The sequence below is a fragment of the Cygnus atratus genome, unplaced genomic scaffold, assembly GCF_013377495.2.
Source record: "Cygnus atratus isolate AKBS03 ecotype Queensland, Australia unplaced genomic scaffold, CAtr_DNAZoo_HiC_assembly HiC_scaffold_53, whole genome shotgun sequence".
Lineage (NCBI taxonomy): Eukaryota > Metazoa > Chordata > Aves > Anseriformes > Anatidae > Cygnus > Cygnus atratus.
Window position 1 is genome coordinate 53,077 of NW_026110139.1, and position 66,926 is coordinate 120,002.

At 68.9% G+C, this 66,926-nt stretch overlaps 1 protein-coding gene across 9 annotated transcripts; it reads left to right on the top strand.

Annotated features, from left to right (window-relative positions):
* The first annotated feature begins 1,757 nt into the window (after positions 1–1,757).
* On the top strand, positions 1,758–58,614 carry PLEC (plectin). 9 transcript variants are annotated; one of them, XM_050716933.1, is made up of 34 exons: positions 1,758–1,770; positions 3,562–3,757; positions 26,451–26,512; positions 27,936–28,025; positions 29,747–29,824; positions 29,949–30,041; positions 30,227–30,393; positions 32,105–32,220; positions 32,356–32,462; positions 32,538–32,657; positions 33,564–33,659; positions 33,957–34,084; positions 34,963–35,056; positions 35,157–35,621; positions 35,800–35,877; positions 36,106–36,267; positions 37,003–37,107; positions 37,240–37,335; positions 37,428–37,553; positions 37,963–38,115; positions 38,210–38,364; positions 38,452–38,578; positions 38,660–38,779; positions 42,221–42,284; positions 42,373–42,530; positions 42,754–42,932; positions 43,177–43,315; positions 43,393–43,749; positions 43,830–43,913; positions 44,071–44,175; positions 44,352–44,450; positions 49,769–56,729; positions 57,305–57,445; positions 57,808–58,614. In XM_050716933.1, exons 2-32 carry the CDS (start codon positions 3,598–3,600, stop codon positions 56,090–56,092), a joined length of 10,407 nt encoding a protein of 3,468 aa, XP_050572890.1. In that variant the 5' UTR covers positions 1,758–1,770; positions 3,562–3,597; the 3' UTR covers positions 56,093–56,729; positions 57,305–57,445; positions 57,808–58,614. The 9 variants fall into 9 exon arrangements, with proteins under 9 accessions (XP_050572890.1, XP_035426077.1, XP_035426071.1 ...); XM_035570184.2 differs by lacking the exons at positions 1,758–1,770; positions 3,562–3,757 and adding exons at positions 8,270–8,436; positions 45,892–49,272; XM_035570178.2 differs by lacking the exons at positions 1,758–1,770; positions 3,562–3,757 and adding exons at positions 14,487–14,988; positions 45,892–49,272.
* The last annotated feature ends 8,312 nt before the right edge of the window (positions 58,615–66,926 follow it).

The window sequence follows — 66,926 nt, forward strand, 5'->3', positions numbered from 1 at the left end:
TGCACACCTGGTGGGTGCATGCGTGTGTGTGTGTGTGTGTGTACGCCTGCATCTGTGTGTGCCTGCGTGCTGCATCCAGAGAGGCTCAGTGTGTGCGTTTATGCATGTGTGTGCAAGTGTGTGTACATGTGTGTATATGTCTGTGCACATGTGTTTGCAGACGTGTGCATGCATGTACGTGTCTGTGCACATACATGTACATGTGTTTTTGCATACATGTGTGCATGTGCATGAGTGTGCATGCATATGCGGGTGTGCATGTGTGGGTGTGCACGCGTGTACACAGTCACTGCATGCACGTGGGTGTGCCTGGTGCAGACGGATGTGCCGGCAGTGTCTGTGTGGACGCTCGCTGCCTGCGTGCTGTTGGTGCCCGCGGAGCTCGGGTGTGCTGCAGGCGCCTGGGCCCCGCGGCCCCGCTCTGCGTGCCTGCAGCGCCGCCCTCGCCCGACACCACCCCGGTCCCGGCGCGGTGCCAGCTCCGGGGCCTCGCCGGCTGCCAGCGCCTTGCCCCTGCCCGCTGCCTCCCGTGGCGGCGCCGAGCTCCATCCCGGCCGCGGGGCCACCGGCGGAGAGGAGGCAGCGGAGCAGAGGCCGGGCTCCTCTCCCTCTGCAGCACGCCGGGGCCTGTGCCGGGGCTCCTGGTGTTGCCCCTGTGCTGCCAGCCCGGCTCACGCAGTGCCAGGATGCGGCGGCACCGCCTGCCCGTGCTCCCACCGGCCCAGCCTCCTGCAAGGCCGCGCAGCCATGGCACCTCGCCGTGCTCTGCAGCCGTGGCTGGGCACGGAGCCCGGGGCTGCTGTGGGGACAGGGCCCACACCCCCACCGCTCTGCGCCACCACCGCCTGCGGTCACCCCAGCAGTGCCCCGGTGCCGCTGGGGCCTTCCTGCAGAGGCCGGGTGTGCCGGGGCGCTCAGCTCCGGTGTCACCGCAGCGTAAACAGGCCCGGAGCCAACAGAGGCTGCGCCAGGCAGGAGAGGAACTGGGTCATGTGAAGGCTGATGCCGCCCGCGCGGGGATGGTGGCACCGGTGGCACAGGTGGCGGGGCGCGCTGCTCGGCCCGGCCGCGGCGGCACCCGGTAACAGGGCGCGGGAGGCAGCGGGGCGCGGGACGGCGGGTGCAGGGCTGGTGCCCGGGGCTGCTGCGGGTGGTGCGGCCCCGGCCCTGCGGCTCCAGCTCTTGGGTACCCCGGTACCCGGTGTCTGTGTCCCCGGCACCCGGTGCCCCCATCCGCGGTGCCCGGTGCCCCCGTCCCCTGCCCCGCAGGTGCCCGGTGCCGCCGGTGCGGTGCCCCCGTCCCGGCCGTGCCGCAGCTCGGTGCGGGTCGGGGCCGCGGGCTGGGGCCGGGACGAGCCCCGGGAGCCCCCAAGGCCGCGCTGCGGGGCGGCACGGAAGGGGTTAAAGGGGACGGGGCCCTTCGGGGCGGGGGGTCGCGGTTAACCCCTGCCGTGCCGGGCGCGCCGCGGGCGGGGGTCGCGGTTACCCCTCACCCCGCCGCACCCCCGCGGTTCCCGCTCGCCGCCCGCTGTGCGCGGCCCCGCGGGTGCGGGTGCGGGTGCGGGTGCGAGATAGGGGCGGCCCCGCCCGCCCCCCCCCGGCCCCGCCCGCCGCCCGCCCCCGGAGCCGGGCCCCGCCGGAGCGCAGCGCAGCGTTGCCGGTGCCGGTGCCGGTGCCGGTGCCCGAGCCCCGCCGGGCCGCAGCCGCCGCCCCCCCCAGCCCCGAGATGCCCCCGCGGCGGGCGCGCACCGGGGGTCCCCGCGGCGCTCGGTGAGTGCGGCCGGGCCGGGCCCACGCGTGGCGGCCGCCGGCGGGGCTGGGAGCAGCGGGGCCACGGGCGCCCCTCACCGCGTGGGTCCCGCGTGGGTGCGGGCGGCCCCCGGCTTGGGGGGGCGGCGGGGCTGCGGGGGGACGGCGGGGTTGCTGCGGGGGGGCGGCGGGGGCTGCGGTAAAAATGGGGGGGCGGCGGGGGTGCAGCGAGCGCGGGGCTGCTGCAGGGGCCGGGCGTGGGGAAGGAGCCGCGGGGAGCGGGGGTGCGGGGCGGGGGGGCTGCTGCGGGGGGGGGTGCGGGCGGGGGAGGGGGCTGTGCCGCAGGGGCTGCGGGGGGCTGGGCTGCGGGAGGTGCACGGGGGTGCGGGGTGGGGTGCTGGGGGCTGGGCTGGGGATGGATGTGGGGCAGGGGCTGTGCTGCGGGGGTGTCCCGTGCTGCCCCCCCGTGCCGAGTCCCTGGCGGTACCGGGGGGGGGCTGCGGCCCCCGCGGGGCTGGGGGTGCGCTGCCGGGCGCAGGAGGGGCCGTGGGCTGTGGTGGAGGCGCAGGGGATGGAGGCTGTGAATCAGCCGTGACGGGGGTCCCGGGGGGGCCCTTCCTGCAGCGTGTGGGCAGCGGCTGGCGGGGGAGAGGCCCCCGAGGGCCCTGTTGCAGGGGGCAGGAGCAGTGGGTTCCCGTGGGGCCGGTGGCGGCGGCACTGCCGTGCTGTGCATGTGGCCCCTGCTCGGGCGCTGCGGGCACGGGTGTCCCTCCGGGTCTGGGAGCCGTGGGGCTGGGGCTGGGCTCTGCGCTCGCAGGGAGCAGCTTCGCCCGCAGCAGCCCCAAGGATTCCAAGGCCCGAGGATGCTCCCAGTGCCTGCTGTCAGCTGCTGTGCTCCGGATCCGGCCCCGAGCCGGCCCCAGCCGCTGGGAACGGTGCGGCAGCAGCGCGGCACTGCCTGGTGCGGCGGGGAGGGCAGGGGGTCCCCATCCCCACACGGCCGGGTGCAGAGGACGGTGCTGCCATCCCCGTGGTGCTGGTGGTGCCGGGCACCGTACGGGCAGCAGGGCCGCTCCTCCTGGCCTGCTGGTGCAGCCTGGCCCCGGCACGGGGCGATGCGGGCTCCGGTGGAAAAACATTGCCCGAGATCACGTAACCGGTGCTGGCTTCTCGCGGCGCTGCGTGAGGGGGTGGAACTGCAGAGGCGTCCTCGCTGCCGGCAGCCCTGACGTGCGGCCTCGCCTGGCAACCTGCGCCACGCTCCCCAGGTGCCACGAGGCTGCAGCGGGCCCCGGCTGCAGCTCCTGGTGGCCCCAGGTGCTCCCTGTGGTAGCCCCGGTGCAGCCTCCGCCCTGGTGGCATCCCCGGTCCCCTCCCATCCTTGGGGTCTTGGGGTGCATCATGCGTGGGGCTGCGTTTGCTGGGGTGAGGCTGCGGCCGCATCCTGCTCGTGCCTTTCACCAACAGCTCGGTGCTTCGCCCGCAGCGCTCCCTGTGCCCCCAGGTCCCCCATTCCCAGCCCCCTGCCCCATGTGGCAACCCCAGGGGGCTGGCTGCGGTTCCTGGTGGGGGAACCCGAAGCAGCTGCTCCCCGTGCCCCCACCTGGGGGCTGCTCCCTCCCGGCTGCGCCTCCCTCCCGTTTGGCACGGGGCCGGCTGTGGGTTTTGCGGGCGCTGCCGGTGGCAGGTGCGAGCCGGGGCGGTTGGGGCGTGCCCAGAAGCCGTGCCGAGGCCTCGGAGCTGGGAGCGGCGGTGCCAGGGGCCGGTGGTGCTTGGAGGTCCCCCTGCCCTGACCCCGTCCCTCTGCCGCAGGAGCTGAGGCCGGCGGGGTGCCGGCAGCCGGCGGAGATGGCGGAGGAGAGCTCGAGTGGCAGCAGCAGCTCCCCGAGCCCCGGGGACACCCTGCCCTGGAACCTGGCCAAGCACCAGCGCACCAAACGCACCAAGGCGACCGCGGGCAACGGGACGGTGCTGGACCCCGCCGAGCGGGCGGTGATCAGGATCGCAGGTAGGGCCGGTGGCACAGGCGGCACCGTCTCGGGGCAGTGCTTGTGGGGCTCCAGGGAGGGCTCGGCCCCATCGGGGACCCGGTGCTGTCATGGCGGGGTCCAGTCGTGCTGTCCGATGCATCCAGCCGCCCGCAGGGACCGCTGGCGATTGTGGCCGTGCCAGGCTGCGCCTTTGCACACGCGCGTGGTGGTTGTGCCCAGCACGGGGCAAGCCCCTGTGGTCGGTGCCAGGAGGCCTGGCTGTGCCGCAGCGTGCGGCGGTGCCACGGGGCGATGCCACGGGAGGTTCCGGCAGAGCCCCGAGGATGGTTAGGGGAGCGGGGCATCTCCCTTAGAGGGGAGGCTGAGGGAGCTGGGGCTCTGTAGGGTGGGGAAGAGGAGTCCGAGGGGTGACCCCATTAACGTTTGTAAATATGGAAAGGGCGAGTGTCAGGAGGACGGAACCAGGCTCTTCTCGGTGACACCCAATGACAGGACAAGGGGCAGTGGGTGCAAGCTGGAACACAGGAGGTGCAGCTTAAATATGAGATGAAACTTTCTTACGGTGAGGGTGACAGAACATGGAACAGGCTGCCCAGGGGGATTGTGGGGTCTGCTTCTCTTCGCCTGGACGCGATCCTGTGTGACCTGATCCAGGTGTTCCTGCTCCGGCAGGGGGATGGGACTGGCTGATCTTCCAGGGTCCCTTCCAGTCCCTGACGTTTGGTGATTCTCTGTGGCACCGCTGACACCGGCGGCACCGGGCCGAGGAGCAGGGGGGCGATGCCGTGGCTCAGAGCTGCGCCGTGCCGTACCGCAGGCACTGTGGCCCCTGCGCCCTGTCGGGGTGGCCGAGCTGTGCCACGTCCCCTGTGCCACGACAGCGTGTCGCGGTGGCTGTGCCATGCTGTTGCTGTGGCCATGCCATGTCACGGTGACCGTGCCGTGCCCCCTGTGCCATGTCACAGTGACCATGCTGTGCCCCCTGTGCCGTGCTGTTGTTGTGACCGTGCCGTGCCCCCTGTGCCGTGCTGTCACGGTGGCCGTGCCGTGCCCCATGTGCCACGTCACAGTGTCGCCGTGGCTGTGCCGTGCCCCCTGTGCCCTGCTGCTGTTGTGACCGTGCCGCGTGGCGGTGGTCGTGCCGTGCCCCCCGTGCTGTGTCAGTGAGCACACCGTGCCCCCCGTGCCGTGCTGTTGCTGTGGCCGTGCTGTGTCTCCTGTGCCGTGCTGTCACGGTGGTTGTGCCGTGTTGTGGTGGTTGTGCCGTGCCCCCTGTGCTGTGCCACGGTGACCATGCCATGCCCCCCATGCCGTGCTGTTGCGGTGGCCGTGCCATGCCCCCCGTGCTGTGTTGCAGAGGTCGTGCCGTGCCCCCCGTGCTGTGTCACAGTGACTGTGCTGTGCCCACCGTGCCGTGCTGTCACCGTGGCCATGCTGTGCCCCCTGTGCCATGTCAGTGTCGCCGTGGCTGCGCCGTGCCCCCTGTGCCGTGCTGTCACGGTGGCCATGCTGTGCCCTGTGTGCCATGTCACAGTGTCGCCGTGGCTGTGCCGTGCCCCCTGTGCCCTGCTGCTGCTGTGACCGTGCCGTGTGGCGGTGGTCGTGCCGTGCCCCCCGCGCACCGTGTCCGTGGTGTCCCCGTGCGGGGGCTGCTGTCGGGGCAGGACGTGGCTGCCGCTGCTCCGGGGCTGCGTGCGCTGGCCGGGAGCCCTCCGCCGCCCCGCTGCTGGGTGCCTGGGGACGGCGCTGGGGACACCCGGGCGGGGCACGCGTGGCCGGGGCCGGGCTGTCCCCGTCCCTTGGGGACACCGAGTCCCCTCTGGCGGCCGCGTCCCGGCCTCGCCGCGGGGCGCCCTCGGGGCGCCGTCCCCGAGCCCTGCAGTGTCCCCGGCCGCCGTCAGAGGGCCCCCGGGGCCGGGCCGCGGGGGGGGGGCCGGGGGGGAGCCCGGCACCGAGACCCCCGGCGGGGGGGCGCGGGCCGAGGCGGCGCCTGCGTGTCCCGGCCCCGCGGCTGCTGGGGACGCCCCGGGGAGAGCCTGGGGACCTCGCTCCGTGGTGCCCCCCCCGGGGGGGGGCCATCCCCGTGCCCTCGCTGCTGGCACCGCAGCTCCGTGCCCCCACGGCCGTGGCGAAGCGGGCCCCGTGCCCCCCCCTTTGTGCCGGGGGGGCTGCTCCTGGTGGGCGCCGTGTCCCTGCCGGGGGGCCCTGTCCCTGTGGCTGGGGGGGGCACACACACACCCGGGGGGGGTTCGTGCCCCCCCGCACCCCCCGCCGGGGGCCCCGCGCCCTGCCAGCTATGGGCCCGCATTGTTTCCGCCGCCCGTCCTCCTCCCCGATTTAGCAGCCGCCCCCCCGCTGCCCCCCCCCCGGCCTTGGCCCCACGGCCTCGGGGCTGAGCCCGGCACCGCCGCCGCGCTGGGGTCCCCGCTGCTGACGGGGTCCCGAGGGGGACAATCCTCCGGGGGGGGTCCCGGGGTCCTGGCCCCCCAGGTGACCCCATTTGGGGCTGCGGGGCTCTGCCGGGGGTCAGCGTTGGGGGTCTGAGGGTCCCGCTGGGGGGAGAGCAGAGGGGTCCGCAGAGCCGGACCCCAGGGGCTGGGTGCGGGGGGGCCGTGGGGTGCTGTGGGGTGCTGTGGGGTGCTGTGGGGTGCCGGGGACGCGGCGGCAGCGGTGGTGACGCTGTGGTGCTGAGTCACGGGGTGGGGCGGCGGCGGGGGGGCCGGGCTGGGCCATCCGGCACCGGGCGTGCATGGGGCTGGTGGGGGCCAGGGGGGGGCGTGGGCACGCGTGGGGCAGGCGTGCACGTGCAGCGCCCGGGGGAGGGCCATGTGCACACCATGAGAGAGCAGCGGTGCCCCCCCCAGCCCTGCTCCCCCCCCCCAGGGAGGCACCCCTACGTGCTCCGTGGGGCCCCTGTTAGTGCCCAGGGCCCCCCATCAGTGCCCAGTGCCCCCCCTTAGTTCCCATTGCCCCCCATCAGCCCCCCATCAGTGCCCAGTGCCCCCCATCAGCCCCCCCCCAGTGCCCAGCGTCCCCCATTAGTTCCCAGTGCTCCCCAGTGGTGTCCAGTGCCCCCCATCAGCCCCCCCAACCAGTGCCCAGTGCCCCCCACTGGTGCCCAGTTCCCCCCAGCAGCACCAAGCCCCCCCAGCTCTCAGTGCCCCCATTGTCCCCCATTGCTGCCCCCCCCCCCCCCCACTGTTCCTGGCCCTGTCCCCCCCCCCTTGGCCTCCTCTGCCTTTAGGGCCGGTGCCACTCGCGGGGGTGTCCCTGTGCCGGCCAGGGCCCGATCCTGCACCTGCTGGTGGTTCTGTGCTCCCCGCGGGTGTCTGGTGGTGCTGGGCACCCCTTGGGCCCCTGTCACCCCCCGGCACCGGCATCCCCAGCCCTGTCCTGCCCCTTGTCACCTGTCCCCATGTCCTGCCCCTTGTCACCTGTGTTCTGTGTCCCGTCCCTTGTCACCTACATCCCTGTCCCATCCCTTGTCACCTGTGACCCCTGTCTGGTGCTGTCCCTTGTCCCCTGTCCCCCATGTCCTGTCCCTTGTCCCCTGGCCCCCTGGCCCCATTCTGTCCCCATGTCCTGTCCCTTGTCACCTACACCCCCAGCCCCACACCATCCCTTGTCACCTGTGCCCACCCTGTCCCTTCCCACCCGTGTCCTCTGTCCCATCCTTTGTCACCTGCACCCCGGGTCCTGTGCATCCCCTGTCACCTCCGCCCCCAGCCCCATCCTGTCCCTTGTCACCCCCCAGCCCCATCCTGTCCCTCCTCACCGTGTCCCAGCCTTGGTCACCTGCACCCTGTCCTGTCCTTTGTCACCTGTGGCCCCGTCCCCTGCTGTCCTTTGTCACCTGCAGCCCCTGCCCCACACCATCCCCTGTCACCTGTGCTCTGTGTCCTGTCCCTTGTCCCCCCGTCCTGTCCCTTGTCACCTGTGTTGTTCCCCCAGCCCCATCCTGTCCCCAGGTCCTGTCCCTTGTCACCTGCACCCCAGCCCCACACCATCCCTTGTCCCTTGTCCCCCCGTCCTGTCCCTTGTCCCCCTGTCCCTCTTTTGTTCCCCGTCCTGTCCCTCATCCCCCGTCCTGTCCCTCCCTTGTTCCCCCATCCTATACCCCCATCCCGTCCCTCATCCCCCGGTCCTCTCCTGTGTCCCCCTATCCCTCCCGTGTCCCCCCGTCCCGTCCCTCTCACCTGTGCTGTCCCCTGTCCCCCCAGCCCCATCCTGTCCCCGTGTCCTGTCCCTTGTCACCCGCACCCCAGCCCCACACCATCCCTCGTCCCTTGCCCCCCCGTCCCGTCCCGTGTCCCCCCATCCCGTCCCTCTCACCTGCCCTGTCCCCTGTCCCCCGGCCCCACCCTGTCCCCGTCCCGTCCCCTATCACCCCCCCTCGCCCCCCCTCGCCCCCCGCCCCTCCCGCCCCCTGCCCCCGCCCCGCGCCCCGCCCCCCGCCGCCGCTCCGCCGCCCCCCGCCCCCCCGTGTCCGCTTCCCTTAAGGCCGGGCCGGGCCGGGCCGGGCCGCGCGGGGCTCCCGCGGCTCCCACGGCTCCCACGCGGCGCGGCCACGCGGCTGCGTCCCCCCCCGCCGCCCCCGGCCCGGCCATGGCCACGTACGAGCTGGGCAGCCTGCCCCCCAACCCCGAGGAGCAGGACTTCATCCAGGCCTACGAGGACGTGCGGGAGCGCTACAAAGGTAGCGCCGGGCCCCACGGGTGTTCCGCGTGGGGGGCCGGGGCGCGCCGAGCAGGGGCCGCCGTGGGGCTGAGCGCCGGGGCAGAGCTGCGGGAGGGGGAGGAGAGGGGAGGGGGGGCTGTGCCCCCGTGCGGAGCCCCCCTCGGTGGGCACGGTGCAGCGTCCCGCGGCCCCGTGGGAGGGGTGGGCACGCGTGGGGGGTGCGTGGGGCACGTGGGGGTGCGTGGGGGGTCCGTGTCGGCACCCCAGGGGCACCCAGACCCCCCTGCCCACCCTGGGTGTGGGGTGCATGGGGTCGTGGGGTGGTCGTGGGGTGGGGACGGGTGCGCAGGGTCCAGGGCGTGGGCTTGGGGCCGCCGCGGGCCCCCCGGGCCCCCCAGCGTGGTGGCGGTGCCGCGGCCGCCGGCTCGGAGCAGCCATGCCCTTACAAGGGGCGCGAGCGCGGCCGGCGCTGCCTGACCCCGGCACGTCACCGCGGCTGCGGGGGCCGGGGATCCCCGCGGGGGGCCGGGGGGGGCCACGCACGGCCGAGCCCCAGCTGCCCTGCCGCCCTCGCCGGGGCCTGTCCCCGTGCTGTCTGTCTGTCCCCGCACCCCAGGGGCTTTTTTCCCCTGTGCGTGCGGCACCACCGGGGTGGGATCCCGGCCAACATCCTGGCGGCCGCAGCGGGTGTCCTTTCGGGGGGGGCACGGAGGGGCCCCTGCCTGTGCGTGACTCTGTGTGCTTGGGGCCAGTGGCTCAGGGCCCGTCCCAGCCCCGGGGTCCCCCCGACACTGCACAGCTCGGGGACCCCGGGGTGCCCTGGGTCCCGCTGTCGGGGCCGGTGGGGGGGTCTGGGTGCTGACCCCTGCCCCGGCGCTGGGAGGGGTCACTTCCCCACAGCCAGCGGGGTCATTGCACGCGGTGCTGTCCCACAGCTGCTGGCAAAGCCGGGAAGCGTCAGCCGAGCCTCAGGGCTCTGCAAAAAGTGTTGACACCACGAGCGAGGAGCAGACGGCTTGGCCCGGAGCCTGCCGGCGCCGCCTGTACCTGCCAGCTCCGCCTGGGCTGGCGACACTGGCGCGCGCCGGCCCCGGGTCCCAGCCAGAGGCAGCGCCGGCTGCATCCCCCCGGGCACCGCAGCGAGTGACCGCAGGCACGGCCCCGCACCAGCCCCAGCCCCAGCCCAGCCCTGTGGCCGGGGAGCTCGGTGTCCCCGTGCTCGGCGTCTCTGCGTGGGCACTGCGGCCACCGGCGGGGGTCTGGGGGCAGCTCCCTGTGTCCTGCGCTCGTGGGGCCGCGTCTGGGCTCGTGCCCCCCCTGGCGAAGCGCAGCAAACGGGCGCAGGCGGCCGTGTAAGGATAAAAGCTGGAGCACGCCGGCAGCAGGACGGAGCTGCCGTTGGCCGGGCGCCGCGCTCGCTGCTGCGCAGGGGCGGCCGCGCTGCCTGGGGAGGCCTGGCCCCGGTGCCTGTGCCGCAGGGGGGGCGTGCAGCGCGTTCCTCCCGCCGCCGACACCCCACGTCCTGAGCCGTCCCCGTGCAGCACAAGCAGCCCCAGGGCAGCAGGGCTGGCACCGGCAGCCCCAGCCGTGGGTCGCAGGATGCCCGCGAGCGAGCCCTCAGGACGGGGCGGCGGCGGTGCCGCGGGCGTCGATGCCGTGGGTGCCGCATGGCGCCGTCCCTGCCCCGCAGACACGTGCCCGGGTGCCGGCGGCTGCTGGCTGCTGCCGTTATCGCTGCCCAGCTGGGAGCACCGGGGGGGGCACCGCGTGGGCACCCCATGGCCCCCGGGCACGGGCAGCACCGGCCGCAGAATGTTGGGGCTGGCGGCAGCTCCGTGGGGGCTGCGGCTCGGCTCTGCCCGTGGCAGGGGCTGCGTAGGTGTCCCCCTCCCCTTCTCCCCCCCACCCGTGCCGGTGGTCCTGGCAGCGGTGGGGGGGGGACTGCGGCCTCTGTGCTGCTGCCCAGGCCCGGTGCCGGGGGGTGGCCCCGCGGGGAGGGGGCTGTGCAGGGGGGGCTGCGCCGTGATGGGGGGGGGAGGGCGAGGCGTTACTGGGTCTGGGGGGGGGGGGGGGGCTGCGCTGGTGGGGGCTGCGCCGCAGTGTATGGGGATGGGGCGGCTGTGGCGCAGCAGGTGCGGATGGCGGCGCCGTGCCGAGCCGAGCCGAGCCGAGCCGAGCCGCCCGTGCCGGGGGCGGGGCTGCCGCAGGAGCTGCCGGTTCCCGGCGCACCGGACGGGGCGGACCGGCCCTGATTGGCTGCGGCCGCCCCATAACTGCGGGGGGGGGCGCGGGGCGCAGCGCCGGGCCGAGCCGAGCCGGGCCATGGACACGTCCCGCTCCATCCACCACGAGATCATCTCGCTCAAAGGTACCGGCCGGGGTCACCTTGCCGGGCGTGCGGGGGGCTCGGCACCCGCCCTGGATGCTCCGCAGTGGGGTTGGAGGCATGGAGGGGGCTCAAGCGCCGACCCTGGATGCTCTGCAGTGGGGCTGGGGTGTATGGGGAGCTTGTCGCACAGCGGGGCTGGGGGCAGGCAAAGTGCTCAGCGTCCACCCTGGGTGCTCCACAGTGGGGCTGGGGGCAATTGGGGCGCTGGGCACCCGATCTGAGTGCCCCTGCAGTAGGGCTGGGGGCATGCATGGAGCTCGGTACGCACTGTGGGTGCTCTGCAGTGGTGTGGGGGCACCTGCGGTGCTCAGCATCTGCCCTGGGTGCTCTGCAGTGGGGCTGGGGTGTAGGGGAACTGAGCACGCAGTGGGGCTGGTGGCATGCAGGGTGCTCAGCACCCACCCTGGATGCTCTGCAGTGGGGCAGGGGACGTGTGGGGTGCTGGCTGTGCGGTGGGGCAGGGGGATGCTGTGGGGTGCTGGGCACCTGCCCAATCTGTGCGGCTCTGCAGTCCCCAGCACTGCCACCGCCCTGTGGAGTGGGGGCCCTGTGGCCAGCCTGGGGCAGGGTTGTCCCCCGGGGGGGCACGGTCACTGTCACGGGACAGCCCCTGGCTCGCTGGGTGCCTGAGCCTGCAGGTGGGGGGCTTGGGGCCGCTGCTGCACCAGCGCTTGCTCAGCTGCACCGGCGCACTGCCTGCGGCACGGGAGAGGGGCTCGGGGAGGTGCTGGGGGTGCCGGGGCTGGGGGCAGGGGCGGGGGGGCTGTGCCGTGCTGTGCCGTGCCATGCCGCAGAGCCGGTGCGCTGGGGCGTGAGTAACGGGCCCCGCGGATGCTCGTCACGGGGCTGCTGCACCGCGTGCTTCTGTCCCCTCTAAGCCGCCGCAGTGGGCATGCGGCCACTGCACGGCCAATTACACTAACGAGCCGCGGCGCTGGGGCTGGGGCCGTGCTGGCTCGGACCCCGGCCAGGGTCAGGGAGCGGTTGGGCTCTGTTCCCCCCATCCCTTCCCCCCCTTGCAGCTCCCGGGCTGCCAGCGGGGAGATTTATGGTGAGAACGGGCATGGCCTGCAGGACCCCCACCGGCCCCGTCCTCATTAATCCCCCCGGGGCTCTCAGGCTGCTTGGCTCGGCCGCAGCGCCCTGCGAACAGCGGCGCCTTTGTTCCTGCCTCGGCACGGGAGCCCTGCGGCAACGCCAGCCCCCAGGGGCACCGGCACCGGGCCTGGGGCCAGGGGCTGCCGGCCGGGGCCCCCGCTGCCCACCCGCCTGCCCCACAGCGCGGTGGGGCTGCAGCCTGCCCGGACCCCCAGCCATGGGTTGGGGGGAGGCGGGGAGGGGTCCGGCACCGTGCCCGGTGTCCCCGGCGGGATGGAGCAGCCGGAGCTGGCTCCGCTGTCACAGCGCAGCGGGTCGCTGCGGCAGGCGCTGACTCGGCACTTCCCGGCATGCTGCAGTCACTGGGCAGGGGGCCGGGGGGGCTGGGGGGATGCTCCGGCCGAGGGCTGCGAGCACGTCCCCGAGCTGTCCCTGTGCCACCAACATGGGGACAGGGCACCCGGTGCTGCCTGGGGGGGCCGGTGCTGGTGGCTGCATGGGACAGGAGGCAGCTGCGTGGGGAGGCCGAGGGTGCTGCGCACGGGGAGGCTGCTGCTGGCGGCTGCAGCGAGGAGCACAGCACCCACATGCATTGACCCATCCTGTCCCCCCAGGTCCGTGCTGTGCCCGTGCCCCATCTTGTCCCCGCTGTGCCTGGCATGGGCAGGGCTGGGGGCACCCCGGGGTGGGAGCCAGCATGGGGGGGGGGTGTCCCCAGCTCCGTGCCCCCCCCCGTGGCGCCGCAGAGGGAGCAGCGCTGCGGGCGGCACGGGGATTTGCATGCAGGGGGCCGGCTGCCTGCCGCGGTGCCGCGTCCCTGCCTCTCCCTGCCCTGCCGGGGGAGCCTGGGGGCTGCCGGGTGGGGACCCTGCCCTGGGGTCTGGCGCAGCTGCGGAGGTGACGCGGTGCTGGCGGTGGCAGTGACGGCTGCTGTCGCCGTCCCTGCCCCGGGGGGGAAGCCGGGTGGAGCGGGGTGCGCGGTGCCACGGCTCTGGGCCCCGTCACTCCTGAGCCAGACGGAGGGGTCTGCGGTGGGGGCATGCGGCTAGGGGTGATCCACGTGGCTGCACATGAGGGGTGCGGGTCCTCCCCGAACGCCGCCCCTGGAGCTCCCGAGCCTGCCGGGGGTGCTGGTTGGTGCCCAAAGCTGCAGCGGGTGGGGCCAGGCCGTGCACCCCAGTCCCACTGCCCATGAGCGACGGGCTTCGGGAGCCCCTGCATTTGTGCCACGGCTGATTTGTGCCACGGCTGCTACGGCGTTTTGTGCCACGCTGCCCATGCCCAGGGCTGCAGTCACCTCCTTGCTCGCTGCTGCACAGAGCCAAGCACAGCAGGGTGCAGACCCCTGGACCCCTACCCCTGCCCATCCCCGCTCCCCACCACTGCTGGGCCCCATCGCTGCTCTGCTCCCCAGGGCACAGCTCACAGGACCTGGGGCACCAGGCTCGGTGCTGCTTCTCCCGATGGTGCCATACCCAGCACCGCAGTGTCCCCAAGGCCCCTGGCCGTGTGCCGCCACCAGGGGTTCCTCGTTCCTCTGGCCACATCCCGTGCCAGCCTGGCCTGACCCCGGAGCCGTGCTGGGCTCTGTCCTCACGTCCCTGTCCCTCCCGGGGCTGTAGGGACGCCCGTCCTTGGGTCGCTTTGCTGCAGGACTCCTTCAGCCCGGGGGGCTCCCCGCAGGCTGGTGCGGGTGCTGGGTGTCCCGTTGGGACAGGGCGCATGATGCCAGGTGGGGAAGTGACCGGGGCACGTGGCGTGGGGGCTCCGCACCGCACCCGGTCCCAGACCCCGCACTGGGTGCCCCAGGGCTGGCACCGCGGGGCTGCGCCGTCACCGGGCCCGGGGGGTGCTTCTGGCGTCCCTCCCCCCAAAGCCCCCCAGCTGCCAGCCTTCGGGACAAGCAGCACGGACACGGGGGGGGATCCCAGCACGGGACACGGGGACTCCGGTTCGCCCGGCCCGGCCCGGGGGAGCCCCCCCGCGCCCCGGGAACCTCCCCCCGCGGCGGGCCCGGCCCTGCTCAAACAGCAGCAGAGCAAACAGTGGCGCTGGCAGGATGCGGCCCCGGTGCGCGGCCCCGGTGCGCGGCGATGCGGCCCGGCGGGGCTGGGGGGGCGGCGGGGCGGGGCCGCCCCCGCCTGTTTCTTCCTCCTCGCCATGGCGACGGGGGCGGGGGGGGCGCGGGGGCCACGTCCCCGGGCAGGTGGCGGCCCGGCGGCCCCGGGACCCCCCCCCCCCCCCCCCGCCGCCCTTCCCCCGGGGCCGCGTCCCGCGGGGGTTCCCACGGCGCGGGGAACCGGCCCGGTGGGTCGGGGCGGGCCGGGGGAGCCGCGGGGCCGGCCCGGGGGGGCTGCGCGGGGCCGGGGAGGGGCCGCTGAGTCAGGGCCGCCGCCGAGCCGCGAGTGCCCCGGCCCCCCCCGCGCCCAGCCCGGGAGGTGGAGCCGCCGCCAGTCTGCCCCGCCGTGCGCAGCGAGCAACCGCGCCGAGCCGAGCCGGGCCGGGCCGTGCCAAACCGCGCCGGGCCGCGCAGGACTGTGCCGTGCCGTGCCGTGCCGTGCCAGGCCGTGCAGAACCGTGCCGGGCCGTGCCGAGCCATGGTGGCCGGGATGCTGATGCCGCTGGAGCGGCTCCGCGCCATCCTGGAGCTGCTGTTCCGCGAGGGCGTGCTGGTGGCCGAGAAGGAGCGGCGGCCGCGGCGCTGCCACCCGCAGCTGCCCGGGGTGCCCACGGTGCAGGTGATCCGCGCCATGGGCTCGCTGCGCTCCCGCGGGCTGGTGCGGGAGACCTTCGCCTGGCGGCACTACTACTGGTACCTGACGGACGAGGGCATCGCCTACCTGCGCCAGTTCCTGCGCCTGCCGCCCGACATCGTCCCGCTGTCCCTGCAGCGCGCCCGCCGCCCCGCCGCGCCCCCCGCGCCCGCCCGCCGCCCCGCCGCGCCCCCCGGCCCCGGCAGGACGCGCGAGGAGCCCCCCGGCTCCCGGCTGTACCGGAGGAAGGAGGAGGGCGAGCAGCACGTGGAGCCCGCCGCCGCCGCGGGGGGGGTGGCCCGGGAGGGCCCCCGGCCCGGCCCGGCCCCAGGTAGATCCCGGCGGCCGCGTGGGGAGGGGGGACCCGCGTGGGACCCCGCGCGGGGCCGGGAGGGGGGGCGCCGGCCCGCTGCCCACGGGGGGGGCTCCGCAGCGCGGGTGCCGGTTCCGGTGCCGGCCGTGCCCCTCTTCCCATCCCGGAGAGGGGGTGGCTCCTCCCACCCCCCCGCCCGGCCAAAGGGCACCCGCGGGGATGGGGACGCGCGTGGGGACGGGGGGAGCGGGGATGGGGACGCGGGGACCCGGGGGCCCGGCGGGGCTCCTGAGGGTCGGGGGGGGGGCTCCGGGCCCTGCCGGGGGGGATCCTCCGGGCACGGAGGGGCTGGGCCGGGGCGGGGGGGGCGCTGGCGCCGCGTCGTGCAGCGGGAGATGCTCGGCGCTGCCGCGGGGCCGAGCCCGGGGACGGACGGCGGCAGCTGGGGCAGACGGGGCGGCTGGCGGGGAGGGGGCTGCCGCGCCCCCCCGCCCCGCGGACACGCGATGCCGACACCCGATCCGCGGCCGGGGGGCGCGGCGGCAGCTGGATCCGGCGGGGGCCGCGGGGCATCCGCGGCGGGGGGGCCGGGGCAGCTGCGCCCCGAGGCCGCGGTGTCGGCCGCTCGCCCTCCCCGTGCCGCCGCCCGTGACTCAGCCCGGCGGCCGCGGCCGCTCCAAGTTTCCAGCAGGAAGGGGCCGAGCCCGCGCCCCGGCCAGGCCGTGAGTCAGCGGGGGGGGGCCGGGGGGGCCGCCTGCACGCGTGGGCAACGTGGGCCGCGGGGACCGGGCGCGCTGCCCTGCCCGCTACCGGCCGCGCGTGCCCGAGGCGCGTCCCCGCGCAGGGCAGTGTCAGGGCGGGGGCAGGCCCCCGGCCGCAGCCGGCGCCGCCCGTGGCCGTGCCCGTGTCTGTGTCCGTGCCGCGGCCGTGCCCGTGTCCGTGCCCGCGCCCGTGCCCGACACCTGGTGGGAACCGGGACCGGGCAGGCGCCGCTCCGCCACCGGGGGGTCCGGAGCCGGGTTTTCCTCCCTCTCGGGGCCGTCGGTGCGGGAAAACCCGGCCTGGAGCCGGCGGCGGGGGGACGGGGCCGCGCCGTCGGGGGGCGGCGGGGGGGAGCGGGGAAGCCTCGGCACAACGTCCAGCCCCGGCCCCGCGTCCCCCGGCGGCGGCGGCCGCCCCGTCGGGCCGGTGCAGGGGGCTCCGCCGCGCGGGCCGTTAACCCCCTGCGGCCCGGCGGCTCGCCCCTCGCCGGGGGCCGGGGCCGTCCCGCCCCCGGCCGTGTCATGTTCTAACTCGGGCGCCGTGACGGGCCCCGGTTATTTATATCGGCGCCCGCCCGCTGCCTCCCTCCCTCCGTCCCTCCCCCGCGGGCTGACCGGCGGAGCCGCTGCGCCTCGCTCCGCGCTGCCCATGAAGGTCGTGCCGGGTAGGCGAGAGCCGCGCCGGGCCGGGCCGGGCCGGGCCGCGCCGGGCCGGGGGTGCGGCGCCGCCCGCGGTATAAAAAGCCGGCACGGGCGTGGGGGGGCGCGGGCCGGGGGCAGGGGCTGGCGCCGGGCCCGGGGCCGCCCCCGCGGGGCCCGATCCCGCCGGTGCGGCGGGGGGAAGGCGGCTCCGCGCCGCGCACCGGGAGGGGTTAAGGCGGAGCGGGAGCGGCCCCGGGGGGGGCGGGCGCTGGCGCCTCCCAGCCCCGCCGGGCCCGGCAGCCCCGCCGAGCCGAGCCGAGCCGAGCCGAGCCGGAGGGCGGGCGGTGCCGCGGAGCCGCGCCCGCATGGACGACCCCGGGTCGCTGTTCCCGTCGCTGGTGGCGGCGGGGCACGCCGTGTCGCTCGCCCTGGTCTGGTACTGGCGGCGCCGCGCCGAGCCGCCCGCTGCAGGTGAGTCCGGCCCGGCCCGGGGCTGCCGAGCTGCGGGGCTCCGGGGCTCCGCCGCCCGCCGCCGCCCCTCGCCCCGCCCCCGGGCACCGGCCCAGCCCCGGCGGGGGAGGGCCCGGCCGCGCCGTCGGGGCGGGCGGCGGCGCGGGGGGGTCGGGGGCGGCGGGGCCGCCGCGGGGGGCTGGGGGGGGCGCGGGCGCTCCGCGGGCCGGGGGTGGCGATGCTGAGCCCCCCTGCCCCCGTGTCCCCCCGTGTCCCCCCGTGTCCCCAGCCCGGCCCCTCCCCGGCCGTTCCCGGCAGCCCGGTGCCGGCCCCGGGCAGGCGGCAGGTGCTGCCCCGGGGCGCCGAGGTGCCAAATGCCTTCGGGGACAGGGCTCTGGTGACGGGGGGCCGCTGGGGAGCGCCGGCTCCACGCCTGCGCGGCTCGGGGCTGCCCGCCCGGGGGGTCCTCGGCATGTCTGCCCCGCGCCATGGGGCCGTCCAGGGGGCTGCGGGGTCCTGGTTGTGCCCCGGTGCTGCTGCTGGAAGTGATGGGGGGGGGGGCTGCTCCTGCGCAGGTCGTTTGGTGGCTTCACGGAGCCCCCCCTCCCCATTGCCCCCCCATGAAACACGGGCACAGACCCCCCCCACCCTGCTGGAGGATGCTGGCACCGTGCCCCGCGTGGAGGATGCTGGCAGCGTCTGAAGGGCGCAGCCGCCCGGCGGGGGGGTCCTGGTGCGGCTGCCCGCGGTGCGGCACGCTTGTGCCGCAGAAGGGCTGGGCTGGCTGCAGAGAGGCCGGTCAGCCGCTGCGGTCAGTGGCTCAGCACCGCTGCGCTCGCGTGCCGGGGCTCTTCTCACGCATTCCATTGCACCCATGGCACCGTCTCCCCCGGCGAATTGTGAGGGGTTGGTGGGGGACAGGTCCTGTGAGACCCCTGTGCCTGTGGCTGGGGCAGCCGCCTGCAGCCCCTCCTGTCCATCCCGCAGGGCTGATGGACGTGGGGGGGATGCAGGCTGTGGCCTCAGCCCCCCCGCTGCTCTTTCCAGGGCGTTGGCTGTGGTTTCCGTCGATCTGTGCACGGCATTCGGAGCTGTCACGCTACCGGCATCAGGGCCAGGCATCGACCCACATTGCCATGGCAGCCGGGCTGCGGTGCCCCGGTGCTGGTGCTCACGAAACCGCAGTCTTGCAGCTGGTGACGCGGGCTGCTTGTGCAGGGAGATGCCGCGGCCTCCTCTTCTCCCTGCCGCCAGCACGAGCAGGGCACCTTGGTGCAGCGCGGCCCCCCCGCGGGGCTGCTGTCCCTGGCACCTGCCCAGTGCTGTCCAAAGGGCACCCCCAAGGTCGCAGCTGCTGGGCTCCATCATCCCACCCGGCCCTGCCTGCGCCCCTGTGCCGGGTGTCCCCGCTCCCGCCCCACGGCGCCGCCCCTGTGCGCCCTCGTCCCCATCCTAGTGCCCCGGTGTGCCTGGGGTCTCTGTCCCACGGTCCCCACGCCACCGTGGTGCCGCTCGGCGGGGACGCCCTGCGGGGAGCCGGGGCTATTTTTGAGCATTGTTCCCGGAATAACGTGGGGCGGGGACTCTGCCGGGGCATCTGTGGGGCTCTGCCCCACTGCACTCCTGACTGCTTTCCGTTGTGCCATTGGCACAGTGTTGGGGCGTTTACCCAGGATTCTGCGCCCCTGCTCTGCTCGTGCCTCGTTTCCTCCCATCCCCATCCCAGGGCTGAGCCACCCCCGTCCTACACCGCTGCGGAGAGGCTCTCTTGGAGCCAGGTGCAGGATCACTGGGGCAGAATGGCGCAGCAGCAGCCCCCAGCCCATCGCGTGGGGACAGAGCTGTGGCCCTGGGGGGCTACAGGTCCCCTCGCCTGGGGCAGGGGCCTGGGGGCGATGAGGCAGCACTGGGAAAGGCGGCAGGCTTGGGTGGGGACCCTGGGGGCCGTGGCACAGCAGCTGCAGGAGCGCATGCAGGTTCTGGTGGCAGTGGAGCAGCCGGCGGCAGCAGGACGGCGCGCTGGTTTCGGTAGCAGGATGCCGGCTGTTTGTTTGGGCCTGGCTCCTGTTACCAAGGCTGCCAGAGGCTGCTTGTGGCCTCCGCCGCAGCGGCGGCCGTGGGTGGAGGAGGCCCCCAGAGAGGCTTGGGAACCCCCATCCTCCCGCCCGGCCTCTCCACTCAGCTTTTCCACAGCCCTTGTGGCTGCGGCTGTGCCAGGCCGGGGGCCAAAGGGGGGGGTCGGGCGCTGCCGCTGGCTTCGGCCTCACTGATGAGTCACCGGCCTCGCAGGAAATGGCGAAGGCTGCGGCTTGGGGCCGGGCTGGCAGCTGCTGCCTGCGCTCGGCAGCAGCCGAGGCTCCCTGGCACGGTGGCACGGGGCCGTGGCACGAGGGGGGGCAGGACGTGGGGGTTCTCCCCGCTTGGTGTGCGGGTGCTCAGCTCCGGCTGCTGTTCTCAGCCCCAGCCCCAGCACTGCAGCTTGGAGCCTGTCGGGGTCCCATCGGCTGGGGCTGGGGTCCCGAGCGGGGCGAGTGCAGGGGGAGCAGCACAGGCACTCCAAAGAAAGTACACAGCCTGCGTCCCAGCCGTGTTTCCTGCTCCGGCTGCCCTGGTGCTAATCGCCCCGGCCCTGCCCGTCCCGTGTGCAATCGGTCCCCTCCTGCCCCTTATCTCGGCAGCACAGATGGGATGCGAGCAGCACATGGGGCTGATCCGTGGGGCAGAGCCGTGGGGCTGGCCTGTGCCGTGCCCAGCCCTACCCCGTGAGCCGCTCTTGCACTGCAGCCCCACGGTGTGGTGCTCCCCTTGTGCTGCCTGGTGGGGCCGTGCCGGGCTGCGGCCCCCTCCTGGTACGGGGCGGTGGGGACGGCAGTGGCCCCCGGCACCCCAGCTTCCCGCTCTGTGCCGTGCCATGCTGTGCCGTGCCATGCCTGCCAGGCCAGGCCCTTTGGTCCCGCTGCGAGCTCTTGGCACTCAGCGGCTCCGGGACGTAGGGGACCCCTGGGTGAGCCCCAGGGTGGGCTCGTCCGCGGCGGCAGCGGCCGGCCGGGGGCAGGAAGAGCCGGGTCTGGCAGCGGCCCTGGGCTGTGTGAGTCACCGCGTCCCACAGCTCCCCTCCAGATGCGGGAGCGCGCGGAGCAGAGCGCAGCACAGCGGTCTCCGGCGAGGCAGGGCCCGACGATGCTGCGCCGCCTCTGCTGCTGCTGCTGCTGCTGCTGCGAGCGGCGAGGCAGGTGCCGGGGGTCCGGTGGCATCCCCCCAGCCAGGGGCTGCCATCCCCGTGGGGTCGCCCCTGGTGCAGCTCCGCTCGGCCCCGCGTGCCGGGGGGGCACAGAGGGGCACCCGTGCTGCACCGGGGGGCACTCGGACGCGGCGTGGGGCTGCTGCTGGGGTGCGAGGGGGGCACGGGAGCCGTGCGTCTGCTGCTGGCGGGGCTGGCGCGGGTCCTGCGTGGCCTCGCCGGGACCGGGGCATGTGCGGGGCACGAGGCCGGGACGGAGCCCGCCCTGGGAGCCAGCCGGGGGGGGCGCGGGGATCCCTGGACGCGCACCTGGGACGTGGTCGGCGGAGTGACCGGGGGTGTCGGGGGCCCGGGCACGCGGGGACGGGGCGCGGGGCCCCCACCCGCGCCCGGGGCGGCGGGGAGGGAGGGGCGGCGCGGGGCGAGACGGGCGCGGGGGTCCCGGGGCGCGGGGGGGGGCGGCTGCGGGCCCGTCGGGAGGCGCGGCGCGGCGGGGTGAGGCGGGGCGGCGCGGGGCGGGTCCCACGCGCGGCCCCGGGGCCGGGGCCGGGACCGGAGCCTGCGGCAGGAGCGCGGCGATGGCGGGCTCCGAGTGGCTGCGCGGCGGCTCCGAGCCCGAGAGGAAGCGGTACCTGAGCGCCCAGCTCTGCTGCGCCGGTGCGTCGGGGCGGGACGGGACGGGACGGGACGGGACGGGACGGGTCGGGACGGGACGGGGCCGCGGCGCGCCGGGACAGCGCTGTCGGGGCCGAGCCGAGCCGAGCCGTGCCGGGCGCGCTGCTGGTGGGAGCTGCGCCGTGCCCGGCGCCGGGGGCTGCTGCGGGGCCGCGCCATGCCCGGGGCCGTGCCGGCGGGGTCCGAACCGTGCCGGGCCGGGGAGCGCCGGGCAGCGCTGCCGTGCCGGGGGGGGGGGGCCGGGGAGGGTGGCGCGGGGCCTGCTCCGGGCAGGGAAGGGTTAACGGGGCGTGGCTTGCCTGTTAAGCCCTGCCCCCCCCGAGCCCCGCCCCCGCCGAGCTAGGTTGGGCGGGGGCGGGTCCGGGGAGCACACACGCGTGTCCGTGTCAGCGCGTGTCCGCGTGTCTGTGCCCCACGGGCGTGCCCACGCACACCTGCACGGCCTGGGCGCGCGTACCCATCCCCACGGCACTGCTGGGACCCCCGGCTCCCCCCGCCCTCCCTGGCCCCCTCGCAGCTGCCCCACGCGTGTCACCGTGGGGTCCGTGGCGCTCCAAACCCTGCTGTGGGGCAGCCCGGCCACTCTGCATGGGCGCACGGGGCCGGGGGAGCCACGCGCAGAGCCCCCCCAAGGGCCGGCACCAGTCCCGGTGCTGCGGGAGGGGAGCGGGCATGGGAGGGGTCCGGGGTCCGGGTGCCCCCGGTGGCGCTGGGGGCGGCGAGGTGTGGTGGGTCCCGACGGGCCGGCCCGGCCGGTGCAGCGCCCACGGGGCCCCGTGGCCCCCGGCGGAGGCGGGGAGCAGCTCGGCGCCCGGTGAGGCCGGGCTGGCAGCTCCCAGTGCCGGGAGCCCTCCCTGTCCCCGGGGCTGCTCTGGGGCTCTTCAGATCTTCAAAGTGCCACCGTAGCCACGCCACCGCTGCCGCGCACCGTCCCACGCCGCCCTCCGGCCTGCCCACGGGCCGCGAGCTGCCTCTTGCGCCACCCTGGCCGACGCGGTGCTCACCCCGGGGCACGGGGCTGCGGGGCTGTCACCAGCTGGGGACGCTCAGCGGTGGCACCGGGGCGGCGGGGAGGTGCTGGTGGCCGCTGCGCGACCGAGTGAGGGGTATGGGAGCGCCCGGTGCCTCACCGTGGGAAGCGCGGGAGCCGGCGCTGCCTCCCGGCCCCAGGGCTGTTGTGGCGGCCTGGATCCGGCCCTCGCCAGCAGCCTGTGCCGCGCGTCTCGCTCCGCCACTGCATGGTGCTCAGGCTCTGGTGTTGCGTTGGAGCGGGGCCAGGGCTGGGATCGGTGCCGGGGTGCCTGCCTGTGCTGCAGCCCGGGCGCTCGCTGCTCCGGCAGGGAGAGCTCTCGGCTGCGCCGCGGTGGCCGGATCCTTCGGCAGCGTGTGGGCGCTGTCTGTGCCGTGGCCCCGTGGTGCCGGTGCTGGGCGTGGGTACAGGTGGAGCAAAACACGCCGGCATGGGGCCGCCTGTGTGGCCCCACCCGGAGGCACAGGCGCCCCTTGCCCCCCTGACCCGGGTGCCCCGTGTCAACCCCTGCTGAGGCACCGTTGCCCCCTGTGCCCGTCCCATCTGTGGCAGCCAGCGCCACGGTGCCGCGTGCGGATGAGCTGTGGCTCAGGTATGTCCCTGCCCTCTGACGCGCGTTGGCGTCAGCCGCGCTCCCGCAGCTGTAGCTCGCTGCTCCAGATGTGTTGTTGGCGGAAAATCTGCGCCTTTGCAGCCTGCTGCCGCCCGCATTCCTCAGCGCCTGGCCCTGGCCCCAGCCCAGCAGGCGGTGCTGGGCCGGGAGAGCGGCCGGCGCTGGGAGCGGGGCGGCTCCTTCCCGGCAGCGGGCAGCCAGAGCAGCAGCCCCGCTCCTGCCTCTGCGCCTGCCTCTGCCGGAGCCGACCTGGTGGGATCGGTGCCGGTGGGCACTGCCTGCAGTGTGCCACAAGCAGGGCACGGGGTGATGTGCGCCGGCCTCTGTGTCCCTCGGACTCCACGCAAGGGTTGGGCCGTGTCCCAGCACTGGCGGCGGGGCCAGGCTGGTCGGCGCCGGTGCTGGCGCTGTGTGGGTGCCAGCCTCTGCGTGGGGCTGTGCTGCGCCGGCTGTGCCCTTTCTCTTGCTGCCCTCGTTCCTGCCAGCAGCCTGCGTGCTGGGCGCCGTGGGCAGGGTCAGGGCGGCTGGGGGTCTCCTGGGGGACACGCATGGCCAGGCAGGTTACGAGGTCCCATGTGAGCAGGGGTGCTCCCTGGTGCCAGGGACGGGATTCCTCCGTGTGCCCCCGGCAGCACTGCCCACACCCCCCATCCCTTGCAAGCACCCCACGGGTGCCCCTGGGGCAGGGGGGCGGTGGGGTGAGGCCCCAGGAGCTCAGCAGAGCTGGGTGCTGTGCTGGCGGCAGGCGCGGGGCCGGCGGCTGCCCGCCCTGGCTGTGCCAGACGCGGCGCAGGAGCGCCTGGAATGCATTGCCGGGAGCGCTGGCTCCAGCCCCACGCTGGCTCCAGCCCCACGTGCTGCCTGGAGTGGAGGAGCCCAGCTCCTGCACCCGCGTGGGCATGCGGATGGCGGCTCTCAGCCCTGAGGCAGGGGGGTCCCGAGCCCCCTGAGCATGGGGAGCGTGGGTCCTGCAGTTGTGGGGCACAGGGCTGGCGGTCCTGAGCTTCCTGGTCTCGTGAAGCTCAGGGTCCTGTAGCCCCAGGATATGGGTCCCATGAGTCCTGTAGCTCTGGGGGTCCTGAGGACCCTGGGCATATGGATTTGGTGGTCCTGAGCCTTGCAAACTTGGCAGTCCTGTTATCCCTGGTTGTGGGTGTGCCAGGTCCCAAATCCCCTGGCCTAGGGAACCAGGTGGTGCTGAGGTCCCTGGGGACAGGGCCTGGGGGTGGCTCGGGGTCTCTGGGGCTCCTGGGCTTGTGAGCCTGGGGGTCCTGAGCCTCCTGGGCTTGCACACATGGGGTCTTGTAGTCCGTGGATATGGGTCCCATGGGTCCTGCAGCTCTGGGGCATGGGGCTGGGAGGCCCCAAGCCTCCTCGTCTTGTGAACCTGGGGACTCCAAGTGCTTTGTGCTTGCAGACCTGGGGTCTTGAGCTCACGGTGTCCCATAGGTCCTGCAGCTCCAGGGCAGGGGGACGGGGGTCCTGAGGACCCTGGGTTTGCAGACCCGGGGGCCCTGAGCCCCCAAAGCGCGGGTCCCGCGGGTCCCGCAGCTCTCGGGTATGGGGCTGGGGGTCCCGACTCGCCAGGTTCGCAGACCCGGGGGTGCCGAGGCGCGGGGGTCCCGGAGCTTTGCTCCCCCCCCGCCCGGGGAGGGGTCTCCCGGGGGCTCTGCTCCGCGCCCGCAGCCCCCAGCCGCGCCCCGAGCGCGTGGCGTGGGGAGGAAAGGGCGAGGAGGGGCCGGCGGCTTCCTGGGGGGGGGAGCCCCACGCCCCAGTCTCCGCCCCACAGCTCCGCACCTCGGCCGGGAGGGGCCGGGCCGGGGAGGGGTTTGCAGCCCGGGCAGCGCCGCGCCGAGCCGAGCCGCGCCGAGCCGAGCGGGGAGAGCGCAGCGCCGAGCCACCATGTCCCGGCAGCGCGCGTGGGGCCGCGAGGAGGAGGAGGGTCTCGCCGCGGGCCAGAGGAGCACCTCGGAGGACAACCTCTACCTGGCCGTGCTGCGCGCCTCCGAGGGCAAGAAAGGTAGCGGGGGGGCGCGGGGGCTGCACCCGCTCGGACAGCCCGGCCAGCGGCACGGGGGGCCTTGATGCAGCCCCTGCCAGGGAAGAGCCTGCGCTGGGGGGTGTCCTCTGGTTGGGCTATGGGGAGACCCCAAGCTGGGGCGGTGTCCCCTGGTTGGGCTATGGGGAGACCCCAAGCTGGGGCGGTGTCCCTTGGTTAGGCTATGGGACAGACCCTGTACTGGGGCGGTGTCCCCTGGTTGGGCTATGGGACAGACCCCGTACTGGGGCGGTGTCCCCTGGTTGGGCTATGGGACAGACCCCGTACTGGGGCGGTGTCCCCTGGTCGGGCTATGGGACAGACCCCGTACTGGGGCGGTGTCCCCTGGTCGGGCTACGGGGCAGACCTCCATGCTGGCCCATTGTCCTGTGGGGCAATGCCGTGGGGCCAGAGCTTGCCCGCGGGACTGGGCCCTGCAGTGCCCTGCAGCTGGGGCGCCGGCCCCAGTCCCACGCCGGCGCCAGTCCCCATCCCTGCTGTGTCAGCGTGGGGCGCAGGCGCTGCCTGCGGCGGCAGTGAGCGCTTCCTCCCACGCCCTGCCCGTCCTGCCCGCGGCCACCCCGCCCCGGCTGCCTGCGCGCAGTGGCTGTCCCCATCCAGGGGCACAGCGGGCTGCCGGGGCTGTTTGGGTGCCGCTCATGCCAGCGCTGAGCACAGGAGCGCTCCCGATGGTGCACACGTACCCGCCTGGGAGCGGGTGCCCGCCACACTTCCTTCCTCCCTGCGCACTTGTGCCACTCCCTGAGCTCGCTCTCTCCCCTGCGCGTCCCGTCCCCGTGCAGCGCCCTGGCCTCGTGCTGTGTGCCCAGGGCCTGAGGACGAGCTGCCCATGGGGCTCACGCCACTGGGGTCGGGGCATTGGGGTGTCCGGTGTCCCCGGTGCGGAGGGCTGGGTGCTGCGCTGGCAGCAGGGCGCTGCATGGGCAGATCCCGGCACGCTGCAGCAGGGCGAGATGCGGCACGCGCCACCCTGATCCCGATGGATCACTGCAGCGTAGGCAGGAGGGGGCCAGCAGCATTGCCCCGTATGTGTCGTTAAACCCTCCTTGTCCCCGTGCTGGGACCAGGACCAGGACCAGCCATCCTGGGCTCTGCTGTGATGCTGGGAACGACTGTTGCGAGGCGGGTGAAGTGTCCCTAACGGGATGCGTGGGGTGAGTGCTCATTAGTGGAGATAAGTGGCCTGGGTGCTCATCAGCAGGGGTAACAATGCAGGCCCTCATCAGCAGGGGCAGGAAGGGCACAGGGTGGGGCCCGCAGGGCTGCCTGGCTCCGGGCAGCGCCGGCTCGTGGTGCCCGGCCGCGTGCGTCAGCCCCGTCCCCGTAATTACAGGGCAGAGGGGCAGGGAGTGCCCGGTGAGTCAGAGCCCCGTGGGCAGGGACACCCCTCGCGGCTGGGAGCAGGGGCAGCCCCTGGCTGCCTCCACCCTGGGGTGCCCGGGCTCCGTGGGGCAGGCCCCAGGGGGCTCCCGCTCCTGGAACCGGTCCCTGCGCGCACCCCATGGGGACCACCAGCCCCGGGCTGCCCCTCACCACGCAGCACCGCTCCCCACGCGCCTGCAGCCTGGGCTGCGCCGGTGATGCTGGGGCTGTGCGGGTGCCCCGTGGGCTCGTCCCCGCGCAGTACATGCAGCACCTGGAGCCGTGTCGGTGCAGGCTGTCAGCGGGCTCCTCCCCGCCCCGTTTGCCATCTCTCGGGGCGCACGGGCGGTGCTCGGGGCCGTGCCCCGCGGTCCCGTCTGCCGCCAGCACCCGCGGGGCCACAGGCAGGGAGGGCGCAGCCTCTCCCTGCGGTGCTGTAGTGGTGCTCGACGTGCAGGGGCTGATTCACGTTAACTGTCTCCTTCCCGTTGCGTGCCAGCTGACTCACCGTGGTTCCCCATCGCGGTTGGCTCATCGCTTCCTGCTGCCAATGCATCCCGCGGGGTGGTGGGGGCCCTGCCAGGCCCCCCCGGGGCTTCCCCTGCTCCTTCCGCTGCCCACTCAGCTCTGCCTTCTCTCTCTTGCAGATGAGCGAGACCGGGTCCAGAAGAAGACCTTCACGAAATGGGTCAACAAGCACCTCATCAAGGTACGGGCGCACGCCTCTTCCTGCAGACCTCCCAGCCCCGGGCGGGCTCCGCCAGCCGTGGTGCCCAGCCCCGGGCGCAGGAGTGTGGGCTGAGAGAATCGCGGAGCGGTTCGGTTGGGCGCAAGGCGCAAGGGCGCCCACCACCCAGCTCCAGCCCCCTGACGTGGGCAGGGACCCCCCCCACCAGGCCAGGTCGCTCAAAGCCCCAGCCAGCCTGGCCTTGAGCACCGCTGCGGGATGTGTCGCGGCAGCGGCGGTGTGTGGTGGGATGTGGGCAGCGCCGCGGCAGCACCCGGTGCTTGGCCCCTTTTGGCGCGGCACCGAGCTCCTTGGGGCGCCGCCTGCGCTGCCTCTCTCCTTCCCTGGCCCCACCGGCAGCTGGTGCTATCACAGCTGTGCCACCCCCCTCCCACATGGGGCCGGGGACCATGCCCTGGCCTGGGGAGGGTGGGGACCTTCCACAGGGCTTTGATGCAGCAGGTTCAGGGGCTCCACAGGGCCTAGGGGCTTTGGGGGCGGTGCGTGCTGGTGCCCTTTGCTGCCTGCCGGCCTCCTGAACTGGCTCCAGGATGCCCATCCTGGCAGCACCGGCTTGTCCCCACAGGGGCTGGCTCCGTCCCAGAGGGGCTTGACGTCCCCGGGCGCTGCCGCCTGCCGCCGTCCCGTCCTGTCCTCCCGTCCCCCACAGTTTCCCTCTCTCCTGTGCCGCCTGCACCACGTTCCTGCCAAACCCAGCCAGGGCCCTGCGAGCGTGCCGGCACCCGTCCCTGCTGCGCCGTGGGCAGAGCCCGCGTCAGCGCCTGGCACACGCCGAGACATCTCCCCCAGCCCCCGCGCACCGACGTGTCCCCGCGTGCCTGCGGCGCCGAGTGCCGTGCCGTGGGCTGGGCACCTCGGGGTGACCCCACGCCCCCGGTCTCCAGCCTGTCTCCTCTCCGCCTGCCTCTCCTAACCTCTCTCTTTTCTCTACGGCTCTCCTCCTTGCGGCAGCACTGGCGAGCAGAGGTAGGTGCGCTCCCTCTCCGGGCACGGGCTGCCCCTCTCCACTCTCCTTTCTTTTCTCACTGCTTCCCTTCACCCGCACCGGGGCCGATGGCCCCGTGGCCACGAGCACGGTGGGCGGTGGGGCCACGTGCATGAAGGAGCCTGCACCCAACCCGCCTGGCCTCTGGTCCCTGGGGCGCAGGGAGGGGGGCTGCCCTCTGCGTGCGCTTGGGGGTGTGTGTGGGGGGATGCGGGGCCGGGGTCTGGTCCTGCTGTTGGGCACCAGGCAGGACGTGTGCGAGCACCTTGCGGCGGAGGGGTGCGGGTTTCCCCCTGCCACTCCCGTGCCAGTGCCCATTGGAGCGGGGCTGGAGCGGCGAGTGGCAGTTGGTGCTACATGCGTGTGGCGTCGTGGTAATGCTGCCTCCCATCCCTACAGGCGCAGCGCCACGTCAACGACCTCTACGAGGACCTACGGGATGGACACAACCTCATCTCGCTGCTGGAGGTGCTCTCGGGGGACACACTGGTAGGTGCCGCGCCACCGGGCCGGACGTTGGCGTGCCGGGACCCCCGGCTGCCCCGTCCCCGCTTCCTGCACCCACCTCCCACCCTGCTTGGCCTCCTCCCTGCTTTGGTCCCGGCGCGGGAGTTGCCCGGCACTGGAGAGGGGTTGACCTGGGGCTGGCACCGGCCTCTCCGCCCCAAGGCCCCGTCCCCGCTGCCCCTCTGCCGCGCCGTGACCTCTCTAACACATTAACGTTTCTTTGCTTTGGTGAACTCTGCTCCTCTGTACTGGTCTCCTGTTTGCTGATCTGACCCTGACCTTCTCCCCTCTGGCCTTTGCCTCCTTTCTTTGCACTGCTCTTGCTGGGTAGCCGAGGGAGCGCGACGTGATCAGGAACTTGCGGTTGGTGAGTGGTTCTGCCGTTTGCTCTCCGCATGGCCCAGCGCGGCGTGCACCCGGGAGCTGCCCCGGCACAGCCACCCTGTCCTGCCCCATCCCGGGGTCACCAGAGGCGAGGCAGCTCCACGCGCTCAGTGCTGTGCGCCCGGGGAGGGCAGCGCGTGGGCCAGCCGTTGTGGCTGAGGAGGAGAGCCGGGCAGTGCAGGACAGGGCGAGCTGCGCGGGGCCCTCCTGGCCCTCCTGGCTGCAGAGGCACCGGGGTACCCGCAGCAGGGCAGAGATGGCACCTCCCTGCTGGTGTCCTGCAGCCGGCGGGCTCTGGGGGCAGAAAAACCTCTTGGTTCGTCGCTGAGGTGCAGCGTGGCGGGTCCGGGGTCTCCTGGCACCTTCTGCAGCCGGGGTCAGGGAAAACCGCCGCCTGTGGGGAGAAGAGGGCCTGGGGTCTCTGGGCAGGCACGAGGCGTGCCAGGGGAGCTGCCTGCAGGATCCTGAGTGGGGATCCCCGCAGAGCCGGGGAGATCCCATCGGGGGGGATGTCCTAGCATGGCAGTGCCCGGTCCCTGCTGCAAGCATGCCAGGGAGCTCCCTAGTGCCACCAGCACGGCCCCGCCACGGGGAACCTGCTGCAGCAGGATGGGCAGAGCAGGGCGCGCCGTGCCACGAGGCCGGCGGTGCTGCATGGCCGAGGAAGCGCAGGCACAGCCGGTGGGAGGCTGCCCGCGCCTGCCATTGTTGGGTCCAGCAGCGTTTCCTCCCGGCGGGACGAGGGGAGGATTTCCGGGCTCGCTCCTTCCTGCGCAGGTGTTGCCTGGTGGCAGCGCGGGGCGCGATGCTCGGTGGTGATGCCCTGCGCCGTGGGGAGCGCACGGCTGCATCTCTGGGGGTCAGCTCCCTGCAGCCATGGGGTGCACGGAGCCTGTGCTCCCCCCTGTCCTGCTGCTGCTGCACCGGTGGCTCCCACGTTTTGGGCAGGAGGGCTAGTGCCCGAGGTGGGGACGTGGGGATGGGGATAGGGATGGGCCCCCATGCGGTGGGTGCCATGGGGAGCAGGACTGCCGTGTGGCCATGCAGCGCTCATCCCTTGCCGGTGTTGGGCTCCCCTTGCACCGCAGCCCACGGCCCTGGGTGCTGCTCGTGCCCGGGCTGGGCTGGCCCCAGGGCTGGGGGCAGCTTCCTGCCCGCCGAGCAGGGGCTGGCGCCTCGTGGCACAACGCGGGGACAAAGTGCGGAGGGTGTGTGGCATTGGCATGTGCAGCTCCAGGAGGGGCCGGGTGTTTTGGGGGGTCTGCGGGGCCGCACCCCGGGGAGGCTGCAGCTCAGACGCCTGCTCTCTCTCCCTGCAGCCCCGGGAGAAGGGCCGGATGCGCTTCCACAAGCTGCAGAACGTGCAGATCGCCCTCAACTACCTGAAGCATCGCCAGGTGAGGGGGGCACCGGGCACGCGAGGGGTGGGGGGGCCCCCACTGGGACCCCGGCTGGGACCCCCGCTGCGGGGCTGCGGCGTGGCCCCTGCCCCCTGCAACTCCCACGCCTCGCTCTGGGCAGGTGAAGCTGGTCAACATCCGCAACGATGACATCGCTGACGGCAACCCCAAGCTGACGCTGGGCCTCATCTGGACCATCATCCTCCACTTCCAGGTGGGGCAGGTGGTGCCGGGGCTCTGCGGCACCTCCGGGATGGGGGGTAGCTGGGGGGCAGCCCCACGGCACCAGCTGCACCCACTGCGGGTGGTGCTGGTGGTGGAAGAGCGAGCACTGCCGTGCGCGGTGCAGCGCAGGATGGGGCCCGTGGCTCGCCAAGCATAACAGCTGCGTCCCTGCAGATCTCGGACATCCAGGTGACGGGGCAGTCGGAGGACATGACGGCCAAGGAGAAGCTGCTGCTCTGGTCCCAGCGCATGGTGGAGGACTACCAGGGCTTGCGCTGCGACAACTTTACCACCAGCTGGCGGGATGGGCGCCTTTTCAATGCCATCATCCACCGGCACAAGTAGGTCCCCTGGGGCGGGGCAGGGACCTGGCCGTCCCCAGGCCTGGCAGGGTGTGCGGCCCCGTGCCTGCTGCTCGCTGCGGCGTGCCAGGGCAGCACACGGGGGTGTTGGGGTGGCCTGATGCCATACCACCAGCTGCGGGGCTCCCCGTTCCCGTGGCACAGAGCTTCTCTGGTGGCACAGCCGTACCCTGCCTTTGCTCATGTCTGGTGTAGAGCCGCGCAGAATCTCTGGGTCCCTGCCATGGGGAGCAGCAGCCGCTGGGGCTCTATAGCGCTGGCAGGATTTGGCCGCTTGCACCAGCCCGCAGGGCTGAGCCATGCGCGGGGCAGGCACGTGCTCGCTGGCACTGTCGCTCCAGGGCAATGTCGGCACGAGCTCCTGACAAGCTGCAACCCATCGGCCTGCACCAGCAGCACCATGGCATGGGGAGCCGTGCAGCCTCGCCACCTTCCCACGCTCCCACCAGCCGAGTGGGCAGGCGGCGCTGAGCCCCCGGCCACGGCACTGTGCCTGCGCAGCGTGCTGGGGCGCGGGGCGGGCAGGCCCCCGCCGGCCCTGCCAGGGCCGCAAGCCTTTGGGGCACACAAGTACGTGCCGGCGTGCCGCGCCCGCATGGGGTGGGGAGGAGGCGCCCGAGCCGAGCCGAGCCGTGCCGCGCCACACTCTGCACCGAGCTGCTGCCGCGGCAGGAGCTCAGCGGGGCTCGGTGCCGGCATGGAGCACAGCGGGCGGCATCGCGCCAGGAAGCAGCCGCGGCGCCGTGGTGCAGGGAGCTCGGCGCGGGTGCTGCCGGGGGCCGAGGACGGGGTGGTGCTGGTCTGCGAAGATGTTCCTGCCGCCACTGAGCGCCTGGAGGCCGCCAGCGTCAGCGGCTCCATCTACTCCGTGCACTCCACCCTGCGCCTCAAGGAGCTGTAGGCTTGGGGCTGGGGCCGGGGGGGTGCTGTCAGCCCCCCGGGATGCTGGGTGGGGGGAGCTATTCCCCTCCCCACACCTTGGGCATGGCTGGGGCTCACGGTCCCACCGTGAGGCTGGGGGGAGCTGGGGTTGGGGCCAGGGGCCTGTGCTACTGCTGTGGCCCCTGGCTGGGGGGGGAGAGGAGAGCAGGGGGGTGGATGTAGCCAGGGGGTACTGCTTCTTGGGGTCTGTGCACAGGGACATGGGGCACTGCCTGCCCATTGGGGTGCCTGCACGGGGACGCTGCTGGCTCCCTGTGCCCGTGGGTCCAGGGGAGGGGGCGCCGCAGGCCTCCCGTGCCCATGGGTTGGTCCAGGGGCTGTTTGTTGCTTGGGTCTGCGCAGGGGCATCGCTGGTTCTGCACGCCCGCGGTCCCTGCAGCAGGGTTGTACCGGGCTCCCCAGGCTCCTGGTGCAGGTCTGGGGGTGTCCCCAGCTCCCTATGCCCCCAATGTTGGACCCCTGGCTCCCCATGCCGTGGAGCACAGCATGGGTATGCTGAGGCTCGGCAGAGGTGCAGGCAGCACCCGAGGAGGGTGGGGCCGCCGACCCCGGTGTTCCTCCAAGCTTTCAGGCTGCCAGAACCGTGTGCCGTGGGGCAGGGAGGGCGGCGGGCGCTGCTGCCCGTGGCCCCGGCTGCCCTGCAGGGCAGGCAGGGAGAGCAGCTGCCAGTGTGGAGCCTGCCCCCCACCCGCCATGGGGTCCTTGGCTGGGGGGCACCGGCTCAGCGCTCCCTTCCCTCTGCCCACAGACCCATGCTCATCGACATGAACAAGGTGTACCGCCAGAGCAACCTGGAGAACCTGGACCAGGCCTTCACCGTGGCTGAGCGGGACCTGGGGGTGACGCGCCTGCTGGACCCCGAAGGTACGGGCACGCCACCCGTCCCCCCGCGTCCCTGCGCTGCAGCAAGGGGCGGTGTCCTCGCGGTGGCAGTGGCCTCCGCGGGTGCGCAGGGCCGCTCCAGGCCCCCGCTGGCCTGACCGCCCCCTGTGCCCCCAGACGTGGACGTGCCGCAGCCGGACGAGAAGTCCATCATCACCTACGTCTCCTCGCTCTACGACGCCATGCCCCGCGTGCCTGACGTGCAGGACGGCGTCAAGGCCAACGTGAGTGCTGGGGCCGGGCTGTGCCTGCGTGCCGCTGGCGGACACTCGGCCCCACGGCTCCCTTCTGTGCCGCAGGAGCTGCAGCTGCGCTGGCAGGAGTACTACGAGGTGGTGACGCTGCTGCTGCAGTGGATCCGCCACCACACCGTGCTCTTCGAGGAGCGCAGGTTCCCTGCCAGCTACGAGGAGATCGAGGTGAGGGAGCTGGGGCAGGGCGGTCTCCGAGCTGCAGGGCCCCGTGCGTTCACCGTGGGGTCTCAGTGGCCAGGGCTGGGTGTGCGTGGGGACCCCGTGCAGGGGGACGAGGGATGCCAGCGCTCCCGGTCGTGGTGCCCGCCCCTTGGCACCAACAGCTCGGCCCTCCCCTCCGGTGCCGCACGCCGGCCCCGTTCCCACGCAGGGCTCGCAGCTGCGTACCAGTGCCGCGCTGCTGGCGAGGGATGAAAGGCCCCAGTGCAGAGGGGAGCGGTGCCGGTGCCCGGGGAGCCTCTTGGCGCTGGCCCAGCTGGCCGGCGGCCCAGCCGTGGGCTGGCTCACGCTGCGGCACCCCGGGCAGCGCGCACCCAGCCCTGCTGCTCCGTGGGGGCTGCGCAGCTCTGTGAGGCACCATCCCCGGCCGGGTGCTGCCTGGTGCTGTTCCCCCTCGGTTCTTGCAGCCTGGCCCTTTTTAGGGGGGGGCTGTGGGGCAGGAATGGGCTTGGGGCTAGGGCTGGGGCCGTGCTGGCACTGTTTGTGGTGGTCGTGCGGCGGTGGAGCCGGGATGCTGTGGGCAGGGAGGGTCCCTCTGACTCAGCTTTTCCAGGCAGGCTCCTTGTGAGTCATCCTCTGCAAACACGAGCCTCCCCACCCGGCCCCTTCCTTCCTGCGGGCTCTGCGTGCCATGGAAAGTGGGGGGGGATTGCCTGAGTTGCCCCCTAGCCTGGCTCTGGTCTGCAGGCGGCCATGGCTTGCGTTCAGGATGAGGGCTGGGCTGGCAGCCAGGGGGCAGGGGGCTGGCAGGGGAGCGGGGCCTTGGCCTGTGCCCGCAGCAGGGCTCATGGGGCCAGGGGTCTGCGCTGCCCCCCTGTAGCTGCCCCCCTGTAGCTGCCCCCCTCTTGGTAGATCCTCTGGCGCCAGTTCTTGAAGTTCAAGGAGACAGAGCTCCCAGCCAAGGAGGCCGACAAGAACCGCTCCAAGGCCATCTTCCAGTCACTGGAGGTGAGCAGGACCCCGGGGGGGCTGTGCCCTAGGCTCTGGGTGTCCCGGTGTGCTGGGGGTCCTGGAGGATCCCGGGGCAATCCTCTCGCACCATCTGTTTGGTGCTGGGGGCGGAGGCCATCCTGCGCCTCTCCCATTTCTCCGTTTCCGTGAGGCTTTGCCTCCGGCATGAGCAGCTGAGACGTGGCACCCGCAGCCAGGGCTGCCCCCTGCCCATCGGTCCTGCTCCCCCCCCCAGCCGCTGCGCTGCCCCCCGGGGCCCCGGCTGGCGGGTCTGACGAGCCCCGATGTGCGCAGGGCGCCGTGCTGTCAGGGCAGCTGAAGGTGCCCCTCGGGTACCACCCGTTGGATGTGGAGAAGGAATGGGGCAAGCTGCACGTGGCCATCCTGGAGCGCGAGAAGCTGCTGCGGGCTGAGTTCGAGAGGCAAGTGCCCCGCGGTGGGACCGGGCGCGGGGACGGGGCGCGGCACGGGGGCTTCTGGAGCCGCTGTGGCCTCGCGGCCCCTTTGCATGCGGCTGAGCTCCGCCTGGGCTGGGCTGGGCTGGGCCGGGGTGTCCCTGCGGCCCCCCCGTCCCGTGGATGGAACCGCAGGGTGCATGAGTCACTGCCCGCCCTCGGGAAGCCAGCGCACCGCCAGCCCCGAGCACAGCACTGCTGCTGGGCTCTGCCGTGCATCGGGTGGGCTCCGCCGGGTGCCGGGTGGGCTGCACCGTGTGGGCTGCGCCGGGGCAGGGGAGCGCGGGTGCGTCGGGGCTGGCGGCACAGGCAGGAATGGGGCTGGGGCTCTGTGGCGGGCGGCCAGGGCTGGGTTGGGGCTGGATCCCAGCCCGGGGGCGGGCGCTGCTGCGCTGGGTGGGGATGGGCAAGGAGCCTGCGGGAAGGGATCCGCGCCTGCAGGGGTGGGATCTGGGCTGTGCTGGCGCAAAGTCCGGGCTGTGTGTGCAGGGATCTGAGCCGTGCTGAGACGGGATCTGGGCGTGCATGTGCGAGATCTGAGCAGTGCACGGATGGGAGTTGTGCCACGCACAGGCAGGATCCGTGCCTTGCAGGGACAGGGATTTGGGCTGTGCGGGTCAGATCTGAGCCGTGCATAGATGGGATGTGTGCTGTGCAGCAATCTGCACGGTGCATGCACGGGGCCTCGGCCACGCAAGGATGGGCTCCGTGTCCTTTGCTGTGTGTGGATGGAACCTGTGCTGTGTGTGGACAGGATCCGTGCTATTCCGGGGCAGGGGCTGTGCCAAGTACAGACAGCATCCATGCCTATGCACTGTCCCCAACCCTGCCCTCTCCCCGCGCAGGCTGGAGCGGCTGCAGCGCATCGTCAGCAAGCTGCAGATGGAGTCGGGACTCTGCGAGGAGCAGCTCAACCAGGCGGACACCCTGCTGCAGTCGGTGAGGGGCGGCCACGATGCGGTGCAGTGGGGTGTGGTGCGGTGCGGCGGGGCGCGGTGCGGTGCGGTGCAGCAGCGCCCTGACCGTGCCCCATCCCCAGGACATCCGGCTGCTGAACGCAGGGAAGGCGCCGCAGAAGGCGGCTGAGATCGAGCGGGACCTGGACAAGGCGGACGCCATGATCCGCGTGCTCTTCAACGACGTGCAGACGCTGAAGGATGGCCGGCACCCGCAGGGGGAGCAGATGTACCGCAGGGTGTACCGCCTGCACGAGCGCCTGGTGGCCATCCGCACCGAGTACAACCTGCGCCTCAAGTCGGGGGCGCCGGTGGCCGCCCAGGCCCCCGCGGCGCTGGGGCAGCGGCCACGGCAGGAGCTGGACGACGCCACGCTGCGCTACCTGCAGGATCTGCTGGCCTGGGTGGAGGAGAACCAGCGGCGGCTGGGGGCGGCCGAGTGGGGCGTGGACCTGCCCACCGTGGAGTCCCACCTGGGCAGCCACCGCGGCCTCCACCAGTCCATCGAGGAGTTCCGCGCCAAGATCGAGCGGGCGCGTGCCGACGAGGTGAGCCAGCAGCCTGCTGCCGACGCCGCGTCCCGCCCGCATCCCAGCGCTCCCTGGCGTTGGCGTCCTCGCCCGGACCTTCCCTTTGGGGTGCTCCTGTCCTCTGGGGGCGCGGGGTGTCCCTGTAGTGGCTGCCAGCGGGGTTGCCACCCTGTGCTCACGGCTCGCTCTCCCGTAGGCGCAGCTCTCGCCGGGCCCCCGCAACGCTTACCGGGAGTGCCTGGGCAAGCTGGACCTGCAGTACGCCAAGCTGCTGGTGAGGCGCCGGGCTGGGGGCCGGGGACACGGGAGGAGGCGCAGGGTGTGGGGGGGACGTGGGGAGGACATGGAGAAATGGGGCGATGTGGGAAGGACGTGTGGGACATGGAGAAATGGGGAGGAGGATGGAGGGGGGATGTGGGGAGGAAAATGCTGAGGGGGGGAGGCAGGAGGAGACGTGTGGGTGGGGGTGCAGGCCCATCCCATCCCTGTGCCCCCTCCCCAGAACTCCTCCAAGTCCCGGCTGCGGCACCTGGAGAGCCTCCACGCCTTCGTCAGCGCTGCCACCAAGGAGCTGATGTGGCTGAATGAGAAGGAGGAAGAGGAGGTGAACTTCGACTGGAGCGACCGCAACCCCAACATGACGGCCAAGAAGGAGAACTACTCGGTATGGAGTGCCGGCGCTGCCGCCCTGTGCCGTTCCCACCCCTGCTGTCCCTGTGCTGCACTGTCCCCGGCTGCACACACGGCTGTCCTCGGGGGTCCCCAGCCCCCCCGGCCCTGTGCGTGGCTCCCGCATGGTCCCAGTCCCTCTGGTGACAGGTTTCTGCACGGTGCCTCATGCAGCCAGGGGCAGGGAGGCCTCTCTGGGACCTTCAGCCGCCCCATCTCATCTCATCTCATCTCACCTCACGTGCTCTGCGGCGCTGCTTGCTCCCGCCCCACTCTTTAGCACTTTATCTCCTCATCGTGCCAGCGCTGCTCTTTATCTCTTTGTTGTCTGATCTGGGCTTCAGTCTGCTCTTCCCCTCTCGCTATCTGGTCGCTTGGATGAAACCATATCTGCGTGCTGCAGCGCTGAGCGCACGCCAGTCCCGTCACCCCCCAGCTGCTGTGTGTGCAGCGCCGGGGAGGGCTGCAGGCCTCAGCACCCAGCCCGTGCCCCCGTCCCCCAGTACCCCCAGCCCTGTGCCCCCCAGCTCCCCATTCCTGCCGTGGCTGCGGACCCAACACCCACCCTGAGCATCCCCCTCGTGTGTCCCTGAGCTGCAGAGCTGCACCCCAGCGTGCACGGAGCACACGCAGACCTATGTGTGTGCACACCCACGCACACCCATGTGGGGACCGTGCCAGCCTTGCATGGGGCTCTGGCACTCACCACCGCTCTCGATGCCCACGCCAGGGACTGATGCGGGAGCTGGAGCTGAGGGAGCGCAAAATCAAAGAGATCCAGAGCACGGGGGACCGGCTGCTGCGGGAGGAGCACCCGGGCAGGCAGACGGTGGAGGTGAGCGGGGAGTGCAGGGCAGGGGTACCGGGGGGCGGTGTGGGGGGCAGCTCAGGGGCACTGCTGTGGGGCACGGTGGTGGGGCAGCGCAGGCTCTGTCCTGATGTGTCCCCCCCGTCCCCGTTGTCCCAGGCCTTCCAGGCAGCCCTGCAGACGCAGTGGAGCTGGATGCTCCAGCTGTGCTGCTGCATCGAGGCCCACCTGAAGGAGAACAGCGCCTACTTCCAGGTAGGGGCGGGGGTGCCCACGGGGCCCCCACCGGCTGCGGCCACCCCGCGGCTGGGCTGTGCGGCCCTGCTTACCCTGCTCTGCCCCCCCAGTTCTTTGCCGACGTGAAAGAGGCTGAGGAGTTCCTGAGGAAGATGCAGGAGAACATGAAGAAGAAATATTCCTGTGACCGCAGCATCACAGTCACACGCCTGGAGGACCTGCTGCAGGACTGCGCTGTGAGTGCCCCCCCCGCCTTGCTGCAGCCCCCCAGGGTGACCCCCAACACATGCACCCCACTGCAGCACGCCAAGGCTGAACCCCCACGTGTGCACCCCAGCAATGATCCCCCGTATGTGCACCCCACTTGTGCACCCCAACATTGATCTCCCATATGTGCACCCCAGCGTTGACCCCCACGTGTGCACCCCAGCAGTGACCCCCACATGCGCATTCCACGGCAGCACCCCAGGTCGCTGCCCAACACCGCCGCCCTGCTGCAGGGCCCACTGCCACCCCCCCAGCCTGCGGACAGACCCCACGGCAGGCACGACCCCTTCTCCCCCCATAGCCCCCCCGCCCCGCAGTGTCCCATGGGGCCCCGTGCGGCCGGGGCTGCGGGGCCGCTCACGCCGCACTGTGCCGCAGGACACCAAGGACCAGCTCTCCGAGTACCAGGGGCAGCTGGCGGGGCTGGCGCGGCGCGCCAAGGCCATCGTGCAGCTGAAGCCCCGCAGCCCGGCCGCCCCGCTCAAGGGCCGCCTGCCCATCCAGGCCGTCTGCGACTACAAGCAAATGGAGGTGAGCGGGGCAGGAGGGGGCCGGGGGCGGCGGCGGCGAGGGCCGAGGGCCGCGCATTGCGCCCGCGCTGGGCTGACGCCTGCCCGCCCCGCAGATCACGGTGCACAAGAACGACGAGTGCGCCCTGCTGAGCAACGCCCAGCCCTACAAGTGGAAGGTGCTGAGCGCCGCCGGCAGCGAGTCCATCGTGCCCTCCGTCTGCTTCCTTGTGCCGCCGCCCAACAAGGAGGCGCTGGAGGCCGTGCACAGGTGAGCGCCGCTGGTGACCCCCAGCCACCAGCAGGGGTCCCCGCTTGCTCTGTCTGTCGCCCCCCGGCTGACGCTGCCTCTCCCCAGGCTGGAGGCCGCCCACCAGCAGCTCCTGGTGCTGTGGCACCAGCTGCACCTGGACATGAGGAGCCTGCTCTCCTGGCAGTACCTGATCCGCGACATCCAGCAGATCCAGTCCTGGTCCCACCTGACGGTGAGTTCCGGGGCTGGCGTGGGGCAGCACCGTGGGTCCCTGGGGGCCGCTGCAGGGGCTGACGGTGCTGCTTGCCCCCAGTTCCGCACGATGCAGGTGGAGGAGTGCAGGCAGGTCCTGCGCAGCCTGGAGACGCACTACCAGGACTTCATGAGGGACAGCCAGGACTCGCAGAGCTTCCAGCCCGACGACCGGCTGCAGGTGGGCGACTCCCTCCTCAGGGGAACGGAGGGCCCTATTTGTCGGCCTGACCCCATACATAGGGAAGTCTGCTGCCTCCCTGGGGCCAGGGTCAGAGACGTTACCAGGAAGCTTCCAAACCTGGTTCGCCCCTCTGACTATTACCCGCTTTTGATAGTCCAGGCTGGCAGTGATGATCTTGAAAAGAGAAGCCTCAAGGCTATCAAACAGGACTATAGGGGGCTGGGACGATTGGTGGAGGGAGCGGGAGTGCAGGTGGTGTTTTCGTCTATCCCTACGGGGGAAGGGAGAGGCACGGAGAGGACATGGAAAGCTCACGTGGTTAATAGGTGGCTCAGAGGCTGGTGCCGGCACAGAAATTTTGGTTTTTTTCACCATGGGGAGCTTTACTCGGCACCCGGCCTGATGGCCCCAGACGGGTCCCTATCTCCAAGGGGAAAACGGATCCTAGGCCAGGAGCTGGCGGGGCTCATAGAGAGAGCTTTAAACTAGGCAAGAAGGGGGACGGGGCTCAAACAAGGCTTGTTGGAGGCGTGCCGGGGGAAACAATGGCTAGGCTGGGGAAGAAGGCGATGGCCCAGCTGAAGTGCATCTACACTAATGCACGCAGCATGGGTAACAAACAGGAGGAGCTGGAAGCCATCGTGCAGCAGGCAGGCTACGACTTGGTTGCCATCACGGAGACGTGGTGGGACCGCTCCCACGACTGGAGTGCTGCAATGCCTGGCTATCGGCTCTTCAGGAGGGACAGGCAGCACAGAGGGGGTGGTGGCGTGGCTCTCTACATTAGAGAATCTTTTGATGTTGTGGAACTCCAGGCTGGGAATGATAAGGTTGAATCCCTGTGGGTTAGGATCCGCGGGAAGGCCGGCAAGGCTAGCGTCCTGGTTGGGGTCTGTTATAGACCGCCGAACCAGGATGAGGAGACGGATGAGGAGTTTTATAGGCAACTGACAGAAGTTGCAAAATCGTCGGCGCTTGTCCTCGTGGGGGACTTCAACTTCCCGGATATATCCTGGAAACACAACACGGCACAGAGAAAGCAGTCTAGGAGGTTTCTGGAGAGTGTGGGAGATAGCTTCCTGATGCAGCTGGTCAGTGAACCTACCAGGGGTGGTGCCCCACTAGACCTTCTCTTCACAAACAGAGAAGGACTGGTGGGAGATGTGGTGGTCGGAAACTGTCTTGGACAGAGTGACCACGAAACGGTAGAGTTCTCTATTCTTGGCGAGGCCAGGAAGGGGACCAGTAAAACTGCTGTATTGGACTTCCGGAGGGCTGACTTTGAGCTGCTCAGGACGCTGGTTGGCCGAGTCCCTTGGGAGGCGGTTCTGAAGGGCAGAGGAGTCCAGGAAGGCTGGGCGCTCCTCAAGAAGGAAATCTTAACGGCACAGGAGCGGTCCGTCCCCACGTGCCCAAAGACGAGCCGGCGTGGAAGAAGACCGGCCTGGCTCAACAGAGAGTTGCGGCTTGTGCTTAGCAGAAAAAAGAGGGTTTATAATCTTTGGAAAAAAGGGCGGGCCACTGAGGAGGACTACAAGGATGTAGCGAGGCTGTGCAGGGAGAAAATTAGAAAGGCCAAAGCTCATCTGGAGCTCAACCTGGCTACTGCCGTTAAAGACAACAAAAAATCCTTTTACAAATATATCAACGCGAAACGGAGGACTAAGGAGAATCTCCATCCTTTACTGGATGCGAGGGGAAACCTAGTTACTAAGGATGAGGAAAAGGCTGAGGTGCTTAACGCCGCCTTTGCCTCAGTCTTTAGCGGCAATACCGGTTGTTCTCTGGATACCCAGTGCCCTGAGCTGGCGGAAGGGGATGGGGAGCAGGATGTGGCCTTCGCTATTCATGAGGAAATGGTTGGCGACCTGCTAAGGAGCTTGGATGTGCGCAAGTCGATGGGGCCGGATGGGATGCACCCGAGGGTACTGAAAGAACTGGCGGAGGAGCTGGCCGAGCCGCTTTCCATCATTTATCGGCAGTCCTGGCTATCGGGGGAGGTCCCAGTTGACTGGCGGCTAGCCAATGTGACGCCCATCTATAAGAAGAGCCGGAGGGCAGACCCGGGGAACTATAGGCCTGTCAGTTTGACCTCGGTGCCAGGAAAGCTCATGGAGCAGATTATCTTGAGGGTCATCACGCGGCACTTGCAGGGCAAGCAGGCGATCAGGCCCAGTCAGCATGGGTTTATGAAAGGCAGGTCCTGCTTGACGAACCTGATCTCCTTCTATGACAAAGTGACGCGCTTGGTGGATGAGGGAAGGGCTGTGGATGTGGTTTACCTTGACCTCAGTAAGGCTTTTGACACCGTTCCCCACAACATTCTCCTCAAGAAACTGGCTGCTCGGGGCTTGGACTGGCGTACGCTTCGCTGGGTTAGAAACTGGCTGGATAGCCGGGCCCAGAGAGTTGTGGTGAATGGAGTCAAATCTGGTTGGAGGCTGGTCACAAGTGGTGTCCCCCAGGGCTCGGTACTGGGGCCGGTCCTCTTTAATATCTTTATCGATGATCTGGATGAGGGCGTCCAGTGCACCCTCAGTAAGTTTGCAGATGACACCAAGCTAAGTGCGTGTGTCGATCTGCTCGAGGGCAGGAAGGCTCTGCAGGAGGATCTGGATAGGCTGGAGCGATGGGCTGAGGGCAACTGTATGAAGTTCAACAAGGCCAAGTGCCGGGTCCTGCACCTGGGGCGCAACAACCCCAAGCAGAGCTACAGGCTGGGAGATGAGTGGCTGGAAAGCTGCCTGGCCGAGAAGGACCTGGGAGTATTGGTTGATAGTCGGCTGAATATGAGCCAGCAGTGTGCTCAGGTGGCCAAGAAGGCCAACAGCATCCTGGCTTGTATAAGAAGCAGTGTGGCCAGCAGGTCTAGGGAAGTGATTGTCCCCCTGTACTCGGCTCTGGTGAGGCCGCACCTCGAGTACTGTGTTCAGTTTTGGGCCCCTCGCTACAGGAAGGACATGGACGTGCTCGAGCGAGTCCAGAGAAGGGCGACCAAGCTGGTGAGGGGTCTGGAGAACAGGTCTTATGAGGAGCGGCTGAGGGAGCTGGGCTTGTTCAGCCTGGAGAAGAGGAGGCTCAGGGGCGACCTTATTGCTCTCTACAGTTACCTTAAAGGAGGCTGTAGAGAGGTGGGGGTTGGTCTGTTCTCCCACGTGCTTGGTGACAGGATGAGGGGGAATGGGCGAAAGTTGCGACAGGGGAGTTTTAGGTTGGATGTGAGGAAGTACTTCTTTACCAAAAGGGTTATTAAGCATTGGAACGGGCTGCCCAGGGAGGTGGTGGAGTCACCATCCCTGGAGGTCTTTAAAAGACGTTTAGATGTAGAGCTTAGCGATATGGTTTAGTGGAGTACTTAGTGTTAGGTCGGAGGTTGGACTCGATGATCTTGAGGTCTCTTCCAACCTAGAAATCTGTGTCTGTGTCTGTCTGTGTCAGGTGGAGCGCGAGTACAACGCCTGCACCCAAAAGTACGAGCTGCTGCTGCGCAGCCAGGAGAAAGGTGAGCCTCTGCCGGGCATCCCCTCCCTCCCAGAGGCGCGGGCAGGGTGAGCACAGCAGCCACTGACCTGCCCCCGATGTCCCTGCAGGAGAGCAGGATGAGTCCCTCTGCAAGAACTACATCTCGCAGCTGAAGGACATCCGCCTGCAGCTGGAGGGCTGTGAGACCCGCACCATCCACAAGATCCGCCTGCCCCTCGACAAGGACCCGGTCAAGGAGTGCGCCCAGCGCATCACCGAGCAGCAGGTATGTGCTTCAGGAGACACGCAGCACGTGGGGACCCCTGCGCCCAGTCTGCTGCGCCGGTGGGCTGCAGACCCCTGCCCTTTCTCTGCCCTGCTCCTTCTCACCCTGGGTACGCTCCTTCCATGCCCGGGGAGCCTCTTGCTGTCAGGTTGTTGTGTTTGGCACAACGTGGATGTAGGCACCAGGCTGCACCAGCAGCTGACACGCGCTGCTCTCCCTGCAGCAAATCCACCTGGAGCTGGAGGGCATCAAGAAGAGCCTGGACAAGGTCAGTGAGAAGACGGAGAAGGTGCTGGCTCAGCCAGAGCAGGCCAGCTCGGCCCCTGTCCTGCGCTCAGAGCTAGAGATCACGCTGCAGAAGATGGACCAGGTGTACAGCCTCTCCAGCATCTACCTGGAGAAGTGAGTGCCCAGCCACATGTGGCTCCACACTGTGGTTCTTCATCCTCCGTGCTGGGAACAAACACCAGGGCATCGGCAGGGGTGGAGGGGGGAGGAGGAGGAGGAGAAGGAAGAGGAGGAGGAGGAAGGATGAGGAGGTGGCCGGCTGTGCCCTGGTGGTGCTCCCATCTCCTCACTGCATACTTCTTGCACTGCTGCCTGCTTGGCTCTTGGCACCCACGGAAGCTGTCCCCTCTCTCTGCAGGCTGAAGACCATCAACCTGGTGATCCGCAGCACGCAGGGGGCAGAGGAGCTGGTCAAGAAGTACGAGGACCAGCTGAAGAACGTGCAGACCGTGCCAGCTGACCTCAAGGAGCTGGAGGCCAGCAAGGCCGAGCTGAAGGTATTGGGGCTGCGCCTCGCTCAGGGCGGGCCGGGGCCGGCAGGGACCGGGGCTGAGCTCTGCTCTGTGCCTTGCAGCGGCTGCGTGTGCAGGTGGAGGGGCACCAGCCCTTCTTCAGCACGCTGGAGACTGACCTGAGCAAGGCCAAGGATGTCAATGAGCGGATGGTGAGGGGCCACAGCGAGCGGGACGTGGACCTGGACCGCTACCGGGAGCGAGTGCAGCAGCTGCTGGAGCGCTGGCAAGCCGTCCTGACCCAGATCGACCTGCGCCAGCGTGAGCTGGACCAGCTGGGCCGCCAGCTGCGCTACTACCGCGAGAGCTGCGATGGGCTGCTCCAGTGGATCCAGGACGCCAAGCAGCGGCAGGAGAAAATCCAGGCGGTGCCCATCACCGACAGCAAGACCGTGCGGGAGCAGCTGCTGCAGGAGAAGGTAGCACCCGGGGCAGGGTGAGCGCGGGTGGCCTGGCCAGTGCTCACGGTGCCTGGGCTCACCCCCACGCATTTCCCCAGAAACTCCTGGAGGAGTGCGACCGCAACAAGGAGAAGGTGGAGGAGTGCCAGCGCTATGCCAAGCAGTACATCGATGCCATCAAGGTGTGCCGCTTGCCATGTGTGCCGCTGCAGGCTGGCCTTGCCAGGGGCACCGGGGCCAGCGTGGGGCTGAGGGGGGCAGTGCAGGGCCGGGGCCTCCAGGGGCACAGGGGCTCCCTGGAGTGCTGGCCCGCCTGCTGACCTGGCTTCTCCCTGGCAGGACTACGAACTACAGCTCGTCACCTTCAAGGCACAGGTGGAGCCCGTGGCCTCTCCGGCCAAGAAGCCCAAAGTGCAGTCCGCGTCTGACAGCATCATCCAGGAGGTGAGGGGGGACACCTCGGTGTAGTCCTGGCACGTGGCTGAGCCTGGAGCTCCTTCAGCAGGAGCAGAGGGCTGCAGCACAGGGAGGACACAGGGGCTGGCCAGAGCTCTGTGGGGTGGCGGGGCTGGGGTCACTGTGGTGTGCTCCCCTCCCGCTGATCCCACTGTCTGCTGCAGTACGTGGACCTGCGGACACGATACAGTGAGCTGACCACGCTGACCAGCCAGTACATCAAGTTCATTACCGAGACACTGCGGCGGCTAGAGGAGGAGGAGGTAGGGGCACGGGGCATGGGCGTGCGGGGCGGCATGACTCCGGCTGCATTTTCTCTTCTTCATAACAATGGGGAACGTGGTTCATGATGACTGCCAGCCCCATCACTAACACTGGCCCACGGCCTCTAACCCCACTCTGATCTGGGCTTCCGGGACCGAAGCCGCTGGCTCTGGGTGCAGCAAATTTCCGAGCAGCGAGGGCCAGCCGGGGTGGTGCACAGCCGGCTGTGGGCGCTGCCGGGCTCTGGTGTGACCGGTGGTAGGAGGCACTTCCCAGATACACGTAGCGCAGTCAGCACCTGCCATCAGCATGACGCTGTGCTCGGGCGCCGCGGGACCGGATGCCTCGGTTGTTCTGTCTTGGTAACCTTTCTAACTCTTGGTTTCTGCCCTTGGAAGTCGAGCCGCTTTGCCAGTGCTTTGTCTTGGGGGATGTTTGTGTTGGTGGGGATCTAATGGAGGGTAAAAAACCAGGATGACTCTGGCATCCCTGCACCAGGTACTCACTCTGCGCATGTCCCCCTCCTCACAGCACCCCCGCCTCACCCCATGGCTGCCAGCAGCCTGCGCACCCTGCTCCTGCTCACTGTGCTCCTGCCCTCCGGGGAGCCGCTTGCCCTCCCGCCTTCCTTCTCTCCTGCCTGCGCTCCTGGGCACTCACTGCACCTCTCGGGGTGGCGCAAGGGGACCCGGCTCACCTGCACGTGTGCTGCCTGTGCCCGTCCCCGGGGCTGTCCCTGAGCTCGCAGTGCATGCAGCACGAGCACTCTGCAGCATGGCCCCAAGCCACACACGAGCTATGTCGGCTCCTCGGTAGCCGGCCAGCCCACCGGCTTGTCTGGAGCGGGCCGGTGGGGGACTCGGACTGGCAGGGGCAGTGCTGGTGCTTGGAGCGCTTTCCACATTGTCGAGGTTTTCCTGGCAGGGAAAGCGCAGCTGGCACCTTCCTCACCCCAGCTTCCTTCTGTCCTGCTGCATCCGGCCGGGGCTCTCATTCCCCTCGTGCACAGGGCTGGGAGAGGCTCTGCCCGGATGGCAGTGGGCATGGCGGTGGTGTGCAAGCTGCTTGCATCCGTCTCCATTGCCTTGGGCTTGGCTCGCGCTCCATTCCTTGTCTGTGGTACGTGGTTCATCCTGCTTCCTGCACTGCTGTCCGGGTCCTGTCGCCTGTCTGCCCGCGCCCTGCTAAGTCAGATCAGTAGTCATGTGTCCCCTGTCTGCCATACGTCTTCTGGAAGCTGGCGCCACCGCCTCCAGCTCGTGGGGAGGCCCAGGGAGCCGACGCCATTCCATGCGCATCCTCCACCCCTCTGCCCCGGACCATCCCGTGTCTCGGTGGTGCGTGGTTGTGGCTGGCATTGACGCCATGGCTTGGTCGCATCCGTTGTGATTTCTCTCTCTTCCCCCTTTCTGTTTTCTCTGCACCCTCTTTCTCCTCCAGAAAGCCGCCGAGAAGCTGAAGGAGGAGGAGAGGAAGCGGCTGGCGGAGGTGGAGGCCCAGCTGGAGAAGCAGCGGCAGCTGGCCGAGGCCCACGCCAAAGCCAAGGCGCAGGCGGAAGCGGAGGCGCGGGAGCTGCAGCTCCGCATGCAGGAGGAGGTCACCCGGCGGGAGGTGGTGGCCGTGGACGCTGAGCAGCAGAAGCAGAACATCCAGCAGGAGCTGATGCAGCTGCGGCAGAACTCCGACCACCAAATCAAGTCCAAGGTCAAGCTAATCGAGGAGGCTGAGTACAACCGCAAGAAGGTGGAGGAGGAGATCCGTCTCATCCGCCTCCAGCTGGAGACCACTGAGAAGCAGCGGGCTGGTGCCGAGACAGAGCTGCAGGAGCTGCGGGCACGTGCTGAGGAGGCCGAGCGGCAGAAGAGGCAGGCACAGGAGGAGGCTGAGCGCCTGCGCCGGCAGGTGAAGGAGGAAAGCCAGAAGAAGCGGGAGGCAGAGGAGGAGCTGAAGCGCAAGGTGCAGGCCGAGCGGGATGCAGCGCGGGAGAAGCAGAAGGCGTTGGCGGACCTGGAGAAGCTGCGGCTGCAGGCAGAGGAGGCTGAGCGGCGGATGCGGCAGGCGGAGGCTGAGAAGGAGAGGCAGATCCAGGTGGCCCAGGAAGTGGCCCAGCGGAGCGCCGAGGCCGAGCTGCAGAGCAAGCGGCTTTCCTTTGCCGAGAAGACAGCACAGCTGGAGCTGTCGCTGCAGCAGGAGCACATCACAGTGGCCCACCTGCAGGAGGAGGCCGAGCGGCTGAAGAGGCAGCAGCTGGAGGCCGAGCAGTCACGGGAGGAGGCTGAGAAGGAGCTGGAGCACTGGAGGCAGAAGGCCAATGAGGCGCTGCGGCTGCGGCTGCAGGCAGAGGAGGTGGCCCACAAGAAGACTCTGGCGCAGGAGGAGGCAGAGAAGCAAAAAGAAGATGCGGAGCGGGAGGCCCGCAAGCGTGCCAAGGCGGAGGAGTCGGCCCTGCGGCAGAAGGAGCTGGCGGAGGAGGAGCTGGAGAAGCAGAGGGAGCTCGCAGAGGGCACGGCCCAGCAGAAGCTGGCAGCGGAACAGGAACTGATCCGGCTGAAGGCAGAGATGGAGAATAGGGAGCAGCAGCGCCTGCTCCTGGAGGAGGAGCTCTTCCGGCTGAAGAAGGAGGTGAGCGAGGCCATCCAGAAAAGGAAGGAGGTGGAAGAGGAGCTGGCCAAGCTGCGGGCTGAGATGGAAGTCCTGCTGGAGAGCAAGGCCAAGACAGAGGAGGAGTCACGCTCCACTAGCGAGAAGTCCAAGCAGCGGCTGGAGGCTGAAGCCAGCAAGCTGCGGGAGTTGGCAGAGGAGGCTGCCCGGCTGCGGGCCCTCTCTGAGGAGGCCAAGAGACAGAGGCAGCTCGCAGAGGAGGAGGCTAGCCGGCAGCGGGCTGAGGCCGAACGGATCCTGAAGGAGAAGCTGGCAGCCATCAACGAGGCCTCGCGGCTGAAGGCAGAGGCCGAGATCGCCCTGAAGGAGAAAGAGGCTGAGAATGAGCGGCTGCGGCGCCTGGCAGAGGATGAGGCCTACCAGCGCAAGCTGCTGGAGGAGCAGGCTGCCCAGCACAAGCAGGACATCGAGGAGAAGATTGCCTTGCTGAAGCGCTCCTCGGAGAGCGAGCTGGAGCGGCAGAAGGGCCTCGTGGAGGACACACTGAGGCAGCGGCGCCAGGTTGAGGAGGAGATCCGTGCACTGAAGGCCAGCTTCGAGAAGGCCTCGGCAGGCAAGGCTGACCTGGAGCGGGAGCTGAACCGCATCCGTGGCGAGGCAGAGGAGGTGCAGCGCAGCCGGGAGCAGGCTGAGCGGGAGGCTGAGAGGCAGCGAGCACTGGCACTGGAGGAGGAGGGCCGTCGGCGGGAGGCCGAGGAGAAGGTGCAGGCCATCCTGGCAGCTGAGGAGGAGGCTGCGCGGCAGCGGCGGCTAGCCCTGGAGGAGGTGGAGCGGCTGAAGGCCACAGTGGAGGAGGCTCGGCGGCAGAAGGAGCTGGCGGAGAAGGAGTCAGAGCGGCAGATCCAGCTGGCACGGGAGGCAGCACAGAAGCGCATCGCAGCGGAGGAGAAGGCCCACTTGGCCGCCGTACAACAGAAGGAGCAGGAGCTGCTGCAGACGCGGCGGCAGGAGCAGAGCCTCCTTGACCGGCTGCGGGAGGAGGCCGAGAGGGCCAAGCGTTTGGCCGAGGAAGCTGAGTTTGCCCGCAGCAAGGCTGAGCAGGATGCCAGCCTCTCTCGGCAGCGGGTGGAAGAGGCTGAGCGGCAGAAGCAGCGGGCAGAGGAAGAGGCACAGGCCAAGGCGCAGGCCCAGGCAGATGCGGAGAAGCTGCGCAAGGAGGCTGAGCTGGAGGCAGCAAAACGGGCACAGGCGGAGCAGGCGGCCCTGAGGCAGAAGCAGCTGGCAGATGCCGAGATGGAGAAACACAAGAAGTTCGCTGAGCAGACGCTGCGGCAGAAGGCGCAGGTGGAGCAGGAGCTGACCAAGGTGAAGCTGCAGCTGGATGAGACGGACCACCAGAAAAGCATCCTGGACGAGGAGCTGCAGCGGCTGAAGGAGGAGGTGACTGACGCTGTGCGGCAGAAGGCCCAGGTGGAGGAGGAGCTCTTCAAGGTCCGGGTGCAGATGGAGGAGCTAGCAAAACTGAAGAGTCGGATTGAGGAGGAGAACAAGGCGCTGATCCTCAAGGACAAAGACAACACACAGAAGTTTCTGGCAGAGGAGGCTGAGAAGATGAAGCAGGTGGCAGAGGAGGCTGCCCGGCTCAGTGTGGAGGCCCAGGAGGCTGCCCGCATGCGGAAGTTGGCTGAGGATGACCTGGCACAGCAACGGGCGCTGGCAGAAAAGATGCTCAAGGAGAAGATGCAGGCAGTACAGGAGGCCACACGGCTGAAGGCCGAGGCAGAGATGCTGCAGAAGCAGAAGGACCTGGCTCAGGAGCACGCCAAGCGGCTGCAGGAGGACAAGGAGCAGATGCAGCAGCGCCTGGCCGAGGAGACTGAGGGCTTCCAGAAAACCCTGGAGGCTGAGCGCCGGCGGCAGCTGGAGATCACTGCCGAGGCTGAGCGCCTCAAGCTGCATGTGGCGGAAATGAGCATGGCCCAGGCCAAGGCTGAGGAGGAGGCCAAGCGATTCAAGAAGCAGGCGGAGGAGATCAGTGGGAGGCTGCACGAGACTGAGCTGGCCACACAGGAAAAGATGACGCTGGTGCACACTCTGGAGATCCAGCGGCAGCAAAGCGACCAGGATGCGGAGAAGCTGCGGAGGGCCATCGCCGACCTGGAGCAGGAGAAGGAGAAGCTGAAGCAGGAGGCGGCGTTGCTGCAGCAGAAGGCGGAGGAGGTACTGGGTTACGGGTCCCCTTAGCGGTGGTGGTACGCAGGGCTACCTTCCTTCTCCCTAGCTGCCTCACACCGTGTCCCAGGACAGTGGGTGCATGAGTGGCTGGACGGGCTCTGGGAGCTGGCCTCAGCCCTTGAGTTGGCTGCTGGCCTCTGCCCGGGGGCGTCCTGCCATGCTCCTCTCTGCAGACAGGAGCTGTCCCCAGCTCTGCGCCTCGGTAGCCGGGTGGCGAGTCCCTCATCCCGCAAAAGAGCTTGTCTTTTCCCTGCTCATTTCACCCATGTGTTGCCTGCTGTGGCTCCCTAACCCCAGTGCTGCTCCCTTAACCCTTAACCTGCGTAGCAGAGCGGTTGGGCGACGCATCCCTAACTAGCACGCGTCCCAGCGCAGCCCAGTAGCACCCTGCTGCCTGTCTTCCCATCCCCGCTGCCCTGCCAGTGCTGTCCTCCTGGGGGAACGTTGCCATCTGACTGTGCTGTCCTCTCTCCCACTCCAGATGCAGGTGGCCCAGCAGGCACAGCTCCGCCAGGAGACGCAGATCCTCCAGCAGACCTTCCTGACGGAGAAGGATGCCTTGCTGCAGAAGGAGAAGTTTATCGAGGAGGAGAAAGCTAAGTTGGAGAAGCTCTTTAAAGATGAAGTGGACAAAGCACAGAACCTGAAGGCAGAGCAGGAGCGGCAGCAGAAGGAGATGGAGCAGGAGAAGCAGCAACTGAAGGCCATGCTGGATGAAGCCAAGAAGCATCAGAAGGAAGCAGAGGAGAATGTTAGGCATAAGCAGGAGGAGCTGCAGCAGCTGGAGAGACAACGGCAGCAGCAAGAAAAACTCCTTGAAGAGGAAAACAAGAAGCTTAGGGAGAGGCTCGAGCAGATGCAGGAAGAGCACAAGGCCGCCCTTGCCCAGACACGAGAGATCATGATCCAGACAGATGACCTGCCTGAGGAGGTTGTAGTTACGATGACACAGATGCCAGATATCAAAGCCGTGCCCAACGGCAGAGACGTGGTGGATGGCTTAGCACAAAATGGGGAGCCAGAGTTCGCCTTTGATGGCATCCGTCAGAAGGTATCTGCAGAGAAGCTAGCTGAGGCTGGCATATTGAGCAAGGAGAACTTAGACAAGTTGGTGAAGGGTGTTGTGAGTGTTGGTGAGCTCTCACAGAGGGAAGACGTCAAGAAGTACCTACAGGGCAAGAGCAGCATTGCTGGTTTGTTAATCAAACCCACCAATCAAAAGATGAGCATCTATGAAGCCATGAAGAAGAAGCTGCTCAGCCCAGGCACCGCGCTGGTCCTCCTGGAAGCGCAGGCTGCCTCTGGCTTCATAATTGACCCTGTGCGGAATGCGAGGCTCTCAGTGAACGAGGCGGTTAGAGAGGGAGTGATTGGGCCAGAATTGCACAATAAAATGCTGTCTGCTGAACGAGCAGTAACTGGCTACAAAGATCCTTACACGGGAGACAAGATCTCCCTCTTCCAGGCCATGAAGAAGGAGCTTATCGTCAAGGAGCATGGCATCCGCCTGCTCGAGGCCCAGATAGCCACCGGCGGCATCATCGACCCCGTGCACAGCCACCGCCTCCCCGTAGAAGCTGCCTACAAGCGTGGCTACTTTGACCAGGAGATGAACCAGATCCTCTCTGACCCCAGCGACGACACCAAAGGCTTCTTCGACCCCAACACACAGGAGAATCTCACCTACCTGCAGCTCATGGAGCGGTGTGTGACTGACCCGGACACAGGACTGTGCCTCCTTCCGCTCACTGACCAGGCGGCTGCAGGGAGAGAGCTGGTCTACACCGACCAAGAAGCCAAGGACGTCTTTAAGAAGGCCACAGTGACAGCACCATTTGGGAAGTTCCAAGGGAAGACGGTGACCATCTGGGAGATCATCAACTCTGAATATTTCACTGAGGACCAAAGGCGGGACCTGATCCAGCAGTACAGGACTGGCAAGATCACAGTGGAGAAGATCATTAAGATCATCATCACGGTTGTGGAGGAAAGTGAGAAGAAGAGCCAGATGTGCTTTGAGGGGCTCCGGGCCCCTGTGCCTGCCGCTGAGTTGCTGGAAAGCAAAATCATCAACAAGGACCTCTACAACCAGCTGCACCAGGGCAAGAAGTCTGTGAAGGATGTGGCGGAGATGGAGTCTGTGAGGCAGTACCTGAAGGGCACAGATGCCATTGCTGGCATCCTAGTGGAGTCAACTGGCCAGAAGCTCACCTTCTACGACGCCCTGAAGAGAAACCTGGTGAAGCCAGAGATCGCCCTGTCCCTGCTGGAGGCGCAAGCTGCCACTGGCTACATCATTGACCCCATAAGGAACAAGCTGTTCTCTGTTGACGAGGCAGTGAAGGCTGAGGCTGTAGGGCCAGAGTTTCATGAGAAGCTGCTGTCCGCAGAGAAGGCTGTGACTGGCTACAAGGATCCCTATACAGGCCAGACAGTTTCCCTCTTCCAAGCGCTCAAGAAGGGGCTCATCCCTGGTGACACTGGGGTCCGTCTGCTGGATGTCCAGCTTGCCACTGGAGGCATCATCGACCCTGTGAATAGCCACCGGCTCCCGCTCGAGGTTGCCTACAAGCGAGGCTACTTTGATCCGGAGATGAACGAGGCTTTGTCTGCGGCCCATGATGAGATCAAAGCTTTCTATTGTCCCAACACCCAAGAACATGTCACCTATGCCCAGTTGCAGAAGAACTGCCACCGTGACAAGCAGACTGGCTTCTACCTGCTGCCCCTCTCGGACAGAGCCATCCAGTCACAGCAGGAGGAGATCTACACGGACAGCCAGGCAAAGGAGAGCTTTGATAAGGCAGTGGTGGAAGTCCCAGCAGGCAGCTTGAAGGGCCAGACAATGACTGTCTGGGAGCTGATCCACTCTGAGTACTTTACAGAGGAGCACCGTCGGGAGCTCCTCCGACAGTACAAGACTGGCAAAGTGACCATTGAGAAGATCATCAAGATTGTGATCACCATCATTGAGGAGACAGAGACCAAAAAGCAGGAGAAGCTGACGTTCAGCGGTCTCCGGGCACCTGTACCTGCCAGCGAGCTGGTGGAGTCCCGCATCATCAGCAAAGCCCAGTATGAGCAACTGAAAGAAGGTAAGAAATCAGTGAAAGAACTCGCCGAGACAGAGACAGTGAGGAGATTCCTGCATGGGAGTGACTGCATTGCCGGCATCTACGTGGAGGCGACCAAGGAGAAGCTGAACATCTATGAGGCTATGAAGAGGAACCTGCTGAGGTCCAGCACTGCTGTGGTCCTCCTGGAGGCCCAGGCAGCAACTGGGTTCTTGATTGACCCTGTGAAGAACAGGAAACTGTATGTCAACGAGGCAGTGAAGGCCGGCGTTGTCGGGCCTGAGCTGCACGAGAAGCTGCTGTCTGCTGAGAAGGCTGTCACTGGGTACAAGGACCCCTACTCGGGGAACACCATCTCACTCTTTGAGGCCATGAAGAAAGGACTAATTGTCAAGGAGCACGGCATCCGCCTGCTCGAGGCCCAGATCGCCACCGGTGGCATCATCGACCCCGTGCACAGCCACCGCCTCCCTGTGGAAGTGGCTTACAAGCGCGGCTACTTTGATGAGGAGATGAACCGGATCCTCTCTGACCCAACCGATGACACCAAGGGCTTCTTTGACCCCAACACGCATGAGAACCTCACCTACATGCAGCTGAAGGAGAGGTGCATCGAGGATCCTGAGACAGGCCTGTACCTGCTGCCTCTGCGGGAGCCTGAGAAGCCAACGGTGGTAGAGACCACCCACGTGTACACGGAGGCAGAGACGCGAAAGGTGTTTGAGGAGACACAGGTGGACATCCCCGTGGGCAGCAGGGCGGGTTCCTCTATGTCACTCTGGGAAATCATGCATTCAGACCTGCTGCCCGAGGAGCAGAGGAAGCAGCTCATGGAGGAGTTCCAGTCAGGCCGTGTGTCCAAGGAGCGCATGATCATCATCATCATTGAGATCATCGAGAAGACTGAGATCATTCGGCAGCAGAATCTCACATCCTATGACTATGTCCGGCGCCGCATCACAGCCGAGGACCTCTATGAGGCCAAGATCATCTCTCAGGACATCTACAACCTACTGAAGCAGGGCTCCAAAACCTTCCGGGAGCTCTTGGATGTGGAGACTATCTGGAAGTATCTCTATGGGTCAGGCTGTGTTGCTGGCATCTACATCCCCTCTTCCAAGCAGAAACTCAGTATCTACCAGGCTTTGAAGAAGGGGCTGATCAGCTCTGAGGTGGCCCGCTCCCTCCTGGAGGCCCAGGCAGCCACTGGCTTCATGATTGACCCCATAAAGAACGAGATGCTGACTGTCGATGAAGCCGTCAGGAAAGGCTTGGTGGGGCCTGAAATCCATGACCGACTCCTGTCCGCAGAGAGGGCTGTGACAGGTTACAGAGACCCATACAGTGAACAGAAGATTTCCATCTTCCAGGCCATGAAGAAAGACCTCATTCCTAGCGAAGAGGCCCTCAAGCTCCTGGATGCCCAGATAGCCACTGGTGGCATCATTGACCCACACCTGGGCTTCCATCTGCCCCTGGAGGTGGCCTGCCAGCGGGGCTTCATCAACAAGGACACGTATGACATGCTGTCTGAGCCCAGTGAGGTGCGAAGCTATGTGGATCCATCCACAGATGAGAAGCTCAGCTACACACAGCTCCTGAAGCGGTGCCGCAAAGATGAGACCAGCGGGCTCCTCCTGCTCCCACTCTGCGACACGAGGAAGCTCACCTTCCGGGGGCTGCGGAAGCAGATCACCGTGGAGGAGCTGGTCCGCTCGCAGGTGATGGATGAAGCCACCGCCCAGCGCCTCCAGGAGGGCCTCACTTCCATCGAGGAGGTCTCCAAGAACCTAAAGAAGTTCCTGGAGGGCACCAGCTGCATTGCTGGTGTCTTCGTGGATTCCACGAAGGAGCGGCTGTCCGTGTACCAGGCCATGAAGAAGGGCATCATCAGGCCAGGCACTGCGTTTGAGCTCCTGGAGGCGCAGGCGGCCACGGGGTACGTGATTGACCCCATCAAGGGCCTCAAGCTGACTGTGGAGGAGGCTGTGCGGATGGGCATTGTGGGCCCTGAGTTCAAGGACAAGTTGCTCTCTGCTGAGAGGGCGGTCACTGGCTACCGGGATCCCTACACTGGAAAGCTCATCTCCCTATTCCAGGCCATGAAGAAGGGTCTGATCCTGAAGGACCATGGGATCCGCTTGCTCGAGGCCCAGATTGCCACAGGAGGCATAATTGATCCTGAGGAGAGCCATCGCCTCCCTGTGGAGATTGCCTACAAGAGGGGCCTTTTCGACGAGGAGATGAATGAGATCCTACTAGATCCCAGTGATGACACCAAGGGCTTCTTTGATCCGAACACAGAGGAGAACCTCACCTACCTGCAGCTCATGGAGCGGTGCATAACTGACCCAGAGACCGGCCTCTGCCTCCTGCCCCTGAAGGAGAAGAAGCGTGAGAGGAAGACCTCCTCCAAGTCCTCTGTCCGCAAGCGCAGGGTTGTGATCGTCGACCCAGAGACAGGCAAGGAGATGTCCGTGTACGAAGCCTATCGCAAGGGCCTCATCGACCACCAGACCTACCTGGAGCTGTCAGAACAGGAGTGCGAGTGGGAGGAGATCACCACCTCCTCCTCTGATGGCGTGGTGAAGTCCATGATCATCGACAGGCGCTCGGGGCGCCAGTACGACATAGATGATGCCATCAGCAAGGGCCTGATCGACCAGTCGGCCCTGGACCAGTACCGCTCAGGCACCCTTTCCATCACTGAGTTTGCAGACATGCTCTCTGGCAACATGGGTGGCTTCCGGTCACGATCGTCTTCTGTGGGCTCGTCTTCCTCCTATACTGTCAGCCCGGCCCCCTTGAGAACGCAGATGTGGAGTGACCCAACCGAGGAGACTGGGCCGGTGGCAGGCATCCTGGACACAGACACTCTGGAGAAGGTGTCCATCACGGAGGCAATGCACCGCAACCTTGTAGACAACATCACGGGGCAGAGACTGCTGGAAGCCCAGGCCTGCACCGGGGGCATCATTGACCCCAACACTGGGGACAAGTGCTCTGTTGCGGATGCGGTGAACAAGGGCCTGGTTGACAAAATCATGGTGGACCGCATCAACCTGGCACAGAAGGCCTTCTATGGCTTCGAGGACCCGCGGACCAAGACGAAGATGTCAGCGGCCCAGGCCCTGAAGAAGGGCTGGCTATACTACGAGGCCGGGCAGCGCTTCCTGGAGGTGCAGTACCTGACAGGGGGCCTGATCGAGCCTGATGTCGAGGGCCGGGTCTCCTTGGATGAGGCACTGCAGAAGGGCACCATCGATACACGCACGGCCCAGAAGCTGCGGGACGTGAACACCTACTCCAAGTATCTCACCTGCCCCAAAACCAAGCTGAAGATCTCCTACAAGGACGCAATGGACCGGAGCATGATCGAGGACGGGACCGGCTTGCGGCTGCTGGAGGCCTCCTCCCAGTCCAGCAAGGGCTACTACAGCCCCTACAACGTCAGCAGTGCTGGATCCACCTCCGGCTCGCGGTCGGGCTCCCGGACGGGATCCAGGTCGAGCTCCAGGCGAGGGAGCTTCGACGCCACCAGCTCTGGCTTCTCCATGACCTACTCTTCCTCCTCCTTCTCGTCCTCCAGCTTTGGGCGCAGATACATGGCAGGTCCCCAGAGTGCGGTGGATGCAGGAGACTCCTCCGTCACCCCATCCCTCCTGAGCGGGCGCTGCGGGCAGCAGGCGAGTGTGGCAGGGCTGTGGGGGCCTCCGCTCAGCGTGGCGTGAGGCTGCCTGCCCCGTCCAGCCTCTGAGGAGCCCGCCCGCCTCTCCTGCTCCGCATGTTGCAATGCTGCTGGCTAATCACTATTATTATTATTTTTTAATTTTTAAACTCCATTCTTCCAAAGCAGTGCCTAAAGTTTAACCAAAAAGACTAATATATTAATATATACGATTGTTCTGACAGTATTTGTATATTAAGAGATGTGAGAGAGAACACACTACCCTCCCAGATCCGCAGCCCCGGGAGCTTGCTGCCGTTCGTGCCCTCTGCAGAGCAGATCCTGCCCAGCCACTCGGACGCAGCGAAGCAGAACCTGAAAACAGTTTTGTGTTTTTGATCTAACCACTTAGCAACTCTTTTGTAATTAAAACCTACCGGCTTCACCCCCGCACCGTGAAGGAGGAGACGGCGCTGTCCCTGCGGCATGCCTGGCTGGGACGGAGGAGGACGCTGCCACAGGCTCCCCCACCACTCAGCACTGGGCAGCCCGATCCCGTGCACCACTCTGGAGCCACCCGGACCCTTCCACCTGCCCTCAGCACGGCACAGGGGCTCTGCGCCCCCTCCCGAGCTGCCCCAGCTCCTTTCCTTGGCTTCCCGGCACAGCCCTGCCGCCACCACGGACCCGGTGCCCCGACCGTAAGTGCGCGCTGGCGCTGCCCGCTGCTTCCGTGCCGTGCGGAGGGAGCTGCCCCGCACCGCCGCTGCGCCCACCCAGGGGCTTCGCTGTGTGCCCACCACCTCCGCCAGCCCGCCCGCTCGCTTGGCTTGCCCCACGCGCAGCTGTGTGGCCGCCAGCTGGCGGCGGCACCTGCACCTCGCTGTCTATCTATCTGTCTGTCTCTCCGTGTATCTGGGAAGTGCTCCGCACAAGGTCTGTTTCTTAACGCTGACGTAGCCTAACAAACTGGCAGCTGCTCAGCAGAGCCCATGCTGGAGCCCTGCTGACTCCTTGCTGCCAAAGCCAGCCTGGATCTGTGCGTGCTGCGCGTGGTTTCTGCACCCAGGCCCCAGCCCACTGCCCGGCTGCACGTCTGCCCCTCGCCGAGGCTCCTCCAGCCGTGGGAGCCTCTGTGTGGGGCGGGCCTGGAGCGCGCTCTGGCTGGAAGGAAAGCGGATCTTAAAACCGGTCTCCTCTTTCCTATGGGAATTCCTTTCCTCTTGGCTTTCCTCTCCTTCCCATCACCCGCAATAACGTGCTCTCTCTCTGGCAGATGTCTTTTTCCAGTCCCACCAAAGATGTCCCCTTGCCACTGGGCGAGTTCCTCAGCTGGGTCTCCGACGTTAGCAGGTCGTGGATCGGCTCGAGGGGAGCCCTGGACATGGCAGTGCCTCGGCTGAGCTCACCTGCACAGGTAATGCTGACCTTTCCCTACTCTCGGGGGCTTCCCGTGGTCCTGCAGCTTGCGGGGCTGCTGCTGGGCTGCTGCTGGGGGGGGTCGGCACGTCCTCCAGACTGTGACTGTGAAATGGCCACGGGGCATTGCTTTCCTCCAAGCACGTGCAGGGGTAGCATGGCCGGCGGTGGAGGCTTTTCAGCCATGGCCGTGCCAGAGCAGTTCTGGCTACTCCCACGAGCTCCCGCTGTGCCCAGGCTCCACGGGGCGAGCAGGCTGGTGTGGGGCGGGCACGTGGCGCTGCCGGCTGGGCTCAGTGGCTTCATATCATGGGCCAGTCCTCCTGTCTCATCCCATCTTTTCTGTTCGCTTTGTTTTAGTGTTGCTGGATGTCCATCCCAACTCCCCTCACCGCTGCCACGGAGCCCGTACCCCAGTGCTGGGGCAAGTGGGACCGCACTTGAGGACACTGGGAAATGCTCCCTCTCCCTTTGCGCTTGCCAGATCCCCGCTCAGAGACCTGGGGCCATGCTGCCCAGGTGCAGGAGGTGCTCCGCAGCACGGGAGCCCCTGACTAACCAGCCGCCCCTGCCCCCTGGCAGCGCGTGGCCCCAGCCCCACCACATCCTCCACCGGTGCCCCACCAGGGGCTGAAGCAATAAGTGAGGTGGCAGCGGGGGCTGTGCCTGCCCGGCCTGGCCACCCTGGCCCCAGAGGCACCTGCGCGGTTGCCTGGCCCTCCCCTCGCCCCGTGCCAGTGCACCCCATCCTCCCTCAGGATCAGCCTCCACGCACAGTGCCACGGCTCGCTCGCGGATCTCCACAGCACCTCTCCTCCTTCCCACCTTCTCTCATTTTGCCATGTGTAAATCAATCATGTTATTCCTCAGCATTTGTTATTATTCTCATTATCCAGTTTTGCTTTTGCATGACATACTAATGTGGGCGATTCTGTAACATACCCAGCCCGAGCCAGGGCTCCCACTCCTTTGGGTCCCTGCACTTCCCTGATTTCCCAATCATTTCTCATCAGGGCAGCAGGGGCTTATCAATAATCCAAAAGCATCTCTTTTTGGGGGCAAAACACTAAAACCTGACTTGTATATACCGTGAAGTGTTTGTAAAACATGCAGTATGGACCCATGGCTCTCCCCAGTGAGGTCAGTAAAAGAGATCCTATGAAACCAGCCGGCAGCTCCGCGTGGTCTGTTCACACTCGCTGCTCCCTGGTCAGCGGCCGTGCCCCGTGGGTGGGCTGGGGGCTCTCGGTCACCTCCTGCACTCTTGGGCTGTGCCACTGTGGGTGCTTGCTGGCGGGGTGGAGGAGGAGGCTGCCTGTCCAGCTGGGGCATGGCTGGGGCACTGGTACAGTGACCTGGGGCCAGCAGGACCCTGCTGCCCGCAGACACTGCCCAGTGCCTGGTGTGAGTGCTATGCCAGTCTGCTCGGTGCATGCAAAGCCATGCCCAGGCAGCCCCCCCCCCCATGCCACTGTGCCCAGACCAGGGCCGCAGGATTGTCCCAGGGACCCCAGGTACGCTGCTGGCTGCCCTGGGCTCCCGGAGCTGGGTGTGCTCTGCATAAAGGTGAGTGTGGGCCCAGCAGGGCCGCGGGCTCGGATGGCCCTGGGAGGCTGCAGCCCCTTGCCAGTGGCTCCCTGGTTTTGGGGGCGGGGGTAGCAGCAGCAGGGGGGCACTGCTGGTGGAGTGGAGGCTCCTGAGGATGCATCTTGTGCACAAGCGCTGCTCTGACCCCCTGTGCAGTGCAGTGCGTATGGCAGTGCCCACTGCACCCCAGGGCGCTGCTGTGCTGGTGCCGATGTGTGCAGCTGCTGCGTGAGCAGAGCCTTGCTGGGGCCGTGCACAGTGGGCCGCTGGCCTCTGCTTGTCCCTGTGGTGCAACAGGAGCGTGGCTCACTCAGCCTGGTGGTGCACAAAGCATCGTGGATGGGTCCCAGTGCTTGGGAACGCCCCGCATGGCTTCCGGGACAGAGCGGCCTGGGCAGGCAGGGGCGAGCTGGCCGGTAACCAAGCAGCAGGGTTTGTGTGGGCAAACCTGAGCATGGAGGCACCTGCTCAGGAGGATTTCCTGGCACTGGCTCTACTGGCACATGAAGTCTTTGCAGCCCTGCAGGCCCTGGGCTGGGCTGGGCGCCAGGCACCATGCCAGGAAGACCAGAGCTGGCACAGCAGGGCTGAGCGTGGCACAAGCAGGCTGCCGGGTGGTGCAGGTGCAGGGCCCGCTCCGTGCGATATTGGGGCCGGCGGGATCTGCCCAGCAGCAGCAGGACCATGCTGGGAGCAGCTGAGCGCATCAGCCATGTATCGGCACCCAGGGAGAGCCTGGGCTGACCCAGACAGATGGCAGTGGCTTGGGAGCAAGATAATTGCATTGCGCGTCAGCAATTAGCAGCAGCGTCCCTCCCTGCAGCGTGGTGCGCTGGGACACAGCTACTGGATGTGGCAGGGGTGGGGGCACCGTGCGGGCACAGCCCTCGTGCCAGGGGTGGCTGCAGGCTGCTGCGCCCATCCTCGTGGGCTTAGGATGGGTCCCAGCAGGGGGCAGCTCCCCCAGGGTGGCACAGCCGGTGCGGAGCCTCCACCCTGTGCTCATCAGCACCCTGGGGCTGTGCACCACCTCACTGCCACCAGAGGTAATTCCTGCTGCCTCACCTCCACCTTCCTGCTGCCCCTCAGGGCTGGACACCTCTCACAAACCTCATGAGCCCACTGAGACCCTTCTGCCTTCAGGGAGAACCCCCCGTCCCTACCCCACTCCGTGGACTAGATACCCTCATCCACAAAGACTCTCCTGGGGGGGCGGTTTACCTCCCCTTCCTGGGGCTGAGAACTCCTGAGAGCGAACCCTGAACTCTGCAGATCCTGCGGGCTCCTTCTGGGAAGCCTTGGCCCCTGGGAGCAGCACCTGATTGCTGAGGGGACCCCATGCCCCAGGCCCGCAGCACTGTGCCCACGTTGGCCATGGCATGGGCGGCCTCCTGGCATGGCAGTGGGGCCGGGTGGTGGGACCCCGCTGCAGTGCCTGGTAAAGGGGCAGGTCCCCGGTGGGGCGTGCAGGGGAGGGACACCCCCCACATCCACGCCTCTCTGGCTCCCACGCACTCACGCTAGAGCCGCGTTGCTTCTTGTGCACCTGGCAGCACCGGTGCCTCAGTGTCGCGCAGCAGGACTCGGCATCAGCCAGGCACCATGCGGACAAGCGGCACCGTCAGGACCATGGGCACAGGGACAGCGGGAAGCCGGGGACCTGCCCCTGGCGCTGCTGCTTGTCAGCCTCCGGTACCAGCTGTGACCAGCCAAATCCCGCAGCGAGGCTTTCCCAGGGATCGGGGAGCTCATCAGGGAGCCCCTTGCCATGCCACCGTGCCCCTGGGGGCCAGGGCAGAGCTGTGGCAGGGGCTGCCCGGTCCCACTGCTCCCCGCTGGAGCTGCTGCAGGTTTGCCCAGTGCCTGTAGCCCCGGTGGCCCTGGCGCAGCCGAGTGAGCACAAGCACCGCGCGAGGGAGCGCCGGGGCCGCAGCCGGGCCAGGGGAGCGGCGCTGAGCAGTGTCAGCTGCCATGGCATGGCACCGCGCGCTGGGAGCGGCCGAGCGAGCGTGTAATTGGGACAGGCTAATTATGATGGATAACTCTATTCTATTCCCGTTTTTAATGCACTGCAGCTTAGCTTGCCCCGCTGACGTGCAGGCCAGAGTTCACTCCTTTCAGCCCCTGTGAGCTGAACGGTCACGCAGCATTAAAACCTCTGGGCAGCGGTATGCGGGGCACTGAATGTGGCGCCCATAATGGCTGTCACTCAGCCCTGTGACGCGGGCCCGCCTGCGCGCACAAACATTTGCAAACAGCCAGTGACCAACTTACACAAAACACTTGCGGGGACCCTGCCGACGCTTGCCAGAGGGGCTCGGTGCTCCCAGGTGCGTGGCAGCCGAGATGGGCACCAGCCCTGCTGCTGGCACGGGAGCTCATGCCTGGGATGCGCATTGCCCTTGGCTGCAGGGCCCTGTCTGGCCGCGGGGGACCTGTGGCTTCCATCCCAAGCAGGGCCACGGCTGCCAGCTCGTCCCCGCTGGCATGCAGCGGCTGCCAGCTCCGTGCGCCCGCCGCCCCGGGCACTGCTGGCGCCGCGCTGCAGCCCGCGGCTCGCCGCGCTGGGAACGCTGTGTACAGCTTAGCAGGCAGCCACAAAGCAGGACTGGCCTCTCCCACGCCCCCCCCTTCACCAGGGTGCTGAACTTTTCTTTAGGGCCATAAGCTGCCCCGCTCTGCTTCCTCCACACGTGTGGAGCCCAGCGGCTCCCCAGCGGCCTGCCGCTGCCCCGGGGCACGGAGCCCCCAGTCGCTGTGGGGCGGCACGCAGCCCCCCCAGCCCCCGTGGAAATCTCGATGCTCATCGGCTGAGGACAGCGCTGCCCCGTGGGGTGTGCCCGTGTCCCGGTGCCGTTGCATGGCACGGTGCAGTCAGCACAGTGGGCTGCTGTTGGCAGTGTGCTCGGTGGTCCCGGCTGCTGAACCCACCCCTCTGCTGGCTGCAGGCCCCGGGAGGCAGGAGCAGGGCTGATGGCACTGGCTGCCCGGCAGCCTCTGCCACGGGTGGGTGCCACCAGGCTGCAGGGCCGGCCAGGGGCTGCGGCGATACCGAGAGGCCTCAGGGCGCCCTGAGCTCTGAAGCCGCTGACAGGGCTGCAGGCACTGCAGCAGCGCGGGGACCTGTGCCCCCCTCCTAAGGCACCGCGTCACTGCTGTCAGGCGGCTCCAAATCTGTTTGTTCTGGTTGTCATGTCCCAGGACGGAGCTGTGCCTGGTGGCTGTCCCCGGCCAGCAGCCGAGCTGGGGCTGGTGGCTGCTTTGGATGCACCCAGATGTGCCTGGGTGGTGGCCACAGGGCCTGCTGTGGCTGCTCCCACTGCAGGTGCACGCAATACCCAGCGCATGGGCACCCGCAGTGGTTTGGGGTTCTGCTCCTGTCGCGTGTCCATCGGCACGTCCCCAGGAGCCGTGCAGACACGATGCCGCGTGGTGTCTGCGACGGGCTGGCAGCGGTAGCCAGGGCTCCATTCCCTGCCAGCCCATGCTGGGGTTTGGGCACAGTTGCTGGAGAAGCGCATCCCATTGCTGCACTGAGCTGGGGGCAGTGAGGGGAGCATGGGCAGCGAAGAGCCCCACGGACTGCCTGAACTTGACTGTGAACACCATGGTCACTCCTCGTGCTTGTGAAAATATTCCATGTCCCTGCTTATCGAGCCTGTGGGCCTCAGCCTCTGCCCCTTGCAGGCAGAGCCGATGCACGGCATCTCAAATGCACGGCCAGCAAATCTGTGTGGGGGCCACACGCCCACCCTCGCTCTGCCTTGTGCTCACGTTCCTTGTCATCACCCTTCTCACAGCATCCCACAGGAGGTTTGTACTTCACCTCCCACGGCCTCTCGCAGCAGTCGTGCTCCCGCTCCCGCCTCTCGGCGGCTCTCTGGCTGTGCCCTGGGTAAGGTCTGTGCGACCCTGAGCTCCTTTGAGCTCCTTTGCTCCGCCAACGGATGCCTCAGGCTTGGCTGTGTCTCCTCTTCCCGCATGCTTCCGCAGCCTTTTGTGGATGCAGCCCCTTGTCCCACACATGGATGCTCACTGTGGCACATGCAGCGCCTGCTCTGCTCTCATCCAGCTGCCGGCACCGCGTGCTTTTCTGCCACACGCTTTTCCCTCTTTGGGATTCCCAGTGGTACTCACAGCACTGGATCCTGCCCTCCTTCATGATGTTCGGCCAGGCTGGTGGAGGGTGGCAAGTGGCTCTGCAGCCGGGCAGGGCTGGGGCTGGCCCCTGGGTGCCAGCACAGGGCTCGGGGCTGCTCTGGCCACTGCTGGGGGGCAGCGAGGGCGAGGGACCACAAGGGCGCGTGCGGGGCTGCGGGCTGCAGGGACTGGGCATGCAGTAACTGGTCTGAGACACGCAGTCTATGTACAGGAGGTGGAAATGGGGCGAGGTGACACTGCCCCAGTGGGGACAGGGTCAGAAAGTCATCACTCCCAGTGCTGTGCCCATCTCGAGACTGCTGGTGACGAGTCCTGCCAGCCCACTGGTCTGGACTGGGAGAGCACAGGGGTGACACTGGAGGCAGGGGAGGACTCCCACAGGCAGCCAGCACGTGAGCTAACACGGGGGGTCCTTTGTGCTGCGCAGCTCAGCCTCCTCTGGGCAGCGCCCCCAGACAGCTGCTGCTCCTGGGGCTTTGGTGCTGGGGTTTGCAAAGCCTGCCCAGCCCTCCGCGCATCCCACACCCACCCATGGGCTATGCAGGGATGGGTGCAATGCGGCACAGGGCAGCCTGGCTCAGTGGTGCAGGGACAGGGACAGAGCAGTGCCTCAGTGTGCCACTGGCTGCAGGGTTTGGGCAGGTGGGGAGCTCTCTGGGGCACTGAGGGGCTTTCCCTGCCCTGGTGCTGGGAGCCATCACGCCCCAGGCAGCACTGCGGGTCGGTGTGGGCTGGGCTCAGCCTGGCACCAAGCACAGGGTCTGGCGCTGCTGGCCTTGCGAGGAGCGGATTTAGGGATGTGGTGGGCCCCTGACTGCGATGGGCCAAGTCTGTGCCAGCGCGAGGCGAGCATGCGGGGCCTTGCCTGGGTGACAGAGCAGCTGGAACAACGTGATTTCAGCTTCCTGGGCACCTGGGCTGGGACGGGGTCACACCCACGGGGTCCCTCTTGGGTCGCATCCCTGCTGCCCTGTGGCACCGCACCGCTCCACGTGCCCGCAGGTACCGGCCCCGCCGCGCCCCTGCCAGAAAACCCCGTCCCACCCCTTCCTTCTGCTCTTTCTGCAGACGCGCTTCGCTGCGGATGGCACCGGGCTCTCTGGGACGAGCGCGGAGGGGTTGTCACCAGAGGCGGAGGAGCTGGAGAGGTACGGGTCTCTGCCGGGCACGTCGAGAGCTGGCCAGGGCCAGGGACCACTCATGGGCGTCTTCGTGATGGCAGGGGCTGGGGTGAATCCGGCACCTTCCCGTCTGGGTCAGCCGCTGGGAAAGGGACAAGGGTGTTGTGGGCAGATTCATCGCTGTCCCACCCAAACCGAGGGGGTCCCTGGAGGGACGCCTGCACGTCCTGGCTGTGCCCTGTGTCCCTGAAGCCCTGCATGTCCCACGCTCTCTCCGCAGGGTGCAGCAGCGAGGCGAGGGGACGGAGTGGCGGCTGGAAGTGCACGAGCAGCTGCTGGCCCTGCGGCACTGGCTGGACGCCGTGGAGAAGAGGGTGCCGGAGCCGGGCCCTGCGCTGCAGGTAATAGGCTTGCCCCGGGCGAACGGCAGCCGGCAGAGCCAGGCAGGACCCAGCCCACGTTTCGCAGAGGCTGGTGAGGTCTCAGTCCCCAAACAGGACAGTGCCTGGCTGTGGCTGGTGGGAATGGTGTGGCCCCGCCAAACTCTCACTGGCACCAAGGGACCAGGCAGGGTGCTGTGTCCCCGGTCCACCCTCCCCAGCCCCATGGTGCTCAGCCAGACCTGCCCGTGGCATGGCTGTGCCTCAGTACCCCACCGGCACCTCCTTTGGCTGCGGTGAGCTTGGAGCCTCGAGCCCCTGCCGGCAGCCGGTCCCTGCCCATACCCCGCGGGCAGCAGGGCCACCTCCTGCACCGGGCGCAGCCCTGTCCTGCCTCACCTCCGTCCAGCAAGGGGTGTGCAGCTGTGCACAGGGAGGGTTGCACACGCTGCCCAGGCGCGTGCAGCCGTGTCCCCGCTGCGCCGCCCTGCGTGCCCATCTGCTCGCAGGCCCCTGCCAGCAGGGTGTGAGGCGTCCCCCCAGCTCCCCGGCCAGCACGGCCTCTGTGTGGAGCAGCAGCGGGAGCACCCGGCCGGCGGGGGCTGCCCTGGCCAGCCCCTCCTCGCGGCCCTGTGAGCAGTCCCTCGCTGGCTCCTTTTGTTCTGGGGCTGGCCAGCACACGGGCTCCCTTCGCACACATGACAGCACAAACTGAAAGGGCCATTCATTGCGGCTCTGGCGCAGACAAAGCCGAGGCCGAGGAGAAACCCACCCAGCTCCCGGGATCTGAGGCTGCGGATTCCAGCCGACCGCTCCTGCCGCTGCCCCGTGCTGCGCTCGCTCTGCCCGGGGCACCCGTGCCACCCCCAGCCCGTACCTGAGGCCGGGGAGCGTGCCAGGCGGGCTCCGGGCAGGTGCGCAGGTCGGGCACAGCGAGCGGCTCCAGGAGGGAGCCGGGGCTGCTGCCCCCACCTCGGGGGGCCCTGGCCGGGTGCTCGGGGGCACGGGTGCCTCACCAGCGTGGCGGCTGTGCCGGGGGTGTCCAGGCTCCTGCACACCCTCCATGGGGCTGCGTGGTGGGGGGGCGAGAGCAGTGCTGCGGGAGGTGGCAGATGGAGCTGGGTCTGGGGGCAGCAGGCGAGGGGCGCAGCCCCCCCGGCCAGCTCCTCTTTGGGGTGCTCGGTGGGGCAGCATCACCGCCCCAGCACAGAGGCAGCACCAGGGGCTCAGCACCCTTGGCCAGGCCTCAGTGCCTCGCAGTTGGCATGGCTCCTTTGGGGATACCCAGAGCACCCAGGGAGGCCCATGCCTCAGCAGGGAGCCCACGCACGCCCCCAGCACCGGGTGCTGAGCTCCTCGCCGCCAGCAGCGGGAAGGCGACGCGGTGCCGCAGGAGAGCCCGGGCTATGCTAATTCCCTGCAGCGTCTCTGGCAGCCGAGCAGACAAAGCCCCCGGACGCCTCCGCCCGCTGCTTTCAGGAGAGCCCAAGGGAGCCCCATCCATCAGCGCCTCGCGTCGCTCCCCGGGGCCCCCCGCGGGGCACCCGCTCCTTCGCGCGGGGCAGGAGCCCCCCGGCCCGGGGCCGTGCCCCACACGGGGAGGGCTCGGGCAGGCTCCAGCGCTGGGGCTGGTGGCACGGGCACCGCGGGCAGCGGCAGAGCCCTGACCCCGCCGGGAGCCCCGATCCCCTCCCGCACCCAGGGCAGCAGCGGGTCCGGCCCGGAGACCCGCGGGGGGGCGGTGGGCTCTGTCCTGGCCCCGCCGCCCCTCCGCCCGGCCGCCCCCCTCCCGGCCCCGCCGCTCCCACCCGAGACCCCCCCACCCCGGCGTTGGGGTGCGCGGGGAGGGGGCCGCGCCCCGGCCGCCCCTGGGGGGGGCCGCGCTCGGGACCCGGGGCCGGGCGGCAGCGCCCACCCCGCCCCCCCGCAGCCCCCGGCCAGCCCGGGGGGGGCCGCGCACGGGGCCGGGTCCCGACGTCCCGGGGCGCGCCCAGCCCGGTCCGGGGCCGGGGGCAGGTGCCGGGGAGCGGGGCGGTGGGAACGGCGCCGCTCCCCTCCCCCGCCCGGGATGGCTGCGAGGCCCCGGGGGTTTCCCCGGTAACGGCCCCGCCGCGGCTCAGCACGCCAAGGGTTAACGCGAGCGGCCGTATTGTATGAGCGGGGCGTGCGGCGGGGTCAGCCGAGCCGCGCCGAGCCGCGCCGAGCCGCGCCGAGCCGCGCCGCGCCGCGC

Coding starts and splice junctions, on each gene's coding strand:
- PLEC (XM_035570178.2), top strand. CDS start 14,502: ATGGTGGCCGGGATGCTGATGCCGCTGGAGCGGCTCCGCGCCATCCTG. Junction 33,660..33,956: donor CCATCTTCCAGTCACTGGAG/GTGAGCAGGACC, acceptor CGATGTGCGCAG/GGCGCCGTGCTGTCAGGGCA. Junction 38,365..38,451: donor GCGCTGGAGGCCGTGCACAG/GTGAGCGCCGCT, acceptor GCCTCTCCCCAG/GCTGGAGGCCGCCCACCAGC.